At 36.3% G+C, this 72,089-nt stretch overlaps 2 protein-coding genes across 3 annotated transcripts; one reads left to right on the forward strand and one right to left on the reverse strand.

Annotated features, from left to right (window-relative positions):
- Nucleotides 1-43,035: 43,035 nt before the first annotated feature.
- LOC149209728 (uncharacterized) lies at nucleotides 43,036-46,897 on the reverse strand. 2 transcript variants are annotated; one of them, XM_089396483.1, is made up of 6 exons: nucleotides 46,548-46,897; nucleotides 46,239-46,363; nucleotides 44,444-45,806; nucleotides 44,241-44,346; nucleotides 43,893-44,101; nucleotides 43,036-43,691 (listed from the first exon to the last, which is right to left on the reverse strand). In XM_089396483.1, the coding sequence occupies exons 3-6, from the start codon at nucleotides 45,424-45,426 to the stop codon at nucleotides 43,415-43,417; spliced, it is 1,575 nt and encodes a 524-aa protein (XP_089252609.1). In that variant the 5' UTR covers nucleotides 45,427-45,806; nucleotides 46,239-46,363; nucleotides 46,548-46,897; the 3' UTR covers nucleotides 43,036-43,414. The 2 variants fall into 2 exon arrangements, with proteins under 2 accessions (XP_089252609.1, XP_089252608.1); XM_089396482.1 differs by having other exon boundaries at nucleotides 44,444-45,994.
- Nucleotides 46,898-51,027: 4,130 nt separating this feature from the next.
- Nucleotides 51,028-51,762, forward strand: LOC149209729 (uncharacterized). Its single transcript, XM_089398724.1, has one exon. It carries the CDS (start codon nucleotides 51,028-51,030, stop codon nucleotides 51,760-51,762), a length of 735 nt encoding a protein of 244 aa, XP_089254850.1.
- Nucleotides 51,763-72,089: the final 20,327 nt, after the last annotated feature.

A 72,089-nucleotide genomic window follows, 5' to 3' on the forward strand; every position in this document is an offset into this window, starting at 1 on the left:
TTCTTCCAAACATCAGGCCTTACATATATCCTTGTGCCCAAAAAAGTTAAATTGAACGTATGGTTATAGAAATGCTAGAGGCTGGTATAATTCAACCTAGTCAAAGTTCTTTCTCTACTCCACTAGTATTGGTGCATAATAAGGATGGATCATGGCACATGTGTCTAGATTATAAGGAGCTAAAAAAACTCACTATTAAAGATAAATTTCCCATTCCTGTCATTGATGAATTATTAGATGAATTACAAGGAGCAATTTACTTCACCAAGTTTGATCTTCATTCAGGATATCATCAAATTAGAATGAAGACTGTATACATTCCAAAAAAAAACATTTAGAAATCATGAGGGTCATTATGAATTTTTGGTCATGCCTTTTTGCCTTACCAATGCCCCTTATACATTTCAAGGATTGATTAATTCCATTTTCAAACCCTTCCTTAGAAAATTTGTGTTAGTAATTTTTGACGATATACTAATCTACAAGTCTTGGAAGGATAATGTTAAACATGTTGACATGGTGCTCAAATATTGGAGGAGAAAGAACTGTATGCAAAAACCTCCAAATGTTTCTTTGGAGTATAAGAGGTGGAATATCTGGGTCATATTGTATCTCATGAGGGTGTTAAGGTAGACCCTAACAAAATTAAAGCCATTAAGGAATGGAAAAGGAGAAACAATTGTATGCAGAAACCTCCAAATGCTTCTTTGGAGTACAAGAGTTGGAATATCTAGGTCATATTGTCTCTCATGAGGATGTTAAGGTAGACCATAACAAAATTAAAACCATTAAGGAACGAAAAATCCACACAACCATAAAGCATCTGCGAGGATTTCTCAGATTGATAGGGTATTATCACAAGTTTTTTAAGAATTATGGGAGAATAATAGCACCTCTAACAACATTACTGAAGAAATATGCATTTTCTTGGACTCCAGAAGCTGCAACTAAGACCTTTAAACATCTTAAAAAGGAAATGTGCCAAGCACTGGTCTTAGCTATGCCAGACTTCACAAAAACCTTTATTGTGGAATGTGATGCCTCAAGAAATGGAATTGGTGTTATTTTAATGCATGAAGGAAGACCCATTTATTTTGAAAGCCGTCTAATCAAAGGAAAGTATTTACACAAGCCTATTTATGAGAAGAAAATGTTGGAAATACTACATGAACTAAAGCAATGACAACCTTACTTAATGGGAAGAAACTTCAAGGTAAAAATAGATCATGATAGTATCAAATAGTTTTTGGAACAAATATTGTCTTTAGAAGAGCAGCAAAAATGGGTCACAAAGATGTTGGGTTATGACTTCGAAATCATATACAAAAAAGGGAAGCAAAATGTTGTTACAGATGCACTCTCGATAAAGGATGAGGATGTGGAAGCATTGCTTTGTGCCATTTCTATTATCCAACAAGATTGGATAACCGAAGCAAGGGATGAATGGAAGAATGACGAAGAAGTGTGGACACTCATTCAAAAGTTGCAGCAAGATCCAAATATATTCGATACATTTAGCTGGAAAAATGATTCATTATGGTACACAGATCACTTATATCTTTGTAAGAATTCTCAACTCAAACAAAAGAATCTTTTGGAATTGGACACCTTTCCCTTTGGAGGGCACTCAAGATTTTTAAAAACTTACCACAGGGTCAAGAAGGAATTTTTTGGGATGGCCTTAAATATGATATTCAAAAGTTTGTGGCAGAATGTTTGGTTTTCCAACAAAATAAAGTTGAGACAATTAAGACCCTAGATCTGTTACAACCTTTATCCATTCCAAGTCAATGTTGGGAGGCTATTTCAATGGATTTTATCACAGAAAGAGTGTCATCGTGGTGGTAGTTGATAGACTTACCAAGTATGCACACTTTTGTGCATTATCTCATCTATTTAAAGCTAATACAATTTCTATTGCATTTATAGAAACAATTCAAAAGCTACATGGAAACCCAAAGATTATTGTAAGCAACAAAGATCCCATTTTCACTGGAAATTTTTGGACGAAATTATTTTCTTGTCTGGGTACTCAACTAGCTCATAACTCATCTTATCATCCTTAATCTGATGGGAAAAATGAGATAGTGAACAAATGTTTGGAAGGATATATTCGTTGCTTTGTATCTGATAAAAAAACACAATGGGTCAATTGGTTACCTCTGGCTGAATGATGGTATAACATTTACTTCCATACTTCAGCATAAATGACCCCATTTATGGCACTTTATGGATATCATCCACTATCCATCACATCATCTTTAATAGAAAATTCTAAGTTTCAATTAGTGGAAGATCACATCGAGAATCAATAACAAGTTCTCTAACTCTTAAAGGATAACCTCACTTTGGAAGATAATTGAATAAAACAACAGGAAGAATAACATCATAGCGAAAGAAATTTTGATGTAGGTGACTGGGTATTTTTATGACTACGACCATACAAACAAATGTATATCAAGAAAACTAAGAAGGATAATAAATTATCACTAAATTACTATGGTCCTTACAAGGTGTTGCAAACTATTGGTACTATGGCATACAAATTGGAGCTTCTTGCATCTTCCTGAGTGCACCCAATTTTCCATGTTTCCTGCTTAAAGAAGGTTATAGGTGACAAGCTCCCAGTCCAAAAAATATTTACATAACTTAATGAGGAAGGAAATGATATTGGAACTTGAAGCAGTCACAAGAACAAGAAATAGACAACTACAAAATCGATCAATTTCAGAGTATCTCATCAAGTGGAAGAACTTATCTGCTGAAGATTCCACAAGGGAGGATGAGAATTTTATACAGTCTAGAAAATCTGTGATAATTTAACCCGATAATGCAATATAAATCAAAGCAGAATACTATAACCTACTTCTACTATCAATTTGTAGAAGCTTAAAGATTGAGTTGAACAATATAACCAGAAGAAGAAGAATCAATGGCACAATACACATGAAAATACTTTGGGGAAATCTTGAGATAAAAACCCCACACTATTGTATTATCATACATGGTGGAAATACATAGGAATTATACAAAGCCTTAGCTCTCATAGCTAGCCATCTCTCAGTACAATCCTCAAAGATTCTCACAGGAAATATTGGCTTCTCTCTAGCCTTCCTCTCTGCCCTCCAAGCTCCTATTTCCTTGCACTGTTCCTTGTGGATGATTTGCCTATTACAAAGTGGAAAACCAAGCCTTCAAAATTGCGCAATCCTCAAGGATGAATCCTTGATTGCATGCATGAGTTTTCTCCATGAGAAAACACATGCAACTGATAGTACACTATCCTTGAACATTAATCTCAACTGGGTCTTTCTCGGAATAGACATGCATGAGTTTCTGATGAGGGAATCTTCAGTTAACTGGAGTAGCACTAGTTGAGTGCATTAATTCATCAACTGACTGTTAACTCACTATTAGTTCCTCAACCAGTTTGGAACTAATTTAACTGGATTTAACTCAGTAAACCGAGTTAACTAATTACAACTCAAATATAACTCAATCTTATCTCCTTAATTTAAGGGATAACTCTTGCATGACTTCAGAAAGACTTTTAACTTGAATTTATCCAACTAATTAATTTAAAATAAATAAATTAATTATTTCCAAGTAGCTGTTAAGACTAAATTCGATTTAATTCACAATTTAATTCAATGACAAATTAAATTGGAATATTCTTGTTTCCATATTTCAACATATAGAAGCATCCATAACTACTTAAGCATTGAGGACAACACTTTTTTGAAGGAGAGGGGAATGTTAGGCCCCTATAATACTAGTATAGTCCCTTATTGTTATTATTAGTTTAGCCACTTTATTGTTACTATTGTGCCCATGTAGTCCCTATATTGTTATTATTGTGCCTCATAGAAGCCCACTATTGTTATTGTTGTTCCATTATATTATTATTGTTATGTATGTTCTGATTATATTGTGACCCCGTAGACTCCTACATATAGAAATGAGTTTTTGTCATTTGAATCATCCAACAATTGTTCATTTATGTGATGTAAAGGAGGTTTCCCCCTCGAATAAGATATTTTTCAAGTCATTGATCTATATTTTCTTTTGTTTTGTGAGCTAGTTGTATAAAATCACATCAATTGCAATGATGCCTATTTAAGAAGGCAAGAAGATTGGTATGTCGATATAAGGCACCATGAGATTTATGTGATAATTTAAAAAATTATGTTGATGAGAATGGAGAAAAAAGTATGCACCAAGATGGAATGACTATAGATTGAATAAAAATAATCATGTAACATTGATGATGTGGATGGATAATATAGATTGGAAATCTTTTCTTTCGAAACACATGGTCACTAATTCTAGAGAAAAACATGCTACAAAGTCTGAAAGAAGATAAAAAGCATTTCATGATATATTGATGCATGTCTCTATTCATAATCAGAATGAACCAACAACATGTGAATATATGATTTTTTTAATGTGAATCCATTGTTGATAGAGATATAGGTGTGCAAGAGACATGTCATTTTCTTTTAGAGACCCCTCTTTCTAAATGCAGTCATCGATTTGTGGTTTTAAATGTTGGTATGAAGGTTTTCAAATAAGAATATGTTGATACATATAATACCGATAATGATAATTCTCTTATTGATGCATATACCAAGAAACCTACCCATCTTGAGCAACTTCCATTAATAAATGTGGAAAAATCATGGTCATATGAAAAATGTTGATGTGGAGATAAATAGAAAGATAAGAAGAATGCAACTATTGTATATGTGTTCCTTGATATAATTCAATTCCTAATCATGAAGATGACAAGTTCATATATTTTTGTTGGTCCGGGTTGGTATTATATAAGGCATTTCACGATATCCATAAAGATATTGGTCACACAATTGATGAGATAGTGCATAATTGGGAAAACTTTTGATATAAACCATGACATGTTGATCACAATCCATTACCTCCAATTCATACAGTTGAATCTGACAAAGAAGAAGTTCCAAATCCACCTACAAATTCTATGGAGAATGAGTGGGAGATGTTTTGTGGATTGTACAAGAATAATTTTGTAAATTATAATGAGTTTGAGATGCTTAGACATAAGGATCATGATGCTATGCACAATTGGAGTGATATTTTTTTAGATTAAAACACTTCTAATCGTGTTATTCATTTCACATATTAGAAGCAAAAGTTGAAGTCCATTCATACTAACCAACATTTGAAGTATTATTCATTTGAAAGTTTGTGGGTTAAATAAATAAGAACATTTAATATTATCCTTGGCCATTATAGATAAGGGGTTGATTTTCTATGTATGATAATCCAAGGAAATGAAGGTATATGAAAGTATTATTTTATTAGAGTTATTACAAATTCCCTTGATATTGAGCCTCTTTCTGAGAAGAGTCCATTACTTCTTTTAGCTCCTACAGGGGTTGCAACTTTTAACATATCTGGAACAACAATTCATTATACACTTCAAATCTCAATCAAAGAGATAAAACATCTACAAGGATCAAATTTAATTACCTTGCAAAAATATATGAAGCATGTGAAATATATCCTAATAGATGAAATGAATTTCATTGGAAGAAATACATTAAAAAACATTGACTTTAGACTTCGCCAGGATTTCCTAGAAAATGCTAACATTCCTCTTGGTGGGAGGTCAGTTATCTTTGTCGATGATTTGGGATAGTTATCACCTATTATGGATAAACCTATATATGCATCTGAAGGTCTTGAAAAGTAATTATGGAACTCATTCACAATAATTGTGACCCTTTACACTGTGTTTGACAAGATGGACAAAGCAATGAGTAAAAATGTTTTGTTCATTTGTTGAGGATGGTTAGGGATGCAATGCAAACTATCTAAGATTGGAAGTTACTCATAAATCGTACACATAGTTCCTTATATGCTTCAACAAAAGAGTATTTTGACAAGGTAATACATTTGTTTGTAACAAATGATGATGTAAAAAAATCATAATAAGTGTTGTTTAGGAAACTTGAATGGTACCATTGCAACTAATGTTGTGACTAGAGGAAAAAAAACTAATCCATGGAATTATATGAGCAAGAAATGGAACATGAGTTACTTATTGTAGTTGGAGCTCGAGTCATGTTTACATCTAACATATGGATTGATGTAGGACTCATCAATGGTGCTCTTGGAGTTGTAGAAATAATTGTGTATAACCATGGAATTCTACCTCCAAAATCACCCACATATATTTTAGTATGATTTGATAATTATGTGGGAGTTCCATGGGATGACCCATTCCCTTAAATAGTTCCTATTACACTTATTGAAAAATGTAATAAAAAACAACTTCCTTTGAAATTTTCGTGGGGATTAACAATCCATAAGTCATAAGAATTGACATTGGAGAAATATACTATTAATATTGGGAAGCAAAAGAGACATGGTATGTTGTTTATTGCAATATCTCAAGTTAAATATTTGAATGACAAATGTATATGATTTCAACCTACCTTTTCATATGACCGATAGGAAAGATGGAAAAAGTAGCAAGCGTGACTATAAGAAAAGCAAAAGAAGATAGATTGAGATTGATTACAATATAAACTATTTGTAATTGATTACATTCTTATTATTCATAATTTCTATCAACCAAAATTGTTACATTGTTCTTGTTGAATGGTTTTTTCATTGATGTCAAAGTCAGTTATTAGTGAGTAGCATGAAGAGCGCATCCTCTTTGCAAGCAACGAAGAAGAAAAGAAGGAAAGCCTTGACGATGCCTTGAAAAGGCTTTGACATGAACACTTTTAATAAATGTTAGATTTCAATAAAGGAAAGTAACAATGAAGAAGCCCTGAACTTCCCCACCCTTGTTAAGGTAGTTGAATATTAAATTGCATGCTAGACCATCATCATCTGATATTACTTGTCATGTCATTTCCAATGGTAGATGGCACGCCACGCGGGTCCACTTTGTTGAGGAGATATGCTCATTTGAAGATAATATGCCCCAATGCATGGACCAATTCACCCAAAAACTATAAAGCAATAAAAATGCCAAATCATGATGACGTGGCTCCCCAATGAATGTTATAATGCAAGTTGAAGCCCACATCAAGTCGGCCTTGGTTGTAATATTATTTTCAAATTAAAAGTATGAGCTTTGGTCAACATAATAAAAGGGTTTGTTAAAGCCATTTTATTTATTTATTTTTATTTGTAAATTCGACACCAGTTATTGAAAATATGCATGGGTCTCGTTTGTGGGTCTCATTTGGTTTTTGTATTATTTAATAAAAAGTAGCTTTAAAAAACCCATTTGAAGTACCAACACTCCTTGTTTCTAGACGTGAATATATGTGCCATGTCATCTCATACACCCCTCTACCACTCGACAAAGTCTATAAATATGTTCATGTTCATGCGATTATGTGTGTAATGATCTTTGCGAATAATGAGAATAATACAGGTTCCATGGAAAATATTGATCTGAATTTGGATTGAAGCAAGGAATTCTTTTAACCTGCAAATCCTTTCTCTGTGTTTTAGATTGAAAGTCTAAGATTTACTAACAATAATGAATATACAACACTATCATTGGAAATAAAAGTGGCACGATCAAGTATGTTGTGTGCAGAGGTTTGGTTTAGTCTTGGTCTAGCATAAATATGATGTAGGGTCGTGATCAATGGGATCAAGTGCAAATACGTAGTGTCTCCTATGTTATGGCACCTCAAAAATGTTATACAACGAGGGTACGATCCATGTTTTGTTATTTTTGTTGTTATGGCATAGGTTGTATTTCAAATCCGATGTTATGTGCATGTCTTTGGTGCCCCAATTTTTGGTAAAGAATTCACATTGAAGGATACAATGTTCTGGTGCTTTGTTCGATTAACCCCATGAATTCTAAGATCGATCTGGTGGTATGATCCAATGAGTTGATCTGTATAAGGTGAATGAATCATATTAGCATATTTGGTTCATCATATGATCATAAGTGTGAGCATCTGGTGACTGTCCATTGCATGGTGTTTGCAAATCTAGCTGATGTCCTAATAGATGTTTAGTTAGAGAAATCTCGTGGTATGGTGATTGAACAACATGGAGTCCTGGATAAAGAGTGATGGTGATCTGGGAAAACGATCTAGACCTAGGCTGCTACAAGCAATCTTAAGTGAAACTGGGTAGAGACCATATAAATGTTATTTGATGATACAAATTTATGCGATCTGTATTCTTGGAACAAAGTGCACTGTGTGGGAGAGTACCAATGTGATGTCGATTTCTGATCACATGACTAAATGTTACTCTGTTTTGGATATATATATATGAAAAGGCGAGCATCCAAGATACAAGACTGTGACTGTTGCCAAGTCTCGTTGCCTAGTAAAATGCAATCTGGTGTCCATTTCAAAGTTGGAGTAGTTGGCCTCATAAAACCAGTTATGAGGTAATAAGAAAGGTGGAATGATTTAGTATGTGTTGCAAATATTAATAGTTTCTAGTGGCTTACATAATTGTGCAAACTATAAGCGTTACTCATTGAAAATGTATCACAAAATCTGTGTCCAGTTTATATGAGAGGCTGTTAGAGGAATATTGCATACATGATGACTGGAGTGGATCCTGATAGGATTGTTAATCGAGTAATTTTATCTAAATAATTGTTGAGTTTGACAAAGCATACCTTGGCTTTCTGCCTAGTGACCAAGGCATATATGAAAATGATTGACATGTGTATAAATCATGGAATTTCAATTGCTACCTTTATTATTGTAGACTGAAACCCAATGAAAGCATGAGATAAGTGAGTAGTGACAAGGCAATGATTCAGTGATAAAGGAAAAACAACAAATTTACTGTCAAGTTCAAGGGAAAGTAATATGATCAGAATTGTAATAATTTGGACAGAGTTTGTTGACTACATCTATTGCAACAAGATTGCACATATTGTGTCATTTAAGTAGTGATCTAAGGTTGATGATTTTGTGTTTCAAAAGCAACAATTGAGGCAACTTAAGATTAGAGATATGACATATGTTATGAAACCAGCTCAAGAAAAGATAGAAAAGATAGATCAACGCCTTAGAATTCAGCCTCTTCGAGGGGGCAACCTCCTTTACATTACATAAATGAACAATTCTTGGATGATACAAATGAAAATACCTCCTTTCTATATATAGGAGTCTAAGTGGTCCCAATACAATCAAAGCCTACATAACAATAATATTGTAGGGCACAACAATAACAATAGTGGGCTTCTATGTGGCACAATAGTAACAATATGGGCACTACATGGGTACATCAATATAATAAGTGGGTTGTACTAATAACAATAAGGGGTTACACTAGTAGTATAGGGGCCTAACATGCTCCTCTCCTTCAAAAAGCGTTGTCCTCAATGCTTGAGTAGTTCTTGATGCTTCTGTATAAAATTCGTGTCCTCCCATGTGGAATATTCAGCGGGTAAGTTCTTCCAGTTGATGAGATACTCTGAAATTGATCGATTTTGTAGCTGTCGGCTTCTTGTTTCTATGACTGCTCCAGGTTCCAATATGATTTTTCCCTCCTCTTCAATTTCTGGCAATATTGTTTGAATTGGGATCTTTTGCAACTTTTGAATAAGTGACCATACTTCTTCGTCCTTCTTCCATTCATCCCTTGCTTCATTTATCCAATCTGGTTGGATAATATAAATAGCACAAAACAATGCTTCCACATCCTCGTCCTTGAAGAGTCTTCCCATTCGGTAAGGTCGCCATTTTTGAAGTGCATGTAGTATTGCCAACATTTCCTTCTCATAAATAGCTTGCTTGAGATGTAGCAGTAAAAATACCCAATCACCTACATCACAACATTTTTCACTACGATGTTGATCTACCTGTTGTTTCGTTTGATTTTGCATCGAAGTGGCGTTATCCTTTAAAAGTTGGAGAACTTGTTGTTGATGCTCGATGTGATCTTTCACTGCTTGAACCTTTTTCTTCTTGATATGTCCTTCTATCTCTAGAGTTTGAGGAGTGGTAATTTCTTCCAATCCTTTACAAGATATGGTCAGATTCATTTCTTGATGCTCGATGTGATCTTTCACTTCTTGAACATTTTTCTTCTTGATACGTCCTTCTATCTTGATAGTTTGAGGAGTGGTAATTTCGAACAATGAATTACAAGATATGGTTGGATTCATTTCTTCTTTCCCGATGTGATCTTTCACTTCTTGCACCTTTTTCTTCTTGATATGTCCTTCTATCTTTTGAGGAGTGGTAATTCTTGCCAATGCTTTACAAGATATGGTCTGATTCATTTCTTCTTTCTCTGGGGTGGTGTCCTGGCGTATATCCTCTTCTTTTGATGTTTCTTGATCCTTTTCTTCCTCCTCTTCATATTCTATGTAAAATAATTTCTTCTCAGCACACCTATGACCTTTAGTGCATTTTCTATCACAATTGTAACAAAGCCCTTTTTCTCTTTTTTCTTTCAATTGTTGTGGTGTAACCCTTGTAGGTTGTGGAAGGCTGGGAGAAACAACACTTCCATCTTTATAGTTGTGAGGGGTATGCTTCCTGGTTTCCATAATTTTGCTTTCCATTATGTCACAAAGCCCTTTTACTCTTTCCAATTGTTGTGGTGTTGCTCTAAAGAAGGTGTTGCTCTTTGTATCCTCATAATGTGCTATCATTTCCTCCGTGAAAATTGACCATGTAACAAGTTTTTTACGAGAGCAAAGCCCTTTATACCATAAAAATTGATCTGGTTCTAAATATGAAGATGCAGTACATACCTTTTGTAACAGTTGTACATCATGTAGATCAAAATATTGCTCCATCTGAAGTATCCAATTTACCGGATCCTTGCCATCAAACTTCCTCATCTTGCTTTTTCTTGATTTTAGGACCTCGATCTTGAAATTACTGTAACTCTGTATTTGCAGATATTTAAGTTTTTGAAATTGCTACCTGTAGTAACCCTCTGTGTCCTCTTTCCAATGCCACCAGTGTGATCCAAATTGGATTCTCCAAAAAAGGGTTATGCACAATCTCCCAAGATGACCTGATTATAGACCTTTCCAGAAGAGCGAACTTGTATGAAGTGCCACGTGTCAATTTTTTGACCTTTGACTCTAAAAAATATACACAAGAAAACTACAGTCCGTCCTCTTTCTGTACCTTCTTACGAAATTTCAATCCGATTCTTAGAGAGAAAGTTATGACGATTTTCCCCAGGTCACCTGTTTTGAATGTAATTCAAGAGTCTGCAAAAAGACCAACTTCCTCAGATCATATCTCCGCAAATATCGCGCGAAAAGCTCTGAAATTCGGACCCAAGGTTCAGCGCGATTTCTTCTCAAATGGGTTTTTTTTGCGACTTCTGAAACGTCATAGAAAACAAGTTATAGCGAAAATGCCACGATGACCTGTTTGGAGCAGTGAAACCCTAGAATCCAAAGCTCTGATACCAAATGTTATGAAACCAGCTCAAGAAAAGATAGAAAAGATAGATCAACGCCTTAGAATTCAGCCTCTTCGAGGGGGCGACCTCCTTTACATTACATAAATGAACAATTCTTGGATGATACAAATGAAAATACCTCCTTTCTATATATAGGAGTCTAAGTGGTCCCAATACAATCAAAGCCTACATAACAATAATATTGTAGGGCACAACAATAACAATAGTGGGCTTCTATGTGGCACAATAGTAACAATATGGGCACTACATGGGTACATCAATATAATAAGTGGGTTGTACTAATAACAATAAGGGGTTACACTAGTAGTATAGGGGCCTAACAACATATCTATGGGGCATTAGATTGTGCATGTGGGCAAGAGTTGGCAGTGACAACAGAAGCATTGACAACAATATTGAGATAATGATGTGACAACATAACAAAAATTGGCTATTGGACAATATAGTGACAAAAACAGAGATAGTGCAATGACAGTGTGTAGTGTTGACAACAATGGTACCATGACTATTGATAATTGTGGCTGGACAATGATCATAGTAGTGGTTATGAAGTGCAATAATTAGGTGTAGTGACTAAGCAAGGTGACTAGTGTGATTTATCATATTCATTTATCTTTCATTATTAAGAGTGGTTGGGTGTTGCACAGAGGATACCAAAGACTCCTTCAACTTGGTGCTTGAGAACATCTTCAATCTTCAAGGTGGTAGGTGGCACTAGGGTAGGTTGGTGCCTGTGCAACAAGTTGGTGCTTTTAGGTTGTTGGTACAACATTTCAGTTGGAGCTAATAAAATCAGGGGCCGATGCCTCCTTCCAATCCATGCTTGTAAATTAGAGAGTTGGAGCTTCCTTCAAGTTTCTGCTCGTAAATCAAGGGGGTTGGTTCCTCCTTCCAGTTGGTGCTAGAGAATATTGGAAGTTGGTGCTTTCTAATGATGCACCCTTTAAGATATATATTAAAAGTGTTCTGTAGTTTTCTCCCATTTGGGTTTCCACGTTAAAATTTATTGTATACTGTGTGTGATGTTGTGCATTGTTGAATTGTATTGTTAATTATTAATATTCACATGAGATAATTGAAATGGTAAAAAGTGTCCAATACTGATTCACACCACCCCAAAGAATTTGTGAATATTCCAATAGTTTCTTTCCATTCAAAATATTTATTTCATCATTGTACTTATTAATACTCTCCATGTTTTTAGCAAATTAAGGTAATTGAGCAAATTTAAAATGAAATGATCATATTACTTAGATATCCAACAAATTTTGTGTGACCCCACACAACTGGAACCAACCTAGATCCATCTAAAACCTGGATCTATCAAGTGCCATGAGGGGTCAAATATCTCGATGTGCACACCTCTCGTCAAATTTCATATTTTAAAAAAAAGTTTACACCTAGAAAGATTTGATCCCTCTCATCACTTGATAGATCCAAATTTAAAATAAGCCTAAGCTGATAAATGTACAATTTAATATCACAAATATTTTAAATAAATGATAAATATAAATTAAAAAATAACATCTCATTTTTAATTCTTTAATTAAAAAAGTTAAATCATAAATATATATTTTTAATATTTTTATAAATATAAATTAAAAATATTTAAAATACAAATTTCAATAAAAAAATAAAAAATTTTAAAAATTTCTTATTATAATAAATTTGTATGTAATTTTATATATATATCAAAGATAATAAATCAATAAAATTTGTATGTAATTATATATATATATATATCAATTTTCAAAGAGTCAAATTTAAGAGAATCAAGCATCATATTCAATTTTAGTGGGTAGCCAATATCTATTCTAATACACAGCATTGAATATTGATACAATATTGAATATGTCATGAATGTGCTGTGTACCATCGATTTTCAATCACTTTGAATTCAACCATACATATCCACCTCGTTTAGCATTCAATGCTACATAATTAAATACTAAATATTCACCATTTTAATAAATTTAATCTATCTCATTTATATATATATCTATCTATATATATAATACATTAATAACAACATAAATTAAAAAAAAAAAATTCGATAAAAATTATATATGAATTTTTTTTCGCTGATGCGTTTTGAACCAATAAGTATGGTTCATCATCAGCATCAGATGAAGAGGTAGATCATGACAAAGGCTTAAATTAATATCATAATTTAAATATGATTGTTCAAATATAGCTGTTACTTGAAATTATGGTCTCTATATTGCTTTCTATTTAAATATTATTGTTCAAATATAGCCATTACTTGAAATTATGGTATCTACATTGCTCTCTATTTAAACCTTTGCCATGGTCTGCCTTTTCCTTCGGTCTTGATAATGAACGACACTTTGCTTTCTATTTAAATATTATTGTTCAAATATAGTTGTTACTTGAAATTATGGTATCTACATTGCTCTCTATTTAAGCCTTTGCCATGGTCTTCCTTTTCCTTAGGTCTTGATAATGAACCACACTTGTTAGTTTAAAACATGTCGACCAATTTTTTTTAATGTAATTTCTACTTAAAGACTTTTCCTAAAACAACCTAAATTCTTTATTTTAATTAAAAAGTAAAATAAAATTAACTTATCCTAAAATTATTACCATTATATTAAATTATAAAAATAAACTACATCATATAATATAAAAATAAACTACATCATATAAGAATGGATATATATTCAAAATCCATCTAAATGTAGGTCATCATATAAAAGAGATGTTCTCATTTTGACTATGTATTCCACTTTAAAAACTAATTTAATATTTTTGAAAAAATATGTTTCAAATGCCATAATTTAAATAGAGTGTTTTATTGTTTTGAAAATCATAAAAATTTCGGTCAGATTTTGATAAAATTGGGCAGTTATTTTTCTAAATCTAGATTATAGCTGTCAAACTTCAAGATTTTGGGTACCCGGAAGTTTTTGATGGTGCTGAATCTATTTCTACCATCAAAAACATGATTCAAACAGTGCTACTACAAATTTTTTACAATTCCTCCACCTAGGTATCCTTTTTCCTTCAAAATTACCATAAAATAATTAAAACAGTTAAAATTCAAAATTCATTTCGTGTATTCTTTTCCCTCCAAATGGTTGGAAAAAAAAAATAGATCTCACCAAAAGTTGTTTTTTCTTAAATATACTTAATTTTGTTTTAAGGGAATAAAGGTTGGCCATAGATTGTCCACCACTATCATTATCTTGACATGTTATTCACCGCTATCATTATCTTGACATGTTATTGGATACCAATGATATAAACCACGTGTGTTAAAATAGTTACACGTCAACCTTAATTAAATTAACCAAAAAAAATGATAAACACGGGTACCAGTACAACTGTGTACCCAAACATGAGAAGAACACTATTTATAAGCAGTGGGACACATTGGACAACCTATCTCCCTTCTGTTTAAACCATATCTCCTTTGAATCGAACTCTACACGTTAAATTAGTATTCAAACATAATTGACTCATGTTTGATTTTTAATTTTTAAGTACCTGTTGTATATATATTAAGTACCTGTTGATTTTTAATTTCTAAGTACCTGTATGTTAAATTTTAGTTATTGTTGTATATATATTTTTTTGGAGTGGAGTTCATTTTAGAAATTTACAAAATTTGCATTCAAATATGGTTATGATTATTATTATTATTTTTAATTATAATTTTAATATTTTAAATGTGATTCAATATGATTAGATTGTAACTTGGATTTATTGTTTTGCAATTTTAAATTGGATGTGGTATTTTTTTAAAATGTTGAAATTTTTAAGTTAATGTTTTTGCTTCGTTTTTTATACTTTTTCTTATTGGAATGTCTTATACTTTTTCTTATTGGAATGTCTTATAGTTTGTTGGGGAAAGTTTTTTTATAAGTTTTTTTAAATAACTTATTTTTCTTATTGTTAGATTAACTATTAATAGTGTTTTATATGGAATTTTAATATAATTTGTTGGATGAATTATTATTAATGTTTCATGTGATTATTTAATATAATTTGCAAAAATGATTATTGAGAGTATTTGGAACACTATATTTACATAAAAGGTTTTACTTTATATCTATTTTTATCACTTGTGTGGTAATGAGGATTAACTTCATCTACAATAGGTGCAAAGTAAGCTTACCACCCAACATTCTGATTATTGTGGTAGTTTATTAGCATTTTATTAGGGGCTTCTATAGGGATGCTTATACGAATTAGTCCTAGACATACCAAACCCTTTAAAGCTTGATGAATGATGTGAGATATCCAGTTCTAAGTTCCAAGGTTATTTTATGAAGATGGGGTTGTCAAGTTTATGCTTCCTTCAACAACATTAAAAATCCATTTCTCAAACCACTTTCATCTTTTGCTTGTAAAGAACTTTCCAACGATATAAAATTCATTTCAATCCAAGCTCTTGACACAAAGTTATGTCCGTTTCAAAATATTTCCCAGAAGTGCCATGTCAGCATCTTGTCATGCCATGTGGCAGACGCTTGACAATCCTTGTTCACGTGTCACCACATCATAAGTCCATGTCCTTAGTCATACTACAGAGGTTACTAACTCAACACTATTATGCAATGTGATCCATGTCACTCCATACTCTTAGTTTTTGTGGCATCAGATGGTGTTCTATTCTCGACAATTGTCAGAGAGGCTAAGAAACACTAGGACTCCATAACCCAAAAAAGGTTTCAGGAAAATCCACCTAGAGATGCCTTAATTAAGTTAATTAATTAGTAATTAATTTTTTCCTAAGTCTAACTTAGGAAAAATGATTAATTAACGAGATTTAATTGAGAAAGGTGAGATTTCTCTAGAAACTCACATAGATTGACTAGGAAATAATCTCATCCATTGATTAAGCTTTAATCTTGGTTGTTGGAGTCCCAATTGGATATCATAATAATTCAATGGGTAGATGGAGGAAAAATACTTGAGATCGATTTTCCTTGGGTAGTTCAATTTCCAGAGAGCAACAACAATTGCCGGAAGAGTTCGAGCCAGAGAAGGGATGTAGAGAAAGAGGGCGGAAAAGAAAGTGAGTTTGAAGGAAGTCTTCCAGTTCCGGAGAGTTAGCTAGAGGAAGGTCGATTTTCCTCAGTGAGGCTGCGTAGTGCTGGTGTAGAAGCTTCAGGGGCAAAGTTTGATTTGGCTAGACAAAGAGTTTGTTTAGTTGTTGGAGATCAGGAAAATTTCCAGAAGGGACCAGTGAGTCATTCTCATTGGCTGGATTTGGAAGATGACTCGATTAGTTGTAGTTCTAGGAAGAGTGCACAAATTCCCGCGTATAGTTGATGCAGAGGCTAACGCAGGGGTTTTGTGAAGCCCATTTTGAGCCAGTTTCAGAGCTAGATCAGTGCCAGGTGAGACCAAATTTGTCTCACTAATTTTTTGTGGCTAGTTTTCCTATAGTGGATTTCCAGTTTGAGCATCTAGTTGAACCCAAAATTTCTCACTACTGCTTAGTAATAAAAACCCTCAGTTGCTACACTGATTTTCCCAAGTTGGGTTTTCCAAGGGACTTTTGTCCAAAAATAATTGTGTCATATTTTATGTGTGTGTGCTAGTATTTTCTTAGTTTTCAGTTTATCTTCTGCAATATTTTTTTATTTTTGAAGATTGTAGTGTGATTGATTCGTTGTTGTCGTAGAAATATACCGAATAAATAATTTATCAATTAGAAGAATTAATTCCAGTTGTTGCAATAGGATTTCAATAGTGAAAATTTCACATAGTATTAGAGCGATTTTAATCAGATGGGGAAGCTTAGAAGCATAAGTGAAAATTTTCTGTTTAGAAGGAGTAACACGAAATTTTTTGGGGGATGCACAATGCTTAGCTAAGTAGTGTGAATTGCTTGAGAAATTCAAAATTTTAGTGCAAGTTGCCAGAAAAATTTGGCTTTCTAGTTTGAGTGATTCCAACAAGCAGAAGGAGCAACAATCCAGTATTTTCGCAAGGCAAATTCCTTGTTTGGGCATAGGATGGTTTTGCAGTAGCTGTTAGAGCAGAATCAGCGCTAGGTGGAAGAAGAAGTGCACACATAGAGGGAATTTCTCTCAGAGGGTTTCTAGCCTAGAAATCCAAATTTCCAGTTGTAGTCAGCAGTAGTTGCAAGCAGAGTTTCTCACTCCAAAAAGGAGTGCGAATAAAAAATTCAAAAACCAAGCAGGATAAAGAGGGAGTTTCCATTTCAAATCCAGATATGGATACAACTTGTCTTAGAGATAATGATAGGTTGGAGGGAGCCTCCAACTATGTCATCTGGAAGGTTAGGATGTCCTTCCTACTATATGAATTTGGCCTAAAGACTTGTGCAGAAAATGTTGTGGCAGTATTGAATGCCATATATCAACTAAAGGAATACAGGAAAGAGATGGACAAGGTGAAGCAGATGATCATAGATGGAGTCTGGGACCATATAATATCACATATATCTAGCAAGAAAACTGCCAAGGAGATGTGGGGTGCTCTTGCCCAGTTATATCGGAATCCTTCCAAGCAACGGAAGACGTTCCTGTAAGAGAAGCTGAGTAAAATAAGGATGCAGAAGGGTGAAAGCATAAATTCCTTCCTCACTAGAATTCAATAAATCCTAAATCAACTTGCAGCAATTGGGGGAGTGCCTCAAAGCTACAAAGCTTGTGTGTTCGGCCCTAAACAATGTCTCAGAGGACTGGGAGGTATTTGTCCAAATTATTTTAGGATGAGATACTCTACCAAGGTGGGACATGATGTGGTCAAACCTTCAGTAGGAGGAGATGAGGTGAGCTCTAGTAAAGAGTTCCATAAATGGCATCAAAAGTAAGGGTTTGAAGGGCAGAGGAAGAGAATATGGCCCTTGCATCAAAAGGTGTCACTCAGGGACAAGGGGAGAAGAAGAAAAATAAGGACCTATCTAAGGTTAAGTGCTTCAGGTATGGCGAGCTTGGCCACTACAATACTCATTGTCCTCAAAGGAAGAAGGATACGCAGGAGAAGCAGGACCGTGCTTCAACATCTGCAGAGATAAACAAATTGTCCTCCAATCTAGAGGAAGACTTCACCATGTTTGCAGTTATACCTCTAGGGGTGAGGTGTGGTGATATGGAGCTACAGTACCAAAGAAACGCAGAGGATTGGACATGGTCCATTGAGGTGTCTTCCTCATGGACCATTTCCTTGCTATGGGGCCCCACAATATTCAGTACAGGATGAATAAGTGTTAGTTGATGCAGTCATATTTTAGAGTGGTAGTCATAGAGTAGTTGTAGTCACATGATGAGAAGCACAGATTAGCGTTGTAAATAAAGCAGGAGGCTCAATAAGAGACTCAACAAAAACACAGATTCTTCAGTGGAAAATGCAGGTGCTAGTAGTAGTCAGATGCTCAGGATAAAAATGCAACACAAAGACACAATTGATTTAATATTTCAGATGCTTCTCAGTTGTAGTAGTTGCAGTAGCTACAACAACAGTTGAGAGGGAGTTGCAGTGAATACACAAAGTTGGTAGTAGTATATCAGTGTAAACAACAACACAAATGCAACATCAGAGTTGCACAATGGTTGGTGGGTAGTGGCAGGTAGTCAAAATGGCCAAACATTAGCAGCGTGTACAATGGGTGATGCATAGACATGGTGTTAGAGCAGTTCAACAATAGAACACCTTCCTCGCTAAGAGGGAGTGTTATTTTTTGTAGCATTGGATGGTCTTCTAATCTTGACAATTGTCAAAGAGGCTAAGAAACACTAAGACTCCATAACCCAGGAAAGGTTTCAGGAAAATCCACCTAGAGATGCCTTAATTAAGTTAATTAATCAATAATTAAATTTTTCCTAAGTCTAACTTAGGAAAATTGATTAATTAATAAGAATTAATTGAGGAAGGTGATATTTATCTAGCAACCCACACATATCGAGTAGGAAATAATCTCAACCATTGATTAAGTTTTAATCTGGGTCATTGGAGTTCCAACTGGAGATGATAAGAAGAAGTCGATGGGTAAATGGAGGAACAATACTTGAGATTGATTTTCCTTGGGTAGTTCAATTTTCCAAAGAGAAAAAATAGTTTTCGGGAGAGTTCGATCCAAAGAAGGGAAGCAGAGACAGAGAGGGGCATAGACAATGAGTCCAGAGGAAGACTCACAGTTATGAAAAGTCAACTATAGGAGGGCCAATTTTCCTCAGTGAGGCTACGCAGTATTGATTCAAAATATTTAGAGGCATAGTTGAGGCTATGCAGTATTGATTCAAAATATTTAGAGGCATAGTTCAATTTGGCTAGACAGAGGGCCGATTCAGTTGATGGAGGACGGGAGTATTTCCAGAAGGGACCACCGAGTCATTCTCATGGGCTAGATTAGGTAGAAGACTTGATTAGTTGCAATTCTAGGCATAGGGTATTGATGCAGGAGCATTCGGCTCAGAAATATCATTGTATTTTAGTAGACATAGGGGGTCTTGTGTTTTCAAGGGAGTTGGTATCCTGAGTACTAAATTAATGTAATTATTAAGGTTTTTGAGTGATTTTAATGAGAGAAGCTAGAATAGGGATTAATTAAGTATTGTGAGGCATATTTGTAAATGTTCTCGAATGTTGGAGAACATGAGAGATTTAGACTAGTTAAGGTTCCATAGGGATTGAGAGATTTGGGAATTAATTGTAAATCTTAGATTAGGAATTGGTTTCATGATTTTGGGGATTAAAGAGAATCCTTAGGATTTAGTTAGGTTGTTGAGATCCCCAAGGGATCATTGAGAGATTTTAGGACTTGATGAGCAGATTAAGGATCTGAACCAGGAAATGGGTTATAGAACCTTTTGTATAAATGTAAGCCTAATAGGCATAGAAGAGGGTTAGCTAGTTAGGAGTTAGTTCGAGAGTTAGAAAATTTGATTGTAGCCTACGGGTAGATAGGGAAATAGAGGCCACTGATATTGGAAATCGGGCCAGAGAGAGAAACTCCTTATGTAAATGATTGTTTATAAAGACAAAGAATTCAATTCCTGAGCTGTGTGATGTGTGATAATTAATGGAATTATAATTGTGTGTGAATTAGAGTTTCTGCATAGTATATGTATGCAGGTGAAATTAAAGCAGAAGAAGAGAAGAAGTGGAGGATGAAGGATAGTGTTGGATCGTTGAATTCGATTGAAGGATCAAAGTTGAAGCTCAAGAGTGACAGTGTTTAAGAGTACGCGGAAGTAAGTTCAGGAGGAATTTGTGTTGCAGAACAACCAAAGACTAGAAACCCTGGAGAACACCTAATACACAGAAGAATAGAGAGAGGGAAGTGCACAGAGGAGAGAAATCGGAAGTGATTGAATAGTTTAGAAGGAATAAACGCACAAAGGATAATATAGGCGAGTCGGGTAAATGGACCAGAACGTTGATAAATCACATAAAGACGAAGTAAAGGAAGGAAGAAGTAATAAAGTCTTCGATGGAATGTATGGATTGATCGAATGGAGCAAATTCGTTGAACAGTCAAGTCGTGCACGGAAGATCAACAGTGTAGAAAGAATCAATCAACAAGGAACAGGAGTCGTTGGATTAGTCAGATCAACGAACGAGAGTGATGGAGATAGATGGCCAGGATTAAGTTGCGTAGAATAAAGCTAAAAATATGGATGCGGAGATTAAAACCATGTGCAGAATAGTGGAACAGTCTACGGAAACAGTAAGTGGTATCTTGCGCACCCTCAAAGCGGTAAACGATATTTCTATGAGTTCACACGATTAGCCTTATGGGTTGACATGTAGCACACAGAGGAAAGAGAAAACCACTTTTCTCGCGTGCTCTCGGTCTAATATCGATCATGCATGTAATCTGCGTGAGATTACGCGATCACCGTTGGATTGAGATAGGAGAGATAAACGGTGGAGATCGCCCGGGTAAGTTGATGATTGGGTGACGTGATGACCGTTGGATTAAGGAATGAGATCGAAGACGGAGGTTGAACGCACTAAAGGTTGAGTGTCGGGAAATGTGTAAAGTCATGTGAATCAACGGAAAGGTAAGGTTTAAGTGTTATATGAAATATTTCTATTATACAAGAGTTATAATAGAAATAAGCGGGATTAGTGTATTTCGGGTTAAGTTAAGAATTAACCAAAGATTTATGAAGGGTTATAAGGTTCCGCTCAAAGGGTTGTTAAAGTCTAAAGACCATGGTATAGTTGATAAGTGCGGGTGATTACCGAAGGGTTAAGTTATAAGGATTAAGAATTAATCAGAGGTCTATTAAATTTTAAGACTTTGGATAGTTAATGGAATGTTTCCGCATAGAGTTTAATTAAGAACATGAAACCTTGGTTATAGAGGGTTTTCACCATGGATAATTGGGTTTAATTAAGAATTTTAATTTGCATAATGTGGGTATATGCAGCTTAGGATGCATCATTGGGATATATGCAGCTTAGGCTGGTGTCACGTATAAGTGCCTGCACAGAGTTGACACAAAGGTTGACGCAAGGGTTTTGTGGAGCCCGTTTTGAGCCAATTTTGAAGTTGGATTATTGCTTGGTGAAACAAAATTGGTCTGAATAACTTTTTGCGGCAAATTTTCCTGTAGTGGATTACTAGTTTGAATATCCAGTTGTACTCAAAATTTCTCACTATTTCTTAATAATAAAAAAACCTCAGCTATTACACTAGTTTTCCCAAGTTGGGTTTTTCTAGGGACTTTTTTCCAAAAATAACTGTCATATTTTATGTGTGTGTGTGCTAGTATTTTCTCAATTTCTAGTTTATCTTCCATAATATTTTTTATTTGTGAAGATTGCAGTCTGATTAATTCATTTTTGTGGTAGCAATAAAATGAATAATTAATTCTAGTTGTTGTAATATGATTTTAGTAGTGATTTTTTCACACATACCACATCATATCACCATGTCGACTCCATGAAAACATGCCATGTCGCCTACATTGATCGTTGTGTTGCCTAACACCTAACACCTATTATCCTGATATACTCCGGTCCCCAGTCCTATTGCTTGACAACTCTTAAACCTTCCATCTCCATTAACTAACAAATGCATCGAGGTATGTTAATATCACAGTTTAGTGTTGGATGCTATTTGAAGTTCCATATTGATACTGATAGTTTGATACCCCAATAGCCAATACTCCAACATCCAATAGCCAAAGATCGATACACATGGTTAGATGATAGGAAAATCTTTATTATTCATCGAATGTTGTTGGGATTCATTAGCATCGGTAATTTGCGTGGGTCATTGTTTCAAGTATTCCCTAACACCCAATGCCCAATATGATAACAATGAATATTCCATTCACTTGGGATTTATTCTCCTTCAATTAATCTCTTGGTCATGGTTTCTCTGCTGAACCATATGACTAGGGGATAGGAGTGATGTAACATACCCTCTACTATCCCTAGCCCCAACTAAGGGTAGAAGAAGGCAATTACTAAGCTGACCCAAACTATAAAGTCCATTTATGGAAATGGGGTCTAGATTATTTTGACCTTTTTCATTTTTTTTTTCAAAACTTAAAATTTATGACGTCCTTATGTTTGTCTCGTCAAGACTTTTCCAATGATATAGAATTTTCCTCAATCCGACTACCAGATCAAAACATATGGATGTTCAAAGTTTTTTCTATGAGTTAATGCCACATCACCTTAGCATTCAACATGGCACCAACATGTTCCCCATGTGGCTATTCAAGTCATATCCACCTCATCGACACTTGGTAGCTCGACCCCAGTTTCTGCCTTATTCATATCGGGGTACATATTACCCCTTCCATGATTCACCAACCCACCCGACACACACACATATCACACATACGGTATGCGGGTGTGACCCCTCTACAACCATGTCACTTGAGAATTAAATCCTGGTGATATCCCATGTGGTTCCCCATTGAAACTTTTAAGGAATATGGAGCGGGGTTATGTAGAAACCCCATGGACTCTCCTCTGACATGTTTTCTCATTATTTTCTATGGACATGCACTCAAGCTCGAACATGCCATGTCATCCGAGCCTAAACACTTTTGCAAGACATTCAACTGTTGGGGTTACATGGAGCAACCACCTGACCACCCTCCACCTCAACACAATTCTAGCCAATCATGTCTCTCTTATGCATATGTAGGTGGGCTTCACCGCATCCACTTGGAATTCGTTTTGGATGCCATCAAGGAGAAGTACTACCTTGTCGGGAGCTATGAGGATAAATACATTAATTGGACCATGTTGCTGTAGGGAAGGGACCAAGACGTGCTAGAGTTTATCAATGTTTTTCATACCCTTGGCACAAAGTTGGGTATCAAGGATTCTGAGCGGCATTTGGTACTCAAGTACCGCAGTTATCTACACAAGCACATCTAGGATGAGATGGATTCCTTAGACATCTCCTTGCTCGACACGACATACTGATACACTATCAATATTGAGCAAAAGTTTAAATAGAAAAAGCGAGACTTTGGATCTGTGAATCCAAAGCAAGGGGAAAGGCGACCCCAAACCATAGAGAAAAAGAAAAAGCCAAGGTGGGGCGACCCAGGATAACCCGCTAAAGCCGAAAGAAAAGAATAACACCACAAAAACAAAGAAGGACACGGGAAAGTGGTGTGAGTTCCATAAGATCTCCACTCACAACATAAGTGAGTGTTGGGCTAAGCAGTCATTGGTGGCTGAGCTGAAGGCTTCCGAATCAGACACATTTTCCGACACTTAGTCAGAACCTGACAAGGGGAATGACAAAGGGAAGAAGATCATTGACGCAAAGCCTAATTCCACCATTGCCACCACCAAGATCTGGAAGATTGAGCCTAAATATCTAGAGGAGGGGGAATGCCTCTTCCACTCACAGATGTGGGTGAAGGGTTCTCTGCTACAGTTCATTGTCGACAGTGGGAGCCAAAAGAACCTCATTTCAGTAGAGGTCGTGAAGCGACTGGGCCTGCCAATTACAACACATCTAGAGGCGTACACCACCGGGTGGCTTCAACAAGGATGAGATATCTGCATTAACCAGCAACGTTTCCTTCCCTAAAACATCAAGCCCTTCACGGATGAGGTATTGTGTGATGTTTCTCCTCTTGAAGTTTGTGATGTATTATCAGGACAACCATACTTGTGGAAGAAACATATTGTATACGAGTCTATACCTCACTCTGTTACGATTTCTTTGGGTAATAAGTTATACAGGATACTGGAGGTAGCCTCGCCTACCGCCATCTCTTTGATCTCTACTAAGAAATGCAGTAAGATCATCTCCCAGACTAAGATTTCTTTCTTTATTTCTGTTCACTCTCAAAGTAAGGGAAAGATCATAGCCACATCCATGGCCCCAGGGAAGGGTTCCTCTATGAAACATAAGTAGGTGGATACGGTCATGGAAGAATACATGGACATCTTCTCCTCGCCCACAGGGGTACCCTTGCACTGTCAAGTCAAGCATTCAATCGATTTGACTCCCAGAGCACCTCTACCCAACGGGACGATATATCATTGATACAATATGGAAAATTAAGAGATCAAGTGGAAAATCCAGGAGTTGCTACAAAAAGGGCACATCCGACCAAGTTCCTCACCTTGCGGGAGCCCGATTGTACTTGTACATAAGAAGGATGGGACTTGGAGGCTTTGCATTGATTATCAGGCACTAAAAAAAATCACTGTCAGGAACAGGCATCCAATGACCCATGGATTGAGGACCTCCTAGACCAACTCAAGGGGGCCGAGTATTTCAGCAAGATCAATATGAAGTCTGGCTATCACGAGTTTCCAATAGAGCCCACAGATGTATGGAAGACCACCTTCAAATCCAAGGAAGGTATTTTTGAATGGTTGGTCATGCCATGTGGGTTAAGAAATGCCCTTGCTAATTTTATGAGGCTAATATATGACATATTGCGACCCTTCATCAACTCATTCATGGTTTTTTTGTCTGTAAGACATCCTCATCTTCAACAAGATTTGGGAAAAACACTTGCAACACGTTCGGTAGATCCTTCAAACCCTTCAGAAACACAAAATGTGTGCCAACTTGGAGCAATGCACCTTTGGCATGAGCCAGGTCCAATATCTGGGTTACATCATAGATGAGCGTGGTGTGCATGTGGATCCAACTAAGATCGAAGTCATTCGGGATTGCCCAGCCCCAACCACTCTAACAGAGCTTCACAACTTTTTGGGCCTTGCAATTTTTTTATCAAAGTTTTGTTTTGGGATTCTCCCATATCACTTGGCCTTTGAGTCATATTAATAAGGGCAGGGTGAAAGCAAAGTTTTCCTGGTCCGAATCGCAACAGAAGGCACTCATTGAGTTGAAGCACTGCCTCTGCTCTACACTGGTACTTACACTGCCAAACCCACAATAAACATTTGAAATTGAGACAGACACCTACGACTATGCTATTGGTGCAGTCCTCACCCAACATGGGAATCTATTGACCTATCATAGTGAGACACTTTCTGATACAATTCGGAAGTACCCCACCTATGATAAAGATATTTGTTCCATCTTGCAGGCTTGCCGACAATGGAAGCATTACATTATGGGGAAGGAGATGATCATCCACACTGATCACCAACTTCTTTAGTTTATACAGACATAAGGGAAGTTGCAGAATAATTTCCATCAGAAGTGGTCTACATATCTGCAAGAATTCCACTTGAACATTAAATACAAAAAGGGAGCATTAATCGTGTTGCAGACTGCCTCAGTCGGCCCCTAGTTGCAACACTAATTACTGTTCTCAACTCTTGTGGCCATGAGACCTCTGGATGGACAAAATTATACAAAAATGATCTAGAGTTTACCTACACATACCAGATGCTGGTAGATGGAAAGCAAGTTCTTGATTTCCACCTCCAAGACACATTATTATGCTACTTGGGCCACCTTTGTGTTCCTTCAAGCGAGTGTGCCAAGCTGATTTGGCAGGCACACTATAGTTGGGTCAGAGGACACTTTGGTGTGGAGAAAACTGTGGTTGTGCTACAAAATTAATTTTATTGGCCAAAACTTCGACTGGATGTTGGGAAATATATCAAATCATGTAATGTCTACATCATCGCCAAGAAAACCATTAAGAAGAAAGGCCTGTACACTCCACTGCCTACTCCCATCCAGCCGTGGGAATTCATCTCCATGGACTATACGTCTGGCCTCCCTTCTACCAAGCATGGTAATGACTGTGTATTTGTGGTCGTGGATAGATTTTATAAGATGGTTATATTGGCAGCCTACAAGAAGAGTATCACAACAGAGGACACTGCCAAACTATTATTTGAACGAGTGTGGGTATATTTTGGGATCCCGCAGACCATTATATCAAATCAGGATAGCAGGTTCTTGAGCACATTTTGTTCAAGCTTCTGGACACTATTGGACTCCAAGCTCACCAAGTCGACTTCCTTCCATCCCTAGACTAATGGCCAGATGGAGGTCGTCAATAGGATGATAGTGCACATACTCTGCATGTACAACTCCAAGCATCCACGAACCTAGGATGAGAGTCTTCCCTATGTGCAACAAAATTATAACAGATCTCTCCATAGCTCGACTAGTCGCAATCCCTTTCAAGTGGGTCTTGTATTTCAACTATTATGTATGATTGATGTTGCCATGCCTCATGCGACTACACAAACATAATCCACACATGTATTGTCCGGGGCTGATAAAGTGACCAGATTTATTGAACACATCCAACACACCTGCTAGCAGGTTCATGACATATTGGAGAAGTCAAATGCCAAGTATAATCAACGACATGATCAACATCGGGCGTCACACAAGTTTCAGGTGGGAGACAAAGTTTGGTTGCATTTGTTGAAAGAACGCCTTATCGAAGCCCATCAGAAGCTCATACCACTCCGATATGGTCCTTACACCATTACCAAGATATGGGAGATAATTCTTTTTAGCTCAGCATTCCTCCATTCCTTGGCTTGCACCCAATGTTCAATGTGGATCGCCTTCGACCATACTTCCCACCATTACTGGAAACATCAGACATTGCAGAACAACTCACACCAACAGATTTAAACCAAGACTGCATGGAACATGCCACAACTGATCAAATTATTGACTCACAGATCATGAACACTCCCCAACAGAGGATCTAACTATATCGGATTGTCAAAGCTGGCCAACTCTTGTACCAAGGCAAGTGGCTCACGAGGGACCAAGTTCAACAGAAGTTTCCCCATCTCATAGAGGCACTAAATGTAATGGGAACCATTGCTTCCTAAAAGGAGAGGACTGATCCAGGTGGATGTTGGTGGCCACCCACCTATTCCACTTAGACCCCCACCACTATCTCTTTCAATTTTTCAGTTTCCTTAATTGTAGCACAATTTACTATTTTTGGTAGTGTTTCGAGTCTTGAACTTCCAGAGCCGTTTTAAGGCCCTAAACGATGTTGTTTGGGAAAATCAGGGAAAAAATGAGTCTTTATTTAATGTTTTCCATTCGAAAGTTGTAGTCCTTGGATATATATTTCTAATGAGGTATTATGCACATCAAACAAAGATTGTATGCCAAAGTTACGACCTCGGGAAGTTGATATACCAATTTACCCAAACAGAGCCCATAATTTTGGCACTTCATCTCCTAGGGTTAGTTTTTTGTATGTTTAGGGTTTTGCATTGTTTCTCGATAATAAATAGGCCCTAAAGTCTCATTGTAACACAATTTAGAGGTATGTAGCTGCCACATCTCTTCTCAGAGATAAACTACCATCACATGAGCTAGTTTATTTCCATTCTATTTGTAAGCTTATTTTAGTATTTGATATTAATAAAATGAAGTGTTATTTCTACTGCATCTCTGTATTTATGGTTTTATTTGTAATTTGTTTCATTCCTGAATAATTTTGGATCAGAGGGACATAATAATCCCCATAAGTCAACCAAGATGAATGTTGCAATATTACATAACAATTAAGGAACATTGCAATCCAACATATCCTTTATGAATGTTGCAATGCAACATAACTCTTTAAAACCATTGAAATTGAACATAAGTCCACCCACATGAATGTCACAATGCAACAAAACCATTAAGGAACATCACAAATGTGGCACAAAGTTTTATGAATGTTTCAAGGTTACATAATCATCAAACATCACACCAAAAGAAAACCCTTTACAAATGTCACAAGATGATATAACCCTTAATGAACATTTCAATGTGATGTAACAAATGATGAACTTTTCATTTTGACATAACTTAATGAATATGAGCATCTTAATTCAACATAATCATTAAAGAACACCAAAATCCAACACAAATCTTGAGGAATGTCGCAATGTGATGTAATCCGTAATAGATGTTATAATGTGGCACAACTATCGAGGAATGTTACAGTTTGAAATTAGTTAACCAAGATGAACATTTTCATTCAAAATTACCATAGTAAACCATGGTTGAACACAATTAACCAAAGTCAACCATAGTGAACCATAGTCAACTAAAAACAACCAATGTTAAAATAATTTAACCATAATGTCACAATGTGACATTACCTTAATAAACCATGGTTTAACATAATCAACCAAATTTAACCATAATCAACCATAAGTCAACCACAATCAACCATGGTCAAGATAAGTCAACATAGATAGTCATTCAAGAACATTGCATTGAAACATAACCCTTAGGGAAAGTCACAAGGTGACATAACCACAAATGAATGACATAAAATGACATAATCACTGGGGGAACATCACATTACAACATAACCCTTGGGGGAATGTCACAATGTGACATAACCATTTATGGTCATTGCAATGTGACACAACAATTAAGGAATGTAGCTATTCAACTAAGATGCATGTCACAATGTGACATTACCATAATAAACCATGGTTAAACACAATCAACATGGCTAACCATAATCAACCATGGCTAGCCATAATTGGCATGGTCAACCATAGTGAACCATGGACAACTAAGGACAACCATGGTTAATATAAGTCAACCAGGATAAACGTTACAATATGAAATAACTATTGAGGAATGCCTCAATCTAAACTAACCTTCTCAATATGGTGGGAATGAGAGTTCAAAGCTTTACAAAAGGTTTTTATTTATTTATTTGTGAGGGCATCCATTATCTTAGACCATGTATCTAAGATGAGATTTCTCTTGCTATAGGTGATACTTATATAATATGTTAATGGCCTTTTCTATTTACATGTTTAAGGTAACAACATTTTGTATAGGATAATGATGAAAGTTGGCTTGTAGATACTTATACACGGTTTTTTTATTTATTTATTTATTTATTTTTAAAAGTGATAGATTATTGAACCATTTCATTTATTTGTCATTCACACATTTAAAACTAATAATCTAATGTTTTCTTTTGTCTCTATAGTAAATTTAATATGCTCTAAAAGTGAATTGGGGTGGTCAAGAAACTTGTAAAATTATTCCTTCACAGGCACACAAGTTAGATAGATGTCATTCACAAATCTTCACCACCTAAAGTTTAAGCTTATAGGAGTTTAATATTTTTTTATTTAAAAACTTTTCATACAAAAACCCCATGAGGTGTTTTTTAATCCACTTGTCTCTTTATATGTGAACTGTCCTTTTGGACATTGAAAAGAAATTTTCAACTTATTTTCTTATTTATATATATATACAATACTCTTATTTATTTATTTATATATATATACACAATACTCTAAACACTAATTTGATTTTTTTTTTTAATATACTAATCAAAATTCAATATTTTTTCACACATTTTTATTGCGAAAAAAATAAAAAATAAAAAAAATAAATACTTTCAAAAAATGTAATCTTCAATAAAAATATACAATTCTATCCTTGCATCTAAATTTTTGAGCGATTACTTCTTCTCTCATCACGATTAACTTAACCAACTAATTGTTTATCCTTTCATCTAAATATACCAACTAACTTAGACATCGCAAAAACCCAATACTATACTACTAACTTACACATTGCACAAACCCAATACTATACTCCTACCAAAACCACATTAATAATGGAAACTAACCAGAAGAACCATGCTTTCAATAAAAGTTTAAAGTGTGAATTGATAGAAAATAACAAAAAGAAATAGAAAGTTGAGAAAGTTGTGTAAGTGTCCACGTTGTAAAAGCCGTCCTTGACAGTGAAGGATAATTTTTGTTTTAAGAAAAGGAAAGGTTTGGTCTTACATTATCCACCACGTTATTGTCTTGACGTCTATTCAGATGATGAATCATATGAACCACGTGTACCCTAGTACTTGTACGTCAACCTTCCCAAAAAAATAACAAACACGGAACCGGAACAACCATGTGCCCAAAATATGAAGAATATTATTTATAAGCAATGGAATATTATTTTTAAGCAATGTGCCACATTTGACCACCTATTTCCATCATAGTCAAATCACATCTCCTTTGGGTCACACTCTACACGTTTTAGTATTCTATATGAATAGCCCCATTGTTTGTTCTCAATGTCAAAGTGCTTGTGTCACTTGGGAATTCTTTGAACGCAATGTTGATAAACTCACTAAGTTCAACAATATGCAATCTTTGGTGGACTCTCTTACTTTAAAAATAAAGTCTTTGTTTATTTTTTTATATATAAATTTATCTTTTTATATGAATTGACGATTTAATTTTCATTTATTATATGATTCAATATAATATGTCATTATCAGATTCACTGTATTCATTGTTTTCTAATTTGGATTTTTTGGAATTGGGTTGCAAATAGTTCTAACAAAAGTTTATATTGTTTCAAGGATGTGTAGAGAATTGTGTCAAAGTGAATATTGATTCAAGGATATGTAGAGAATTGTGTCAAAGTGAATATGATCTTATAATGATGTCAAGATCTTATTCATTAAGTAATGTTACTAAATCTTATGAGAAGAAGGATATTAGAAACATGTCGATAATCTTGGATATAGTGAAGGATCATCTGATTTCTCACTTGTCCAAAAAGAAGACGACGAAGGAGATGTTCGACACCCTAGTGAGAATCTACCAAAGTGACAACATAAACAAAAACTTGGTATTAAGGATTAAGCTCAAATCTTCACAAATCTCCGGATTAGATTCTATGATCAGTTACCTCATGAATATCAATTAGATCTGTGATCAACTTGTAGCAGTTGGGGAGAAGGTGACCGATGCAGGCTTGGTAAATATGACACTAAATGGATTTCCAAAGACTTGGGAACCATTTTTCAAGGGTCTTTGTGCATGAAATAACCTTCCCACTTTTGAGAGGATTTGGGATAGTTGTGTCTAGGAAGAGACTTAGGCAGAGTTTAAAGCCAGTAAGCAAGAAGGAAACAAGAACCCGAACCTTGTTAGTTAGACAAGAAAGGGAAAAGGAAAGGGTTTCGATAAAGGAAAGAATGAGGAATCAACCTCACAATTGCGGAAGAAGAATGACTTCTAAGTGTTTCATATGTTACAAGCATGGTTACATATGTCTAGAGAGGAATGAGAATAGAGGGAAGTCATAGCAGCAAGAGGTAGAAGCCTTAGCAAAAAGTCAGATGAGAAAGTTGGTTGCAAAATTTTAGAAACATTTCTCATTTGTTTCTTTCCTTTCTACCAGCACAATTTCCAAAAGTGCATGCTTCATGGACAATGGTGCATCTCACCATATGACATTAGCATAGGAGTTGTTTACCAGTCTGATAGAGAAGGATTCAAAAGTACAGTGGAGCTTCATAATGATATCAAGTACATAACAAAAGGATTTGGGACAAAAAATTCATTTCAACTCAAGTCAAGTAGCTCATTGTAAGTGAAGGATGTGTTGTATGTTCTGGGGCTCAAGAATAACTTGCTTCCAATCTTGGTCATGGAAGATAAGGGTTTTGTTGTGGTGTTCCAAAAAGGGAAAGCACTTATTAGACCGAAAGGATCTATCCCTAACACAACTTAGGTTATTGAGGTTAGAGAGGGAAATTTGTACAACTTACAGGGTGATCCTATTCGAGCCTTGGTTCATAGAAGAGATCATTTATGTGAGTTGTTGCACGGGAAGATGGGACACCTTTATTACAGGGCATTGTCGATTTTGATGGAGATTGTCATTGGTCTTCTAGATTTGAGTATTGAGTAGCAAGGGGTGTGCAAAGGGTTTGCACTTGGAAGGCATGCCAAGGATGTTTTCCCAACATTAGAGAAATTTTTAGGTAAAAAATGGGCCGCAAAATAAATAAATAAACTACTTTTTCAACTTGTATTTTCAACTTATCTGCATACGATTTTACTCAAATTTCGAGCAAGAGAACTCGTTGGGTGCAAAAATTTAATTCCTCATTTAAGGAGTACCCATGTTACATATTTTTGATAGACTCTGCTACACGAAAAATGAGAAATACATAGAAAATGTGATTGCAATCACGCTTTTTCATGTATTTCTCATCTTTCGTGTAGAAGGGTCCATCAAAAGTATGCAACATGGGTACTCCTTGGATGAGGAATTAAATTCTGCATGCAACAAGTGCTCCCGCTTGAAATTTGAGTAAAAACTGTAGGGAGAAAAGTTGAAAATACGAGTTGAAAAAGTAGTTTTTTCCTTTTTTCCCTCTAAAATTCGATAATGTAATCTAATCTTATTTTATTATTTCCACTATTATATTATAATATTCCTTATGAGGCCCATTTTAGACCTCAAATTTATCTAATGGTAGCAACTCCAAATCCAAGGAGGTTTTGGATATGATACATTCAGATGTATATAGGATGATTTCAGTGGCATTAGAATAGGGAGGCGTGTATTATTTGTCTTTTATTGATGAATTCTCTATGAAGACATGAATCCACTTCATGAAGATCAAGGATGAGGTCTTCCGTCAGTTTCACGAGTTCAAGACTATCATGGAGAAACATATATGCAAGAAGATCATGGTCTTGAGGTCAAACAATGGGGGTAAGTATACCTCTAATGACTTCAAATATTTTTACAAGGAGACAAGAATTAAGAGGGAGTTGATAATATCTTACAACCCGCAAGAATGGGATTCCAAAGAGAAAGAATAGGTCAATCACAGGATCTTGGAGGACAATACACCATAGGAAGCATTCATTGGTGTGAAGCTAGAGGTGAACCACTTATGTATCTTTGGTTATCCAATGTATATGCATGCACCAAAAAAGAAGAGGACCAAGATGTAGCCCTCTAGCATAAAGGGTGTATTTGTGGGATACAATTAGAGTTTAGAGGCTTACAAGTTTTTCATTTCGGCACAACAGAGGACTATGGTGAGCTAGGATGTGAAGTTCAAGGAGTACCTTGCATCTAGGAAGTCACATGAGACCTTACCAGTGACAAAAGATGAGGAGCAAAGAGCTTTGAAGGTTCAGTCTAGATTAACAACTTCCTATTAAGGAATTCAACTTTTAGATGAGGGGGAGGAGAGACTATCTCCTTCTATTTTTGTTATCAAGCCTTGATGGTTCATGCAAACATTAAGAGATGATGAGGGGCATGTGGAGGGTCCTAGGAATGCAACCAGAGAGAGAAAGCCTTTGAATATGTTTTTGAACTCTATGGCACCAATAAATAACATCATTGAAGAAGTAGCAAACTAATAGGTTTGGATGAAGGCCATTGTGGAGGAAGATGTGTAGGACGTTATACCAAGACCAAAGGGAAATCTAGTCCCAAGTGGATCTTCAAGAAGTTCCTTCCACTCTAAGAGGAAGTGTTGATGTTTATAGCATCAGACAAGTACTTTTTCACAGGTCTAGTGTTGGACATGTGGAAGTCATCCAAAAAGGTCCTTTCTATTTTGTAATTCACTTTGATTAAAGTTAATTATTAAAGTGAAGAGTCTTTTACTAATAAGTCTATTAATGTCTAAACAAATCTTAAGTATTTACATCAGTGATTTAGCTATAATATTTACTGTCGATTGAAATTTAATCTCAACTGTCAATCTCATTGAAAGATTAGGGTTATGGAGATTGGGTCATCAACTCAATATTATAAAGGAAAGAAGTGAAAGGAAAAGACATAAAGAGTGTGACACATAGAGAGTGCAATTAGAAAAACACAAGCAAGAGAATGATAAAGTATTTTTGGTCAATGTGCAAGTCCAAAGGAGAAAAGCAGAAATAGTGTAAGTAGAAAGAGTAGATTAACCCAACTCTTAGAAATTAGAGGGGCCATACACAACATACATAGAGATATTTAGTTATAGATATTCAATGGAGGGCCCGTGGCGGGCAATTGAGTCATAGCGAAGCCCACCATAGCGAGCCCTAATAAGGCAGCCCACCCCCTAAAGCGAACGAGGAAAAGCATGGAGCATAGTGGAACAAGACAGAGCATAGCGGGGACAAGAATACCCTTATCCACCCTTTCACACAGGAAGCGTATCCAGATACACACATGTACGATCAGTCTCCTATCTATCACCTTGACGGGCACTAACGAACATTAGATGACATGCATAAGACTGGTAGACGGGCAATGGTTCTGTCAATAATCAATCTCCTTCCTTCCGTTACTGATGGGAACGAGTGGGAAATCGAGCAAGGTGGAGCAACACCAACTTCGGTGAGCAATGCTCCAACGCCCCAGTGAGCAATGCCCCAACTTCCTGATAGCAAGCAATTGAAATTGTGAGTCTCCAGATGGAAGGTGTGGCTCAACATTGGTGGGATTCTCAGTTGGAATCATTCACTCTTGTGGTGGATCTACAGTCCTCTTCATCTGCTATTTCAATAGCACATCATATCCAGACCTAGGATGGACTCTTCTAGGCTTTGAAGAATCATTTTGACCCACTCGGTTATAGACAGAATTTGCTGGGTCGTTGGCTCCAACTTCAGCAGCAGAATGCCCAGCAATACATTTTTCTTTTCTAAAAACTGCACATTCAACTAAACATCCAGGAAGTAGAAGAGGTACTCATTAGTCAGTTTAGTACTTGTTTGTTGCTCATGTTTCATAGATAGGTGGAATTATTTGACAGTACTACATTGGATCATGCCTTTCTGCGAGCTCTTGTTGTCAAACAGAAAGTGGCTTCCCAACTTCGTTCCCCTCAACCTCGCCTAGCATTCCCTGCCTCATCCGCTCCATCTTCCCCTACCTCTCCCAAAACGGGCACTTGGTGTACCTTCCACCACACTCGCTTTCACTCGTCGGAGGAGTGTCGTGCTCTCCGGGGTCAGCATCCTGTGAAAACCCTTTTTTAGAGACTCCCACGCCCTCTAATAACAACTCCACACCCCCTGACCTCATTCCCTTGGACAATCCTACTGCTCCTGATCCTTCATTGATTCTCATGACCACTGGGGACACAACTACTTCACAGGCCACTCTCTTTACCCATAACTGTCATATCAAGCATGTGTTGGCTACTCTGATTCTCGGTAATGGGAGTCATAAAAATCTGGTAGCTCAGGATCTGGTCCAATGCTTTTCTCTTCCCACAAATTCTAACCCCTCTCTATATCCATTGGGTTGGGTCCACAAGGATGGCCCTCACCTCTTGGTTTCTAAACGTTGTGTAGTAACCTTCGCCATTGGGTCTTTTCACGAGACTTTGGTGTGCGATGTGTCTCCTCTAAACTGTGCTTACATTCTTTTGGGCATTCCCTATTAGCAACAACGACACACTTTATATCATATTCGCACTCATCAGTACCATCTTAAGCATGAGGGCCACACCTATGTCCTCACCTCGGCTACTCCCACAACTCCTTGACATATGAAACTACTGCTACTAGCTATGCGTCTGGATCTTATGGATATGTTCCCGCCTTCGCTACTGGATCAATAAGGTAAACTGACCCTGCTGCTTATGGTGCTGGTGCTAGATCTACCGAAGCTACTGGCTCTGTTCCTATTTATGATGCCTTTACTTGTGCCCTAGCTGCTTTAGGCTCTGCTTCTGGAACTAGTGAAATTGCTGGTTCTTCAACTGTCTATGCAACTGTTTATGCTCTTCATATTTCACTGCATCTTGAACTACTCGTGTTGCTTCCCTTGCCCTTGGTGGTGGTGCTGGTTCAACTACTTCATCTTCTGAATCAGCTGCTGCTAACTCTACATCTCGACCACGAAGGTCATAATCTCACTCATCAGAACCAGGATCTCCACCTCCTATAGAAAGCTATCCACCTAGGTATGATGCTCCAAAGAGAAGGATTGAATAGGTACCGGTGACTGATCGCATAGTCACACCAGTGGCTTACCTTTACAAATGGAAGTGGTGCTACGGGCTCTCGATCTGGAAGGTCTAGATCTGGGAAGAAAACTACGCCCAGAATGTGCAAATGTTCGGAACAGGGCAGGTCGGTCAACATCTGCATAACCAACGACTTAATCTACTGAGCCAATGACTGCTTCTTATACTTATAGTGGATCTGGAACCAGGTAAACACGACCCAACTGCTGCTCCATCAACTTCTGGATCTACTGCAGAATGCTGCTGCATTAATGGCTAAATCTACTGCTGCGGCTGCTGCTGCTAATGCCCGTACCACGACTGCTGCTGATGACCCATCTGCTGAAGCAACAGGCTCTGAACCTCGCTTTCGAAACTCTGAAGCTTCATCTCGATCTCGAAAAGCATAAACTGGATCACGAGCATCAGAATCTTAAGCTCGCTTACGAAGCTCAGAATCTGGACCTCGCTCTCGATATCGAAAACCTGGATCTCGCTCTGGTGGAACTAGCACTACGACTGGCTTTGGAACTGATGAATCGACTGCTTCTTCAGCGGCTGCTGGGTCAACGAAATTAACTGCTTAATAAACAGCCTAATCGGCTGCTTAACCACCTGAATACACTTCTGTTGCTGAAGAATCAACTGGATCAATAAAAGAAACTACTCAGTCAACTACATTCTGTTATGCCCATGCTGTATGCTTTGCTCTATCTATCATCTATATATATATGCATACTAGCCCTGGTGGGTAACTAGCTTTGGCTGGCTGTGGTATGTAGTAGCTGGCTGGATGGCTTTGTATCTGGGACTGGCTTTGCTGCTGCTTGCTCTGTTGCTGGTGGTGGTTCTGGTCCTCTTTGAAAGACCCGGTAGGTTTGGGTAGGACCAGAGAGAGACATAGAGACACCTAGCAAAAGCTACCAATACTTGCAGACCGGACAACTGCTACCATTATACTTATACTTATATTGATACCGAGAACAAAGGGCAGGCACATACCAGGAATAAGGGAAGGGCACATACACTTATACTTACCGGAACAAGGGTAGGGCAGGCGGCAGAGCCCTCGGATAGCTATCGCCCCGAACTCCAAGAGCCTCAGGAAGGAGGGACCAGTGAAAGATCTACTAGACCGAGCAATGCGAGGTGCCTGTGATCCACTGCCCCTATCCACTCCATCAGTGGAATATACCCCTAGCAATGCATCCTTAGGGGGATCAGACACCACAGACAGACCCCTATCCACTCCATCATTGAGACTATATCCAGGGAGGGAGGAACACACACCTAATAGAAGGACCTGTTAACAGTACCTTACAGCTACCCTCAGACCAGAGAGACCTATTAACTACACCTTCCCCTTAGCTACCCTCATACGATACCCTATTTCATCATCTACCCATGAACAGAGAGGGGAATTATATACACCACTGGGAAGGTACACACACCGGAAGGGACAGACACCTATTGAATGCATCAGCTACCCTACGCTTATAGACCCTTCAGATGAGGGATCAGTTCATGCATCTGTGATTACTAATAGAACCCGCACATAGAACTCTTGGTGGGAGGGGACACATAAAGCATTCAGTACCCGCCCTCCCCCGGCAGACCCCAGCCAGCCTTTAACCCATTTAGTGATCAAGGACACTCCTTAACCTTTCACTGATCGGTAAAGGACACCCGTAGGCGAGAGAGAGCGGAAGGGACAACAACCAAGCCGAAGTAAGCATTACAATCGAATACCTTAATCAATTTGATTTTCTGCTTGCTCGCTGACCCTTGTTGTTTTCTTACGAGCACATATTGATCGAGCCATGTTATCCACCAGAAAAACGAGATTGATCAATAAATGATAGAATACCTGGGCCCAGACACTAAGTTGACTTCATTGAATGATGATGAATAGCAGAATCATCATATCTCCGCATAGCAGAATCATCATACCTCCGCTAGTGAATATTCATTGAATTAGAGGATGCGTAAGCATGCTCGACCATAAGCCCACCACCCAATAAGCATCAAGGGACGGAGTCACTCACTATTCCGATGGTGAGGGCCGGCAGCCCCCCCACCCAATAAGTAATTTCAAGAGGCTATACAACCCAACAAAAGAGAAGGCTAGTCGTACAAGTTTCTAGGACAAATTTCAACATTAGCAAGATGGTTTTTACAACAGGTTTAGGTAGGGCCATACAAGTTGTACAATGCACCAAAACAACCATGTTTTTTTGTAATTTTTTCTTGTTTTCTCAATGAGATATTTTCCCAATTTGGGGCCCTCGTTGGAGTATCTTTAATGAAAAGTTGACATTTGAAAGATTTTTTTTTTTTTTTGGTGTAGTTTGGAGTTTGGTTTCCTGTAATTTTTGTTGATTTTTTATTTCCAATTAAATTTCCAACAATGATATTTTATTCTACAAGATAAAAAATTCAATCTAAATTATTTTTTTAGTAAAGAAATCATAAATAACTAATTTACCTAAATTGTTGGAATAAAAATTCTAATCATTAATTTATAACATAACAAAAACACAATCTATTACATTATATTGAAACAACACAAAATATGAAACATCAAAACTAAATGCTTTATAACATAGAATCAAAATGAAACAAATGGACAAATATTACAGTGATACCAAAATTCTATGTTATGTGTACAAATAATAGTAGAAATTTTATATATAAGTTCCAAACTAACCTATTACAAAAAACCTCTCACTTAATCTTGACATAAAATAATAAAAAATGTTATTCATGTGCCCCTGTTCTCCCTAAGAGGACATTTTGCTTGTGCTTCTCGAGGGTATGAGGATTTATTGGAGATAACTTGATGAAATCATTAAATAGAGTTGTGGTGTGCATGTTCTTTCTTATAAAAATGGTACCCATTTTCATAATATTGTACTACCATTACTACTTACCTCGCACACAACCTGCCATGTGATATGCATTTTAGTGATTTCTTTCTTTTACCATGTGGTGGGCTATGCTCAGAATGCACAATTTTTTTGTTTTACATATGGTTCCTAGCCCTTTTCCTTAACATCACATGGGTAGCATTGTCATGAAGGGTAACTTCACTATTTGTTCCCAATTCCGTTTTATAGTATAATTCAAGTTGATAATGTCTTGTTTTCTTCCTCATCTTCATGCAGATGACAAATAATATCAATTATAATGTCGAATCAATAAAAAATGGGAATTGTTATTGGGTGCAAACTTATTGTCAATGAATCCCTTATGGATTTATAAACTATATCATCATCTTCATCTTCATATTTACTATTGAAAAGATGAATGAAACTCTTTAGATTAAGAGGATCCTATCTCATGTCTTCATCAATGTGAGAGGAAGATTAGAGCCCTTTTTAAAATCCCACATGGGTAGCAAGGCTAACCTACACTGTGTAATCATGACCTTATTATCATAACTAGAAATGAATAAAGACCAACATTCCTACAAAAAAACGTTGCTTGTAATTTGCGTCAAATATTTAAATTGTTTGTTGTTCCTCTAAACATCTCTACTACAAAATCATTGACACAATCATCTATATCAACATACAAAACCTATTGCGCATGTCTCTTGCAAACAAACAAAGGTAGGTTAAAAGTGATAATGCCAACAAAGTAAGCATAAATTCTACTTAAACCCTACAAAATCCCAACTTCTAGCCTATATAACATTAATTGTTATTTAGGTGTAATGAGTATAACAAAAATTAAATGTAAACAAATAGCATACCAAAAAATAAATAAAAAGGATTACAACCCTTGCAAAGTTATAGTTCCCTCATGTCCATGGGAGTATGCATATTCTTTTATTTTTTCTAAACCTACAAGATCACATAACAATGGTAAATAGTGTTGATGATGGTTAAAACATACAAATAAATATTGTGTGTAATCTATGTGCTTTAATTGTAGCTCCACTGGGGATCTAGAGGAAGTAGTTGTTTTTTGTTTTTCCTTCCTTGCCTATGTACAAATATTTCGAGTAACAAAAAAGAAAAAACATGACACAACAATAAGTATTAACAATATTTTTAACCTTAGGGGTGGAAAGTATGGGTGGGGTGCGAGTGCATCCTAGAGGACAACTTGAATTATCCTACTCTTGGAGTCTAGGTAAGACATCCAATAATTAGGTAAAGGTCTGCTCTCATCTTCAAGGAATGTCACATGTTGTCTATCTCCAAATCCATAAATTGATCATTTTGGGGGATTCTTCAGTCATCATTCATCATCTTCATTTGGGCTCCTCCTTGTTAGCTTTGAAACTCAATGCAATTTTCGAAAATGTCCACTCCAGCTTGGTATCTCTAGTGTAATTTCAAGCAAAACATGTCCTATGACAACATAATGTTAAGGAAGATTTCCTAGCTAATTGGGAAGCTAATTATGAAGCCGATCTCTAGAAGGTTAATGACCAAATATCATGTCTTGAGATTCCCTTAACAAAATGACAAGTGGAATCATGGGATGGAATCAACTGGCAGTTGTGAGGGCATTGTTTATACTCACTCTGTCAATTGGCACGACGATGTTCTTGGCTTCAATCATGAAAAATGAATGGTTCATCTCTCACCCTACAAAGGAAGTTATGGAGGATTACATTGAGGAACATGGGAATTTATGGTCTCACACAAATGGATTTGATGTAGATGAGGGGTTGCATGGCAACTCCCCTATGTTTGACCCTCAAGGGGAAGTTAATAAGCAAGTTCTCTCTCTCTAAAGTTGAGATAAAATAATGTTACTTCACAGGGACATTGAGACTTTTTATTTATGATTGAGAATGTGAAATATATTTACTACATCTCCTTCTTGTTGTGTTCTAATATAAAAAACAAACTAACCAAGTGTTGGTTTTGGTCAACACTAACCAAATATGTATATTCATTTTTTTTTATAATATAGCCAACATTGTTTATTTATTTTTAGATAATATTTTATTTTTATTTTAAAAGGGACAGGTGTCAACTTCACGTTGAGCATATATGGAATCACACATCACCCTCACATTGGACTGCAGAATGCACATCTTAGCGCAACTAGCATCTCAACATAAGTCCCCAATGTGGTGCTCAAAAGGCACCACGCTGGCAAGCCTGGTTGGGACTCGTTAAGGACAAAGATTTATCATCATTGTTTGTGTGGTTCATTTCATTTAATTTGTGAAGATGGCATTTCCACTTTCTCACCTTCCTTAGCTTTTTTTTTTGGGTGTCTTCTCTTCCATTGGCCCAAGTAAAGTTCCATTTGCTAATTAGTTCATTCTTGTTTGGGTGTCTTTAGGTCCATTGGCCCAAATAAAGTTCCATTTGCTAATTAGTTCATTCTTGTTTGGGTGTCTTCTGGTCCATTGGCCCAAATAAAGTTCCATTTGCTAATTAGTTCATTTTTGTTACAAAATGTAGCTAAGAGGTTTGGCTTCCTTAGGGTGACTAATAACCCTACGGACTCTTCTCACTATAAGTAAAAAGGGCTTTGGTTTCCTTAGAGTGACTAATAAACCCTAGAGCCTCTCCCATTGCTGGGCATAAATAGAAAGAGTTTTGGCTTCCTTAGGGTTTCTATAAGCCCTAGGTCCCATCTTATTCCTCAATACTCACCAGAAGTTTGCTTTTTTAATGTGTTTACATGATCCAAGCGTTGGCTAAGTTACATACCCTTTCTTTTCAACTCTCTTTGGTTTAAAAGCGTTTAGCTATTTAGTTCTCGTAAAAGAGCAAATCAACTTTACTTTCTTTATGCTATTTCATTTGCTACTTAGTTATCAGTCTTTAGAGAAACTTAAGACCTAATCGAACTTGACATCTAGTCCAATAAACCAGAGCCCTGGATCACTCCACTCCCTTCTCCAGTTTTCCTGATTAGGGGCAACTCCAATTCCTGTCCAAACGCTCAAGCTTAGGCCTTCCACCTAGTGTTACCATAGTGTTTCATTGGAAACATCACACTATATTTTCCGCTGAGCTTGCCTGTACTTTGGCTTACACTAGGTTTTGATTTTGATTTTGGCTTTGTATGTATTTTGAATAGTGTTTATCACTTTTCCCAAATTTTCAACTCATGGCTCCGAATAAAATCATCCATGTTAACGAAATTTTGCATTTGCATTCTGAAATCCCAACTGATCCAAGTCCCAAAACCATGAACTGCGTGCTAAATTCGAAAATGCAAAGTTTCAAGTTCAAGTTCACAGTCGTGTTATCCTATTTTCATCAAATAGGATGTAAATATTTGGCTTAAGCAGATGCTGTTTATCTTTTCTATTATGTTTTATTTGAAAATGTGTTAATCATAAATTTGAATTGATTTGCAAGTTTGTGTATTGAATAATATATTGAGAGGGAAAATCACTTCCTTGTGTAGGCAAAACAAGCCAACTTCATGGGCACATCAAATAAACAAAATGATTTGGTCCTTTGCAACAATGAACTCGCCAGCAAAACAATATCAACCAACTTGAATTTGGTTTTCAATACCTTTACAGTTGTTTGTTATATGAATAGTAGGACCTCAAATTTGAACAATTGAAATGGATGGAGACCTCACTCTTAGTCTCTTACAATTGAATTAAAGAATGCAATAAATTGTATACAAGGCGTATTGTGATACTAACTGGACCACATTTGCTTCGTGCTGTCAAACGCATCCAAGGTGCATACAGATCCACTGCCAATTCCTGATGCCTTGACAGAGCACCATGCTAAATGTGAAAATCGATTTTTGTGATTCTTCCAACAATTCATTCTGTCGGGGGCCTGATATCCTTGAGACCTGTTAATGATTTATATCACTTCTGTGATGGTCTTGTATCACGCATTTATCTTTTGCTCTTCATAACAAGGCAGGCATTCCTCCAAGAAGCTGCCTAGCTGAGCACTATAAAGATCTGGGAATTTTCGAAAATGGTCCACATGGGGTGACAATACAAAATTACAAGCCCTAACTTTGTATCCTGCTTTCTTTTGCTTTGCAATGAATGCCTCTACAGAGTCAGCAGGAATAACCCTATCAGCAGAACTGTAAATGTATAGCTGAGGGCACTGTGGTTGTTGATGTGATAAAATTTTGAACACATCGGAAAGCCTCCTATTATGGACAAGAAACAGAACGAGTTAAATATAACAAACCTGAGCAAAGCAAACTTTATTTAAATTTTAGACTATTGTCATCATACAATAGGCTCTAGCCAAGAAAAGGATGTTAGAAAGGAAATTTATTGACCAAAATATTTAAAACCCTGCTGAAAGACATATATGCGAACCACTCTAGGTAAAACTATATAAATACCTGTCAACATAGGGCAGCTTGAAAAATAGTCTGAAAAAGTTCTCTAACATTACAAGTAAAGCTGTCTCTGTAACATCAGGCTTTAGCTCACTTGAATGAGCTTCATCAAAGCCCAATAGTTCTGCACTCCCTTCGCTTCCCTTTATTAGTCCCTTTGTCGCAACACTCTGCTTCTTTAACAGGGCAGCAGAAAAACCTGCAGCCCAAACCTGAAACAAGAGACAGCACACAGCGAGACTTGAATCTAACTAATAGCCAAACAAAACCCCTATAACCAGGTTGACTTTGACATATTCAATAATAAAGTGCAGGATTTGAAGGAGCCAGTAATATATGGTATATACAGACCTCAGGATCGGGTGTTGCAACAGGAGCAGAGTCCACCACACATCCCTTGATTTTATCTATGAGAGTATGATCACAAGCCGAAAACTTCTCAAGCATAACTCCATAACTGCTCAAGGCACAAAATATTGCATCTGGTGAAGATGTAGTACTTTTAAGAAATTCATATTGAATGTGGAGAAAAGAACTAAAAGGAGTATACTCACGTCAGCCAACCAGTATTGCTAAAAGTATGAAATATTAGGTACTTCTCTCTGGAATCTTTATTGTCTTCCTTCATCCAATGAGCTAGATGTGTTACAAGCAAATCAAGTTGCTGCTCTGCTTTTCCTCCTGGCCTGAAACTGGCAATGTCCTTCATAGGAACTGTGAAAGTAATTGCGTGAATTCCCCTAGACGTGTACCAATCTGCATACTTTTTAAGATGCTTTTGCCCAGATCCCAACCATCCAAGCAAAACCACTGCGACTGCTGGCTTCTTATGCTCAAGCAGGCACTCTGAAGAATTTGTAAAACCATATGTCTCCTGCTTTGGTAAATGCCAAATATGGAAATATCTTGAATGCGGAGACAAATCTGAATGCTTACGAGGACTGCTTTCAGATGTAGATTTTGAAGTTTGAGATGACGAAAATGAATTTGGGAAACCATATGACAAATTTGCAGACTTATACAGCGTGAAGAGAATAGGAACAGAAGCAAATGAAGAGGAATGCCCGCTGTAGTGCTGATTGAGGATAGGGTATGGGAAGAGTAGACTGGAAGGACTATACACAAACTTATGATTGAAAGCAAGTCCACCAAACTTGTCTTTATTGCATGCCAAGTTATAAGCTGAAGGGCTCAATGACCCATTCAAGAGAGGCGTTTCTACAACCTGACGGTGTGGCATTGTTCCTTCAACGGGAGAAACTTTTGAGAGAATTGAGTATTTTTTAATTGTTGATATATTCGATGGTGTAAAAACAGATACATAGGAAAACCAGGAAGATGTAGTGCAGTCAGAGAGGGATGAGGTTTCATGAACTGGCGGTGAAGATTGAATTTGAAGAGACGGCTGACCTGAATCCTGCAAAGTAGGAGCACTTCTTTTGTGCAATTTATCTGGCACGTCTGCATACAGTGCAGCTGCAACGGTAGCTGTCATGGCTGCAAATGGCCTCTGTAGGAGCCCAGATAAGGACGCCATATCCCAATAGAGGAAATCTTTCGCGCAAAGTCCAAGTCCCCTGCTGCTTCAACTATGGCAATCTGGCTAAAGCGAAATCGCAAACTTCAGACAGGCCTTATGAAACTAACAATTGCCCGTTTCCTCTCCACAATATCCTGATGCTTCCCAACTCAGGATCGCCTGTAAGTTATCTCAGAAAAATCTTCAACCCCCAAATTCTACACCTGAAATTAGGGCCCAAATATTCAAATCCTTCCAACAAGGCCTTTGTTCACAGACGAGATCGAGGGAATGAACCTCGGGCGTGTTTCTGAACCAACTTCCCTCGAAGAAATCCTTAAATTCAGCTCCAGAAATTGTATATGCCTTCCATACAACTTTGCCTAATTATACAAAACCTGCCAGGCCAAATTTATAAAAATAAATAAAAATAAAGGTTCTTATAATCGTTCCCTCAACTGAAGTTTAACTTTCCGTGTCGGCTATTTTTGGCTCGTAAACGTCATGCAATTGTTGCTTTCTTTAAGCCCCTTGTTTTTTCTCGGCATGCCATACATGCACAAGATCCATCAAAATGTAACGAAAACTGCAAACCAAATCCTGAATTAGCCAAAACGTATCTCTCTGAAATGTCTTCTCAAGCGTTTTCCTAAAACACAAATTATTCAGATTTGCGGACACGAAAACTTATACAATCAAGCTTTCTCTCAACGATTTCTCATTTACAAATTTTCCGGCAAAGACTGCTAACATTAAAAAAACAAAAGCTAAAATAGTCTCTTCCAGCGTATGCGAGAGTAGACATAAAAATTTACGAAATGCAGGCTTACCGTGAATTTTCGACTCCTGCAGTTTCTGTTAAGAGGACGACTTAAACCGTCAACATAGACATCCTGCAGCTTCGATTGCCGAATGAAATGCCGCACAACACGAGCAGTGAAAAGCGGTCGACTCCCTGAGAAGTATTCAACCTGAATCGTCAACAAATGCCAGAGCGATATCTCTCTGACTTAAAGGATTAAACGATTAACAGCTCCTAATTTTTCAATTTCCACAGCATTTAACGCGTAAATGCGTTTTTCACACAGAATCAAACAGCAAAACGTCCTGAAATAAAAAATCAGAAAATAATTTGTGACCTTTAGGACATCAGGCCTAAAATCCTCATGTCTGCACACATCCAACCAGAGAAATGACGAAATCGACCACGGATATCCGACCTTGTCGAGCTTCAAAGCGAAACGTTGCGTGTAGATCGCCGAAATTAAAATGCAAATAACTCAACTTCTTAATATGGTCAGAATATGGCTCAGCGCCTTCAATGTAAGGGTTGTTTGATAGCAAATTGAAAGAATAAAGCGACCCAGTCATGTAATGGTGTAGAAAACGAAGAATCGAAGAAGAACCCGCTCCAGAGCTTTCGGCAGCGGATGCTCTTCGATTTCTCTTTCTCTTCTCCATTCACATCATTTGAGGGTTTTTGATATTTTTTCCAACGCACATTCCAAGCAGCTCCTCTGGCACCGTGAAAGAATATTCCATCAACGTACCTGCCCCTCGCAACCGGCAATTGGGAAATTGATTGGCTTCTAGAATCTCCCACTTTTTCTTTGTTTTTAATGTTCCAATAAGTTAGGGAAAGCTTTTTGTTGGCTTCAGCCTCCCGATTCCAAAACCTGAGCTCCATATATTCTGAAATAAAACAATCAAATCTGCAGAATAGTAATTATGATGATTCTAATAATTACCGGTAAATCGTGGTTGATAATGTTGATGGCAATCAAATATTATGGGAGATTTGTAATGTTGTTGAGGATCTGTAATTTCAAGATTGTTTAATGGTTATTATAATTTTTTTAGTCTGATATGAAATAGATTTTTTAGTAAAATTTAATGAATTAATTTTAAGAAAGAATGTGATTTTTTGTTTTTAAAATATATTTTTGAATGTATAAATAGATTCAACACTTAGAAAAAATCTGTGCTCGATTTTAGTCAAAATTAACAAGAAAAAATGTACTAAAAAAGGTCTTTTCCTCTATAAATTAGACCATGCTCTTACATATGCATCTTTGGTGTACAAGGTAAATTGGGGATTGGAACCTCAAATTTTTGAGTACATAACACTTCATTTTCATAGACAATGGATTTTGGCGAGAGTTGTTGGGATAGTGGTTTGTATAGCATCCATCCAGATTTGATAGTGGCTCGTCATAGTAAGGTTGGAAGGATAGGCATCCCCTTCGAGTTTGGGATCACAACTCTAGTTTCTAGTGGTCTCATGTCTCAGTGCTAAGTTGAGTTTTGGATACATGTGACTTGAAGGCTGCTATTGGGAGGTTTTGCTAATTCCCCTGTCTAAAAAACACTTCATTTTCACTGCACTTCCAATTGAGTTGTCCCAAAAACTTAAAAATTGAAAAAAAAAATTAAAAACCTTGATTTTATCCATTATATTTGTGTATACTACAAAAATATTCTCAAATTATTAAGTCTAAATCATCTATAATTTTTATTTAAAAAAATAAAAATTTTAGAAACTTTATTTCAAAATAGACGAAACTTATAAAAATGATTATTATATATTAAATTAATAAATTATTTATACAAAAATATTTTCAAATTATTAAATCTAAACCATCTATAATTTTTATTTAAAAAATAAAAATTTTAAAAATTCTATTTCAAAATAGAACAAACTTATAAATATAATTATTATATTTTAAATTAATAAATTATTTGAAAAAAATAATAATTTATTACTAATAATTATATTTTTTAGGGAAGGTGCATCGCCCTGAAGAAGCAACATATAAATATGATAATTATATTTTAAATTAATAAATTATTTATACAAAAATATTTTCAAATTATTAAATCTAAACCATCTATAATTTTTATTTAAAAAATAAAAATTTTAAAAATTCAATTTCAAAATGGACCAAAATTATAAATATAATTATTATATTTTAAATTAATAAATTATTTGAAAAAAATAATAATTTATTATTAATAATTATATTTTTCAGGGGGAAGGTGCATTCCCCTGAAGAAGCAACATATACAATATATACATCATCTGTATATCAGAATTGTAACCAACATCTGTTGCACGCAGGCAACACAGCATACCGACGAAGCGATGAAATGCAATTTTTACATATGTACGAAACTTGATGAAACTCATAGGTTGCAGTGTAGCGCGACCATACAACGGGATTTGATCACGGGTGGGGAGCGAGAAAGTCCTCTGCCCTGACCACGTGAGTTGTGCGCTCATGCGCATTTTTTAATAATTATATAAATGTTCAATAAATCACTTTACATTTCTACATAGTTCTTAATATAATGGTTTCTCAATTTATTCATGAGAAGTTAAATCTATCTATGAGATGTAACTCAATTAATTTTTGTGAGATTTACAAGTGAGATGAGTGGAGCGCGGTCCAGCGAACTAGGGTTTCTAAAACTTCTGCAATGGCAGATCGATTTAGACATCTGCAAACCTGCAAGCACCGTCAGCAATACGTCCATACAATTCCAAAAGAGCAGTCTCCTTCTTCATGATTCCCCCTCAGGTGGAGGACGTGGTGCCTCCCCAAATGAAAATGAAGAGCGACAGAAGAGCAAGGAAAATGACAAACCAGAGGATCAACAAGAGGACAGCATGGATCTGAACTCACAGGCAAAAACGGATGACAAAGAACAACCCAAAGTTACCTCGACCACTTGTAAGCCAGTGGCAACCGAACCTCTGAAGGTAGAACTTCCAAGTCATCGAATCAATGCTAAGATACAGTTTATGAAGGACCATGCTTTGATAGGCAAATTGATAGGACTTTGGCTTACTGAAAAAGTGTTGTGTGGCTAGATAGCAGCAAAATGGAACCCAAAAGGACACATCACTCTACAGCTGGGGCCTAAAGGGTTCTTTACGACCATTTTTAACTGTCTTGAGGACCTGAAAAGGGTTTTATATGGAGGGCCGTACTTTTTCAACGCAGCCGGATTGTATCTCAGAGGATGGGTAGAGCGCTTCAACCCTGATAAAGAGGACCTCAGCTAGGCTCCGGTCTGGATAATATTGTACTCTCTTCCCATGGAATATTTGGAAGAAGCCTCCTTACAAGAGATAGGAAATTTTCTAGGCGGATTTATCAAAGTTGCAGAGGAAACAAAATTCCAAAGATACACCTCTTACGCACGAATCTGTGTCTACATGCACCTCAACAAGGCTCTTCCGGATGCGGTAAGTATATTACATGATGATGTTGAATGGGTTCAGTTGATTGAATATGAACGTGTGTCATTTAGATGTAGAAGATGTCATGCCCTGGGCCACCTGTATAGGGACTATCCTTTAACTCAAAAACCCTCATCCCCTTCTGCATCAGAGAAGCCTGAGTCTGATGGCTTCACCAAAGTGACCAACCATAGGAAAAGCCACAAGAAAACAACTTCACATCCTAAGATGCCTCAAGCCAGCTCCTCCAAGCCTTCCATGAGCAAAAACTTTGAAGCATTAGCCCGACAAAAGGATATCAACTCTGAAAATCCTGCCTCCACAGAGAAGAAGGCATCGAAGGACAAGATCTCTACTCATTCAGACGCCAAATCACTCCAAGATGATACTCTACCCATAGATCCTTTATCCTCAGATAAGCGCAATGTCCCAGCATGGAATATTCAAGGAATGGAGGTGGACAACCTACACTCTGACTCCAGAATTGCTACAAAATCTACTGAAGAATTAAATGAATCTCAGCAAATGGAAGAGGATCTGGAAAGTATAGATATTGGGGATCTAGACATTTTAGGTCTAGAGCAGGCTTGTAAAACAAAAACCTATGACAAAATTCCAGATAGACAACTAGAGAATCTGGAGGTGATCCTCTCAAGGGCATAAAGGCAAAAATCTCTAGGTATTCAGACTGGTAGTCTTTGGGATGGGAGACACATTACCAAAGATAACAAAAAACGTGGAAGGAAAACAGACCTCCAACGAATGATCCGAATAGGAGAAATGTTAGTAGAGTCAGGTAGGTACTCTAAGCTAACAAAGTACTACAATTCCCTCCACAACATCTCCCGATGAAGTTAATATCATGGAACATCAGAGGGCTCAATGGCCCAGGGAAAGGCAGATTACTCAAAAAATTGATAATGCAAGAAAGACCACAAATCCTATTCTTGCAAGAAACCAAATGCAATTCAACAACTTTGGAAAAAATTGCAGCAAAAGCATGGCCAGGAGGTCTCTCTGTCACAGTGGATGCTGATAGAGAGTCTGGAGGCTTAGCTATCATATGGGACGCTCGCACCATTATGCTCAATGATTTCCACGCTAATAAGAATTTCATTCAAGCAATCTTTCACATCACAGGGACCAATATACACGGGCATCTAACCAATGTGTATTTTCCCCAGGATGCCATGCACAAGATAGAAATCCTGAACACACTCTCAGCAATCAACACTGATAGGATGCACCCACTGTGGATCACTGGGGGTGATTTCAATATGATTACCAGGCTGGAAGAAAAAAGGGGAGGTAGGAACAAAGGAAATAAGGAAGGAAACAACCTAAAAGATTTCATACAGAACAACTAGCTTATAGACATGCCCTTCAACAATGGACTTTTTACCTGGAACAACAAAAGAGCAGGGTTGCATCAGATAGCCTCTCATCTGGACAGATTCTTACTATCAGACAACGCAATTCATATAGGTGGAGATTTTGTCGCTTCCATCTTGCCGCTCTCAGGGTCAGATCACTGGCCAATCTCCCTTCATTGGTCTCGTCCTGGCAAGACAACCTGCAGACCTTTTCGCTTTGAGGCTTTCTGGATGTCTCATCCGGATTTCATCAATATGATAAACATACAATGGAATAATTTCTCTCCTCCAAATGGTACAAAAATGATTCAATTTCAGCAGAAGCTTAAGTATCTCAAGGGCAAGATCAAACAATGGAATCATACCTCTTTTGGCAATATATTCAAGGCTCAGAGTGACCTCGATAAGGATATGAAACAGCTACAGCAGAGGATCATAATCGCAGGCCGAACAGAGGAATTGTCAGAACATGAAAAACTTCTGGAATCGCAAATCTCAGAGAGGGCAAAACAGGAAGAAAGGCTATGGAGGCAAAAATCGAGAATAAGATGGCTCAAGGATGGAGAAAAAAACACAAATTTTTTTCATAGTACCACAATCCAACGCAGAATGAATAACAACATTACTCATGTTCAGAATGAGCAGGGTGTTCAGGTGGAAAGACATGAAGAAATTGAAAGTGAACTTCTAAACTATTTCAAGCAAGTGCATCAGGAGCCCCACATAGACAGATCGTAGGCCATAGAAAAAATTACAAGGAACATTCCTAAAGTTATACAAAGGAGCATAACCAACTCCTTCTCAGGCCTGTAGACTTACAGGAGGTGGAAGTGGCAGTTCGTCAATCGAAAGATGGGAAGGCGCCTGGTCTGGACAGATTTACCTCAAATTTTTTCCACAATTTTTGGGAGTTGATCAAAATGGAAGTTTGGCGGGTTGTTGAGGAATCGAGAACTTTGAGATGGATGCTTCCAGGAATGAATGCTACATTCACATCCCTTATTCCCAAGGAAGATCAACCTAGCACTCCTGACAAATTCAGGCCTATTTCCCTGTGCAATATAATCTACAAGATTGTCGCCAAAGTAATCACCTCCAGACTCAAATTGTTGCTCCCTCTAATTATCTCACCTGAGCAATCTGGGTATGTCGAAGATAGGTAGATCACGGACGGCATCATCTTAACTCATGAAATTATCCACTCTCTGAAGCAATCCAAAAAGTTAGGTATGCTCCTTAAATTAGATCTTTCAAAGGCATTTGATAGCTTAAGCTGGCTGTACATCAAAAAAACTCTTACTGCTTTTGGTTTTGCGCCTCCCTGGGTTAGGTGGGACATGAGCCTTATCTCCTCCTCCTCCTTTTCGATTCTAATAAACGGCATTCCCTCCTCCCACTTTCATCCTTCTCGGGGTATCAGACAAGGAGACCCTCTCTCTTCCTTCCTTTTTGTTATTATGGTAGAAGGATTGGGCCGAAGCATTAAAATAGCTCAGCATTCATAGCTTCTAAGAGGTTTGTCTTTTCATAACTCTACCGCTTATACCCACCAGCAGTTTGTTGATGACAACATGCTTTTTGGTCATCCGTTAGTCCAGGAAGCTCGTCAGCTCAAAATGTTACTGACGGATTTCTCGGACGCCTCTGGAGCCAATATCAACCAAGTTAAATCCCAAATCTTCTTTTTTCACACTCCTGTTATTACCCAAGCAGCTATAGATCGCATTCTTGGTTTCTCTATTGCTGTCCTCTTGTCTAAATATTTAGGATCTCCCATGATTGCCTCGGCCTTGAAGCACTCTTCTTGGAAGATCCTCTTAGAAAAATTGGAAGCCTGCCTCTCCTCATGGACTCACAGAGCCCTCAATATGGCGAGTCGGTTAGTCCTTATAAAAGCTGTTCTTCAATCCATGCCGCTTTATCTCTTCTCGATCCTAGTGGCTCCCAAATGGGTTCTTAAAGAAATCAAGCATCTCCAACAATCTTTCTTATGGGGAAATTCAGGTCAAAACTGCAAATGGGCCCTAGTCAAATGGGACACAGTTTTCCTTCCAAAGTGTTCTGGGGGAACTGGACTGAGGGATCCTTATCATAGCAACGTGGTCATGGGGGCTCGATTATGGTGGAAATGGCTTACTGTGCCATTCACCCTATGGGATATTCTATGGACAACAAAATATGCTAGCAATCGGCCAATAGAAGAGCTAATACGAATGTCAGAAGTTAGCATGGGATCCCTAATCTGGAATTAAACCAAGCAACATAGAAGCCTAATTCAGCAGCACAGTTTTTGGGAAGTTAAGGATGGAAACACAGCAAGGTTTTGGGAAGATTCTTGGCAGCAGCGGCCCAAGATAAAGGACCTAATCTCTCATATGCAACTCTCGGAGCAAGATATGCAGACTTATGACAAAGTTAAAATATTCTGGAATCCCTCTCCAACACAAGGTTACAGGCAATGGATTAAGGCGGATCAAATCTTAAGACATGGAACAAAACAAGCTCAACAAACTCTTGATACAAAATTAATGAAGAGGAAAATACAGTACTCAGACGACAAGGATATACTCAGATGGGGTTATGAAGAAAAAGGCACCTTCTCCACTAGGGAAGCTTATAATATAATAATCAAGGATCATATGGTTAAAAATCCTCTCTGGAGCAAAGTCTGGGTCCCTAACAATTGGCCAAAAATCTCCACCTCTCTGGCTCTTATGTCAAAACAAGATCCTCACATGGGACAATCTCAGAAAAAGGAACTATCACGGGCCCTCAATGTGCCCAAACTGCAGACAAGAAGAGGAATCCATAAAGCATCTTATGCACTCTTGTCCTATTGCGTGCAAACTCTGGGAAAAAGTCAGTTTTCGATGCCAAAAGGAAGGTAGAATACATGGAAACATCATAGCTACTGTTCGCAACTGGGATCCGAATCCTTATCAAAGCATGATCTTAAACTTCTTATGGAAGCTCATTTCGGACTTCCTCATGTGGACCATTTGGAAGGAGAGAAATCGAAGAATCTTCAAGGATCTTTCTGCGCCCTTGGAGCAGCTTTGGAAAATCATCTGTCAAAATATCAAGGAAACCTTACTTCTGCATACCTGGTATCAGGAGGACTTTCCCTCTATTCCCCAAGAACAAAACATTTGGGCCAATTGGAACCTTCAATGGAATCAAGAACCTATTTCCAAGGGAACAACTTCTTCATCGAGTCGTTCTCCTGAAAAGTGGATCCCTCCTCCCAAGCATATGTTCTAGCTAAATTTTGATGGGGCCTCAAAAGGTAACCCAGGTAACTCAGGCTTCAGAGGGATTTTCAGAGACTACAAGGGCGTTCCTCTTCTTACCTTTTTAGGATCAAGAGGCCAGGATACCAATAATTCAACGGAACTGGAAGGTCTTTGGCAAGGTCTTACTCTTGCTCAAAATGAGGGATTCTTTCCGCTTATTATAGAAGGCGACTCTCAGATCATCATAAATATTGTTACCAAAATTATGCAAGGCACTCCCATAAGCAAAGTAAGCAACAGTTGGAGAATGGCGAAGCGGCTTGATCTCATTGCAATCTGGCTTTCTTCTCACAGGGCGATCACTCTCAAGCACATCCTCAGGGAAGGAATCAAAGTGGCTGATTTACTAGCTAATATTGGAGTTGAAAGTGGATTGAAACTTCACACAGGCTCAATATCCAGAATGGCCCCTGAATCTCAACTCTTGGATTACCAAAATATGGTGAAGAATGAAATTGAACAGGGAGAAGAAGAGCACCCGGATGCGGGTGATTTTAGAGCTCATTAATGGTGATATTTATGAGTGACGGTGCTCGGCCCTGTCAGCTGCTGGCCAACGCTAATCTCCAAGTCTATACCTGGCTCATGATGGCTCACATTAGGTGCGAGCAGGTCCGTCTGCAGGTTGATTTTAATGCACACATCGGCTGAGACAAAGAATTTGCTGGTTTTATCATGGAGTATTCGGCCTTCAAGCCCATAGTCTGCTCCCCATCCTGTAACCTTTGCCTGTATTATGCAGGATTCCTGTGTAATATCTTGGTCTTAGGTGTTCGCTGCCGGCTCCTGGATGCTCTTAATTCTGGCTCTGGGTCGCCTATCTCCCATTCTCTGTCCTGCTATCTGAGCCCTCCGCAGGTTCCTTATGTGTAGTCTTGGCTCTCCCCTAAAGTCTCCAGTGCTACTGTGCTTTCCCCTAGCCGCTTAGCCATGGTGCGCCATTGCATGAGAAGCCACCATGGCAGGAGCCGTGGTGGTCGCACGTGGCCTCAAACTGCTCATTCTGCAGAATAGCCTCTGCCCCCTGCCTCTCCACCTTCATCCCAAGCGAATTCTCCTCTGCCCAACCCTTCTCGCAGACCTTTCTCACATAATGCTTTCTAGACAACTCACTTTAAATTTCAAAGTAGCCTGAATAGGCCCATCATCACGACGAACATCACCATAATTTTCTCCGAGGAAGAAGCTCAGATTCAAGCTCCTGCGCGCACCATGGCAGAGCATCCTCCGGGCGATCTCAGAACTGCGGACAACCTTGGCACTAGGCAGATTTCGGCAGATGAAGGTATGGCGGAAAGGCGTGGCGATATGCATGGTGAGGGTGTCAATCCAGACGCTTCTCAGCCACTAGGTGGTTGCTCTCATGAAGCCACTATCTCGATGGCCTTTATTGCCAGCGATAGTGGCACTCGTCCTGCGTTGGTTCCTCCAGGTGGCAGCAGAGCTGGCGATGTGGATCGTGATGGAGAATTCTAGTATGGCAATGCATGCCCTGTCGTTGAGGTGCCTCCGGACTAGGACGTCCCCATGTGATGCCACCTGGTCTCCTTCGTGTCTTCTCAGAGTTTTCTCGTTGGTAACTGTTCAGGTTCAAACTCTTCTGGTTTTGAGGTTCTGGCCCTGTTTATGCGGTTCGACAATCTGGTTCTATGTCTTTGTGGCTCGGAAGTATACTGTTCTGGTTCTGTTCCTGCGGTTCGGCAGATTGGTTCTATGTCTTTTTGGCTCGGCAGTATGTAATTTTCAGGCTGACATGTACATTTTCTCTTTCTATGGGTTTTTGCCTCCACTGTTTCAAAGGGGATATCTCAAATCCGCATTATGGCTTGCTAGTAGTTTTCAGGCTTCTATGTATGGTTTTTTGTCTCACTGTAACTGGTTTTTCCCAATTATGGGATAGCTCTGATTCCCTGACAACATTCATATGCTCTCGTCTGAGGCCTCTGCCTCTTTGTAACCTTATTTTTATTTCCTTCTAATAGAATTAGTCTTTATTACAGAGATTTTTTTTTTTTTTTGAGATTTAAACTACACCAATTCTATTTTAAGGAAATTAAAACTAATAAAGTTTAGTCTACGCTAGTTTTACTTTTAAATTAAAATTGTCTCATTATATATTAATCATTCTTTTTTTATTCATTATATAAATTTAAAAAATCTTAAAATAATAATTTTTAATTTTAACCAATAATAATATAATAGTTGTAAGCAGAACTTCGACGAAAATCACATGAGGAAAGACCTTTGTCGACGCGTTTCGAATCAACCAGTGTGGTTCATCGTCCTGACGATGAACCACACTAGTTGATTCGAAACGCGTCGACAAAGGTCTTTCCTCATGTGATTTTTGCCGAAGTTCTACTTACAACTATTATGGATCACAGAAGCCTCAATTCAATAAATAATATCATAAATTTTCTTTTAATAATAATATTTAAAAACTATTAATTGGTAGTGAAACTAGTTTGTATAATTATATATATTTACCTCTAGAATAAAATAGTACTGACTTTCAATTTTCTTTTTATTTAAAATTTTATTGTATATCTATAATATCTCTTGTTTTAAAAGTTGGACGAACTCTAATGTATTAGTTCGTATGGTCACATGTTTTTATAAATATATAATAGTATCCTACTTCTTAATAAGTGGTGGATTCTTACTCCCAGATTCCATTATTATCTTTCTTATTGTGCGGCTCTTAGGTATTCATTGATTGAAAGGTTAGGGTAACTCTGACACATCACCATCGGAACCATCATTTTTGTCTTATAATGGCCTTTCAAATTTAAATATTGCTAAAGCCGTTATAGGGTATCTGTTTTAAAAGGTTGTTTAGAAAATTTTGAGACGACTATTATTAGATATCTCCAATTGGAGGTTAATATTTAATTTCTCGATTGTTGTAAATGAGTTAAAATTTTAAGAAAAGGCACGAGCATATTCGTTTATGGTTAAAGAAATGCTTTTTTTGATGATTCAGATTCTGAGAAAATCTGATTATATTAGAATTAATTTCATTATTCTGAAATAAATATTTTTGAAGATGTAAATTTTATTAATATTTAATTGTAAATAAATATCGATTATAATTTATGAATTTGGATATATATATTATCATTATTCAATCGAATTTATGCTAACTAAAGTGATAGATAACGAGTTGTACTTTTATTTTGAAGTGATGTAATTATTTTTTATTTTTATATTTTCTAAAAAAAATTATGATATAATTATTGGTTAACTTGTATTTTTTTTGAATTTAAATTCTATTTTAAATAGACAAATGGATTTAATGTATTGAAATTTTTTTGAAATATTTTAATTTTGTAGAATAAACATTTAAAACTGTAAGTTTAACAAATCACTATCAAATTTTATTTGGCAGAAAAATATGCTTTAAAAAGACATGAACATTATTTATATATATATACACACTTAGAAAATATCCTTATCTTCAATAAGAGTAATATACATGTTCCAATACATTGTATCATAAAGTGGAAGTCATTAGATCAAAGCTCATCAATTAAATAATACAAATAATATTTAATTATAAACTTAGTCTTGATTTATTTTAATAAATAAATTAAATTATAAGAACTAAATAAAATTAATAATATTTCAAGGGATAAAATAGAATATTTACTAAAATAAGTTTAACATAATTTTTTTTTTTTTTTTTTTAATTTTTAAAGAGAATCCAAAAAAAGAGACCGAGATGGAATCCAACTCTTACTTAATTTTCAACCATCTTCCCCTTTCTTTTTTTAGTATTTTCTTTAAAAATTCAACATTTTTATTTTAAACTTGTTTTAGTAAATATTCTATTTTATTCCTTGTAGTATTATTAATTTTATTTAGTTCTTATAATTTTATTTATTTATTTTAAATAAATAAAGACTAAATTTATAACTAAATATTATTTGTATTATTTAATAAATTATTTACTAAGTGATTATTCCTAATTCTCAATTCCTATAAATTTATTATTTAATTCTTGCAATATTATAAATTAATTTATTTAATACATACAATTAAAATAATTAAATTCCTAAGAACTATTTTATAACTAAATAATATTTTAGTATTTTTGATTTCAGACTGATCTATATCATTACCAAATAAATTTTGTGGAATAATCACATTATTGTGTTGTTTGGAGCTATCTAGTGTGTTCATCCTCAAGACAAGGATGAAAAACCAACTTTGAAAATAGAAATTTAGTTGAGTAAATTAAATAAATTTAGTTAAACTTCTGGCACATGGGGCATCTCTGCTATTTACACCTAATTTCAAATCTAGTTTTTCATCCTCATCTTGAGGATGAACCACAATAGATAGTTGGAAAAACATCCACTAATGATGTGATTATTCCACGAAATTTATTTAATAATATTTTAGTATGTGAGAGATTTTTCGGCAAAAATCACATGGAATACCATTTGTCGACGCGTTTCGAACCAACTAGTGTGGTTCATCGTCAGGACAATTTGAAGAAACAGATCAAGCATAACAAGTTAAATAGTCTGAGCAGAGCCTCCAACAGCTAACTTGACAGTAAAATGCGATGACTCGGGAAGACATAACCACACAAAATGCAGATAGCAGAAGTCTCAAATCTATTACTAAAATATTATAGAGTTCAGGCTTCTGTGATCCATATCAAGTTTGTGAGAGATTTTTTGGCGAAAATCACATGGAATACCATTTGTCGACGCGTTTCGAACCAACTAGTGTGGTTCATCGTCAGGTCAAGTTAGTCGTTGGAGGCTCTGCTCACACTATTTAACTTGCTAAGCTTGATCTGTTTCTTCAACTTGTCCTGACGATGAACCACACTAGTTGGTTCGAAACACGTCGACAAATGGTATTCCATGTGATTTTCATCGAAAAATCTCTCACAAACTTGATATGGATCACAGAAGCCTGAACTCTATAATATTTTAGTAATAGATTTGAGACTTCTGCTATCTGCATTTTGTATGGTTATGTCTTCCCGAGTCATCGCATTTTACTGTTTTGTGTATCGACCTTTCGAGCCAACCTTTGTAATTCATCATCAGGATTAGATACATGAGGATGATTCGAAACGCCGATACACAAATAAAATGCGATGACTTCAGAAGACAACCACACAAAATATTTTAATAACTAATTCCTAACAACTTATAATATTATTTCAATTAATGTAATAATTATTTAATTCTTGCAATATTATAAATTTCACATTAGTTTGTTTGAAATGTGAACCAATTCCTAATAATATAATTAAACCAAAAAAACATTATTATAAACTAATTAAATAACGAAAAACTAAATTGTATAATCTTTCTATTCAACCTCAAAACACAACCCTTCTTAAAACACTTCTTCAAACTTGTTTCTTTTAATGATAGACGCAAATACATATACGAGTAAGGTTTTAATAGTCTTAATCATCCGACGAGTTAGGGATCAAACATTCGGGTATTCAAATTCATTGATATCAATTTTGATAGAAATGGTTTTGAATTTTACATCTAGCGTAGTTCCTGCTTTAATAAATTGTGATATATGGTTTGGTAAATTTGGGTAATTTTTATATAGTTTTTTAAGAATAATTTATTGCTAAAGTTATTAGTCCTTGTTTTGTTATGAAATATATTATTCACTTAGCTGTGGAAGTGTATTGACTTTATATTATTTTGTTGTGTTTTTGCAATTTTATTTAAAGTTTTAAGAAAATGCACAATATTTCTATTTTATTATAAATTTAAATTTAATTTTCTAATTTTCAAGAAATCTTAATTCTAATTTTTGATTAGTTGAGGGAGATCTGATGGGACATAATTCCCTTTGTGAAGGGCGTTTTATTCTTAGTATTTTTCAGTTACTAAGAATTAATTTAATTTAAAAAAAAAGAAAGAAAATAAGTGACTGGTCATTCCATTGGTTAGGGCTCTGATGATGACATTGTTATGTTATTGTTTTCCCCAATGATGCTAGAATTGACGCAGTTGTAGGCCCTTTGCATAAGCGAGGGGGTGCTAAACAAATCTCTAATTATTGTGAATGTCTATTGGGTTGGTTACTTCTCTGACATTGACGCGTTGCACAATGATGTCAGAATTGACATGGTTGCAGGTCCTTCAAAAAAGATGCGGGGGATGAACAAATTTTGAATTTAATATTATTATGCTTCATTCTACGAAGTTTTTACCGTGAGGAGGAGAAAGTATGTGTGTAATGTCATTCGACCCCTCAAGTTACCATTAGAGAAATGGGGTAATTATTATTTATTTTTTTAGTCAAATCAACGGTTATATATATATATATATATGCAAAACACCTAACAGGCTTCCACTCTCTGCATTAGTCAACACCTTCCAAGTGGGTCCTACTAGACACATCACCCCTCTCAATCTCTCTCGAGGGTTTCCCAAACTGTGTGTTTGGTTACCCGTCGACTTCTCTGTTCCAGGGTTACATGGACAGTGGGCCCCTCTACTGACTCCTCATTGGCCCAGGGCCTGTTCGCTAATCGTCGTTGTCGGTTCATGTTACCTTGGCTCCTCATCTCTTACAGTGACACTTTATTCCGCTGAGGTCACAACGTTAGGCTGACCTAGTTGTGGGTCCTCCCTCTGCCAATGGTTATACTATCGGGCTTGCGTGTATGGCGAGCACAGCCACCCAATATCATCCCCCTAGATCCCTCCTGACACAATCCACAGAGCATCGTTTACCAATCTTTGAGACTCTACTATTAGGTTTGCGGGGATGGTGGGACCGTATGGCCTCTTTTCCCATTGGGTCGCCACTATGACCACGTGCACAACATCACGCTCACATCCATCCCTACTCTTTCATTTGGGTACTGCCCTTAATCTCTTTTAGGGTCATGGCATTGGGCTCACATGGCTGGCAGGACCCTTCTCCACCAATCAGATGGGAGCGTACTACAGCGTGGCATGAATTACGTCATCCCGCTATCTTACATCTCGACGCTTTACAGTTGATTCCCACTTTAAACTTTTGGGTGAACTTTGTTAGGATAACCCGACAAGTGGGCCCATCTCCGAAAACAATGGTGTGGGCCCGACCACGTAACCTCCTCTCGTCATCATGCTAGACTTTACCCGACGTTCTCCCTTATGCCTCCTTTATGTGCTTTTAGGCTAGGCATCTAGGCCTATGTGGTTATGTCCAACCTTCTAGCCAATAACAATCCTGCCGAGCCCACATCATCGTGCTGCATCATCTCATTTCCTTTCGCCCGTGTCTCCTCTTATTGAGCCTTTGGAAACATTCTAGGGTAACACTTATGTGCTCCAACCTCTTGGCCACATGTTTTAGTGGGCCGCACCCCTGCACATCTCTAGCTCCCAATTTGGACATGCAGTGGCACTGCTACATCATCTCGCACCTCTAACCCTACTTCTTTCCATCTACACCTTATGTGAATGCTCTAAGGTGAACATAATAGGATGATCTGTTAGGTAGGTAAATCCTCAACCAATCAGCATAATGGCCAGGGTTGCGTGGCTTCTAGCGTGTCCTGGTTGTCGTTATCCTAGTTAGCACATTTTGCCTCTTATGACAATCTTTTGGGTATTCCTTTTGGGTTCCACCTCTGGGCCATGTCAACACTCCTGCGAACAATCATGGTGGGGGGAATCAAGTCGTGCCAATGGGAAGCCTTTGAGGTTAGGGTTCTAATCAATGAAATGATATGGTTACTTGATCCTTTCTTATAAGTTCAGGGCTTGATCCCTCTGCACTATAATAACTTTTTATCTCGTTCCTTTCCATGGCTTGATTAAGGGATGTCGACCCTGCCTTATGCTATGAATTAGAAGGGGGCCTCTGTAATCACCCCAAAGACAAGCTTTGTTGATGTACATAACTCCTCGAATCAACCTTATCACTCATGACTTTGTCTCAGAGTTCTGACAAACCTCCTGGTCAATGTCAAGGCTTCATGTCGATGCTAATGGTTTATTAAAGCGTTCCATGGTGCTACCCCTTCTGAGCTTGGGTGAAAGACTCTCCAAAGAGTTCTTGGCCTGCCTGCATTCCTCATTCTAAGACAAGGAGTCCCATGCATTCTAGCGTAGGTTCTCCAGTGGTCATTACCTACCATGGGCTTGACATGGAATCCTAAGAGGTTTACACCTCACTCACCGCACGCCGACAATGCCAAAATCCATATCAATCTTGTAAGAAGCTCCATGGCGCTATGTAGAACCTTCCACGGTTAGACTACCTACGCCCTGATGCTAGCGGAAGAAGGCTGAGAGGCCATTTAGGTAAAGCGTATGGGGTACAAATGGCCCCAAGGGAAATAAGCCCTTCGATGTTAATGCAATGCTTGACGTGCGACAAAGAAGCTTGTAAGTTAGGCAATATGATGCTATAAGAAAATGTAGACCCTGCTAAGAAGAGGGTCTCCCATGTGACTATTTCATATTAATAAAAGGGGCCTTTGAACCTATTGTTTCCAAGTTCTTATGGCTCTTTCTATGGCTTATAGCATGGCACAATATTTCTATGCCATTTATTAATGTGTGGTTTACAACACATGTAAACATTTCCTTCAAAATAAAGTTCATCTTAGTGATATAGCATAGTCCTCGTTATCATGTGCTTTACTACATACTTTGTGCATCACATATTCTATGATCAACATCAACAAGCTATTCACACAACACTTTACTTCTAGTTCAGAAGCACACACTCAATTTACTTAACAATATCATTCATTTCAGAGAAGCACACACATTCAGATATATTTAACATATCAATCAATGCCATCTCTGTATAAAGGTGCATCCACATGTTCATACATTAACAACACAACATAGACCCAAGTTATTCAAACCTGAGAAACAACCCCATTGGCTTCATGGGACGAGAATTTCATTAGTGCAATCCCAACATTAACACCAACGAACCCTTCCTGCAGTAGAAGGTTAGCATAAAGCCATCAATCCTATGAAACATTCATGCTTATCAATACATCCCCATATGGGCCATAACCTATCAGTTAGCATATCTACACAATGACTCAAGACTTATCATGCAAACCACCAGCCTACCAATCATTCACATTTTACTCTGGAAACCATACAAGGTTTACACATGAGAAATACTTATCTTGAATTTATAATAAAGACAAAAAGTTGAGTTTGGGACTTCAACTCTCCACCCAACCATAGACAAACTGCAGCCAAGCCACTTGCAGTTGTCACCCTTGAGCCATTACAAAGGTATGACACGGCCTTTCTTAAGGGAATAGACACCAATTTACCAGTTGAAAAAAGACTCTGAAGGTTCATCTTCCTCCACCCATCAAATGTTCAACAATTCACATATGCACAGGGAGTTCCAGAACCAACTGACTCACCCTACAACTATCCAATGAAGGGCAACAACACTTAAAAGAAAAGTTGAGGCTTGTTGTTCTCCTCTCTTATGTGTTGCTTCCTATAACTTGACTCTCCATTTGGAGAGTTTCAAGCTCTCTCCCTCTGCCCACTGAAGTCTGAGATCTAGTCCTCCCCAAAGAAAGAACCAAACCTCCTTTTCTTCTATGCTCAATCGTGACTCAGTGAGATCAACCTCTCTCTTTTTTTGCATTCTCCTCCTTTCCCTCTATGAATGCATGAGGCTATAATTAGATTCAATATATGCTATTATCCACTTTGCATGCAGCTTTATGGTAATTAATCACATAAATCCGTAGAAAACAAATAAGCTAAATTTAATCGATACTATAGTAGATTAGGTTTCAGCTAATCACCGTGAATGCCAAATTAATGGGATGTAAAAGTGTATTTCTTTCATTTCATTGTTGTTAAAGGTTTTTATTTCAACTTAATTTGGATGAAGATTTGTTGACTATTTTTTTTTAATTAACTGTCTAGATTGATTCTCAAGGAAATATGCTTATTCTTAATGCTTATTAACTAATGTAATGTGTTATAGAGTTTGTTAGGTTGCATTGATTTTCAATAAATTAAAAAATTATATTCTTGGCTCCTTGCCCATCGATTTCCTAGGGATTTGAGATCATTCAAATTTTAATATGTTCATATTCTAATTAGATGGGGAAACTAATATATAAGCAAATGTTATTTAGCGAAATGGTCTATTTTACAATAAAATGTGTAATTCCCTTTTTTCTCAAATTAAATTATATTCCTACCACATGGCTCCCCACCCACCAATTTCCTAGGGATTTGAGATTATTCCAATTCTACTAAGTTCATATTCTAATTAGATGTGGAAATGAATATATAAGCAAATTTTATTTAGCAAAATGGTCCATTTTACAATAAGATGTGTAATTTTTTTTTCCTCTCAAGTTAAAGTTGACCCATAACCTTTTTATACATGGTTAATTAGGGAAATGTGTACATTGGTAAGACATTCTTCATGTTGCAATAGTTTTTCTGTTATATTTCTAAGGACTTAGGCTATATCAACCACATTAATATGTTTAATGTGGTTGTTCTAGTCATTATTTTAGTGATTATTTCTAAAATGCTTTATTCTCTATTACAACAAACTCTTGATGGAAATATGTCTACTAACCCAAATGTAAAATATAGATTGAGTTTGTTGGAAAGATTTTTGTTAGTGTTACATCATTTCTATAGGTTGAGTTTAAGATAATGTTTTGGAAATATATCAACTTCAGACTACTACTGAATTGAGGCTTATGTGATCCATATCAAGTTTTTTGAGACAGGCCGGTGATAATCACATCAAAATTCATTTGTCGATGCGTTTCAAACCAACAAGTGTGCTTCATCGTCGGGATGATGAACCACACTTGTTGGTTCGAAACTAATGATTAACCACACTTGTTGGTTCAAAACACGTAGACAACTTCAGATTTTGAATTACCCTTTGCATTATTTCTTGTATTCTATTGATAATGAAATAAAATGATGGCACTTAAAGTCCATTCTTACTGGTAATCTGACTAGATCATAAGAAGAGAATTTTCTAAGATTCTAGAGTTGTGATTCAAAGATATAAATGTGGAATCTTCTTAACCCTATGATGTTATGTTAAATAGGTTTCAAAATTTTATATTTTCCAAAGGCAATGTCATTTTGTTTTTGGTTTTGGTAAAAAAAAGAAAACTTGTCAAAAAAAAATTTGACTTTTATTAAAAGCAAAAAATATTATAAAGTATTCCTAATGTTTGTCAAAAATTCATATTAAAATGAATTTCTTAAAATTGGAAATTATTTCCAAAATAAAATTAATTTAAAAAAAAGGATTGTGTTTAAATATAACTTAATTAAACTAAAAAAAAATAAATACAAAGATTTCACATGTGATTACCACAAATTAAGAAATATAATTAAATAATACGGTTTATATTAATATATATACACTTATATATGCGTGTGTGTTTTATTTTTTATTAATATATATAATTTTTTATAATTAAATTTATTAAATTAGGTGTTTAACATTATCCTAAGCTCCCTAAAACACTCTCCGAAGCTCCCTAAGATCAGTGAACCCTAAAGATGGGAAAGGTGTTTATGTCATCCCTTGCTCATGTGGGACTTCATACATTTGTGAAATTGATTGCTTCATTAATCAAAGGATTATTGAAATTGACCGCTTCATTAATTAGAGGATTCTTGAGCATTCAGCTCACATCAAACATGGAAGGTCTTGCTCCTCCGCTTTGGCAGAACATGCAAAAAAGACAAAACATCATATCTACATTGAAGAGGCAAGGTTCATTGCAAGGATTGACCATTTTCATCATCGTAAGTTTAGGGAGGCATTAGAAATTGAAAGGAGACCTATCAAGGATTGATCATTTTCATCACCGTAAGTTTAGGGAGACATTGGAAATTGAAAGGGGACCTATCAATCTGAAGTATTAGCAGGTGTTGGATCCCTATATTGTATTCATAAGTTTTTATAATATTTAATTAATTAATTAATTAATTAATTTATTTATTTTAATTGAATCGTTGATATTCCTTTATTTCTTATTTATTTACTTTTTTTTTTACCATATTATTTTATTTTTTTGGAGTTAAATAATAAAATTGACTTAATTCATTATTTTTATTTATTTTTGTTTTTTCATTTTCTTATTACTAGTATTAGTTTTATTATTTAGAATAATTAAATTTGACCTTATTATTTTATTTTGTTTGTTTATTTATTTAATTTAATTTTTCTCATTTTCTTATTACTATTTTTTAGTTTTATTGTTTAAAATAATTAAGTTTGAATTAATTATTACTACCCTTCATTTTGATTGAAATAATAATAATAATAAAATTAATTTAATTCTTTATTTACAACTAATTTCCATCTATTACTTCATTTTAATTAAAAAAATTGTTTATTAATTAATGATAATTCTTTAGTCAAAACTAGTTGTTATATCCTAACGACTAGACAACATCTCTCTTCATCTATTTAATCGAATGCCATGATTTGGTTCTTTATCTTGTCTTGATGATGAACCACACTAGATGGTTTGAAACATGTTGACTTAGTTTCTTTATTTGTTTTACCGAAAGATCTCTCAACATTCATAATATGTATAATAGAAGTCTCAGTTCAAAAAGTACAACCTTGCATGGAATGACCATTGCAACTGAAGTTCATCTTTTCGAACGGGCACGCTTGCAGGTCTCTGTGATGAAGTCAAATCAGGCATTCCTAAAAAGATGTAGAGATTGATCTATTGTTGTGTCATTCACTAAGATGAAACATCAACTTAATAATTCCAGGAACAACATGTATTTCTTAATGCTAGTTTAGCCCTAATTCGCTCTGAGATTTGCAGGGCTAGAAAAATCTTGGATATTCTTTCTCGAAAATTATTTTCGTTACATTTGGAGCTCTCTCGTGATTTCCGCAGCGCTTTGGACAAATAATGATGCTTGTTCGACATTAAAAAATCTACACATGGAAGAAATATGGAAGGAAAAACATTCCAAGAAATTTCTCAATCTCTTAGAGAAATCCTCTTCCCATAAAAGTTTTTCCTATTTTTCTAGTTATTCTTCCATTAGCAAGATTAATAGAAATCAAGTCTCTACATTTCATTCTTGGGTCAACAATGTTGTTATTCCGAAATTTGGAGTCGAACCCTCCCAGCGCAATGATAATAGAGTTTCGGGGTTTCTTTGTGAGTTGAATCACTTAATCAATTCCAAAGTTGCTTCAAGGGATGAGTGTAGTAGCTCCCTTAATTCTAGTATTCCTCTTCTCGTTCCCCCTATCTCTTCCATTCATCTAAAGCATCCAGGATTGTCCGACATTGCAGATTGTTCTCATTCTGCTCATTCTGGAGAAATTGGTATTAATAACATTAACCATAATAAAAATATGAACAACAACAACAACAACAACAATAATAATAATTTCTTTTATAATTAATAATATTATGCTAATAATAATAATAATAATAATAACTTTTCTTTTGATTCTAACGACAATATTAATAATAAAAATATAATTTATTTCACCCATTTTAATAATAGAGTTAAATTTTCTTGTTTTTCTTTTGATCATCTTATTTATAGTCTTTTAGAGAAAGGTTTAAATTTTTCCCTTGCTCCTAGAAAATTCCTAGTGGAAGAGATTATTTGTGACATTGAATTCGGGATAAGGGACTTACAAGACTCTACTAAGGATATCATTAGACAAGATTATGCAGTGGTCATGAGAAAGGAAAATCCCATTAAGAACAACCTTGGCAAACTTGAGTTTGAGGCTCTCAAAGCTTTGAATAATAACAAGGTCATCGTTGTTCTTAAAGATGACAAAGGGGGTGTTGTCACTATCTTAGATAAGGAATATTACTGGAGAAAAATGCTGGATCACCTTTGTAATAGTGGGAGAAATAGAAAAATTAAAAAGAATCCCTTAAAGAAGCTTTCTAAAAGAGTTGCTCTAGCCATAAAATATAGCAGCATTGTTAGCTCCCTTAGTCAGTAGTTGATCAAGAGTAGCCCTCTCACTCCTAGGATTTAGGGTATTCCAAAGATCCATAAGGAAGGGGATCCCCTACGTCCCATTGTCAACACCATTGGAGGGCATACCTATCTTCTTGCTAATTTTTTAGCCAAGAAGCTTAAACCTCTTTTTGGTTAGACTGAATCCTTTGTCAAATATTCATCTTTGTTTGTCAATGAATTGAAGGGTGTAAGGTTGGATCATGTAGATAATTTGGTGAGTTTCGATGTGGTCTCCTTATACACTAATATCCCCATTAACGAGGCCATTAAAGTCATCAAGTGCATTACGGACCCAGATACAAATTATTTGGTTGAAATTTGTCTTACTTCTACTTTCTTTGGTTTTGAAGGTGAATTTTATGAAAAAGCTTGTGGAGTTGCCATGGGTTCCCTCCTTTCCCCAGTATTGGATAATATGTTTATGTAGGACTTTGAATCTAAGGCCTTGTCCTTAGCTCTATTCTAGCCTAAGCTTTGGAAAAGGTTTGTGGATGACACTTGCATCATCTGGTCTCATAGTTAGGAAAAGTTGGACCTCTTTTTCTAGCATCTTAACAATCAATCTAGTTCCATAAAGTTTACTATGGAATGTGAAATCAATGACAACCCCTTTTCCTCGATGTTCTTATTTCAAAGAGAGATGATGGTTCTTTCTCCCACTAGGTTTTTCAGAAGAAAACTCACACTGAACAATATCTTCATGCGAATTCACATCATTTCCCCGCTCAAAAGCTAGGTGTACTCAACACCTTAGCCACTCGGGCGTTACGAGTTTAGGATCAAAACCTCCTTAATGATGAAAAAACCGATCTCCTTACTGTTTTTAATAATAATGGTTATAGTAAGTGTCAATGTCTTAGAGGCTTCCATAAGGCTGAAAAGGGTCTTAGGATTAAAAATGATCTTAAAGATCAATTTTCAGGGGTGCATCTTTTGTTTATAAAAGGAACCATAGTCAAGATTGTTAAAATCCTAACGAAACATGAGTTTCCTTCAACATTTAGGCCCCTCAAAACTATCTAAAGCTCCCTAAGATCATTGAAGGACCCTGTGAACCCTAAGGATGGGAAAGGTGTTTATGTCATCCCCTGCTCCTGTGGGACTCCGTACATTGGTGAAATTGGCCGCTTAATTAATCAGAGGATTCTTGAGCACGCAGTTGACATCAAACATGGAAGGTCTTGCTCCTCCACTTTGGCAGAACATGCATAAAAGACAAAACATCACATTTGCATTGAAGAGGTGAGGGTCATTGCAAGGATTGATCATTTTCATCATCATAAGTTTTGAGGGGACTTGGAAACTGAAATGAGGTCTATCAATCCAAATAGAGATGATGGTTGGAGTATTAGCACGTGTTGGATCCCTAGCTTGTATTCCTAAGTTTTTATAATATTAAATTAATTTATTTATTTTAATCGAATTGCTCGTATTCCTTTATTTATTATTTATTACTTTTTTTAACCATATTATTCCTTTTTTGAATTTAAATAATAAAATTGAGTTAATTCATTATTTTGATTTATATTTGATTTATTTTGTTTTTTCATATTCTTATTACTATTTTTAGCTTTATTGTTTAGAATAGTTAAATTTGACCTTATTATTTTATTTTATTTTTTTATTATATTTATTATTTTATTTTCATTTTCTTATTACTATTTTTCATTTTTATTTTTTAGAATAATTACGTTTGACCTTATTATTACTGACCTTCATTTTGATTATAATAATAATGATAATAATAAAATTATTTTATTCTTTATTTTCAACTAATTTCCATCTATTACTTCATTTTAATTTTAAAAAATGGTTTATTAATTAATGATAATTCTTTGGTCAAAACTAGTTGTTATATTTTAACGGCTAGAAAACATCTCGCTTCATCTATTTAATCTAATGCCATGATTTGGTTCTTCATCTTGTTCTGGAGATGAACCACACTAGATGGTTCGAAACACGTTGAATTAAAGTTTATTTATGTGATTTTTACCAAAAGATCTGTCAACATTCATAATATGGATCACAGAAGCATGAATTCATAAATTAGAACACTGCACGAACTGACACACTTACAGGTTTCTAAGATGAAGTCAGATCTGGAATTTCTAAAAAGATGTAGATATTCATCTACTTTTCTGTCAATCGCTCATATTAAATATCAACTTAATAATTCCAGGAACCAACATGTATTTCTTAATGTCAGTCTAGCCCAAATTCTCTTTGAAATTTGCATGGTTAGAAAAGGCCCAGGTATTCTTTCTTGAAAATTATTTCCGTTACATTTGGAGCTCTCTCTCATGATTTCCCCAGATATTTGGACAAATATTGAGGCTTGTCCGACATTAAAATCTCTGTGCATGGAAGAAATATGGAAGGAAAAACATTCCAAGAAATTTCTCAGTCTCTTGGAGAAATCCTCTTCCCATAAAAGTTTTTCCTATTTTTCTGGTTATTCTTCCGTTAGCAGGAGTAATAGAAATAAAGTATTTGCATTGTGTTCTTGGTTCAACAACGTTGTTCTTTCGGAATTTGGAGCCAAACCCTCCTAGTGTAACGATAATAAGGTTTCAAGATTTCTTTGTGAGATTAATCACTTAATCGATTCCAAAGTTGCTTCAAGCGATGAGCGTAGTAGCTCCCTTCATTATGATATTCCACTTCTCATTCCTCTTCTCTCTTCCATTTATCCGAAGCTCCAGGGTTCTCCAACGTTACGGATTGTTCTCATTCGACTTGTTCCAGAGAAATTGATATTAATAACATTAACCATAATAAAAATAAGAACGATGATGATAATAATAATAATAATAATAATCTCTTTTATAATAATAATAATAATAACAATTATAATGCTAATAATAATATATTTTATATTGATTCTAACGACAATATTAATATGTGAATTTAGGCTTTTGTGATCCATATTCCAATTGTTGAGCTATCTTTCAGTGAAAATTACATGGGAAACTTTTTTTCAATGTGTTTCGAACCATCTAGTGTGGTTCATCGTCACGACAAGATGGAGTTTCACATCATGGCACGAGATTAAATAGAGAGATGAATGTAGAGACCATTAATATCTTTAACAGTTATGATATAATACCTAGTTTTGAAAAAGAAGAAGATATAATTAAAAGATAGCTCAACAATAATAATAATAAAAATATAATTTCTTTCAACTCTTTTAATAATAGAGTTGTTAATATTTCTCATTTTTCTTTTGATCCTCTTGTTTATAGTCTTTTAGAGAAAGGTTTAAATTTTTCCCTTGCTCCTAGAAAAATCCCAGTGGAAGAGATTATCTATGACATTGAATTTGGGATAAGGGACTTACCAGAATCTATTATGGATATCATTAGACAAGATTGTGTGGCAGTCCTGAGAAAGGCTAAGTCCCTTAAGAACAAACTTAACAAACTTGAGTTTGGGGCTCTCAAAGCTTTGAATAATAACAAGGACATCGTTGTTCTTAAAGTTGACAAAGGGGGTGTTATCATTATCTTCGATAAGGAATATTACTAGAGAAAATATTAGATCACCTTTGTAATAGCGGGAGATATAGAAAACTAAATAAGTATCCCTTAAAGAATATTTCTAAAATAGTTTCTCTAGCCATAAAATCTAGCAACATTGTTAGCTCCCATACTCAGAAGTTGAGTGATATTAGCCCTCTCACTCCTAGGATTTATGGTCTTCCAAAGATCCATAAGGAAGGGGCTCCCTTGCATCCTATTGTCAACACCACTAGAGGGCAGACCCATCTTCTTACTAA

The sequence above is a fragment of the Pinus tabuliformis genome, chromosome 1_2 (assembly GCF_031772625.1).
Source record: "Pinus tabuliformis cultivar Carrire ecotype Pingquan chromosome 1_2, CPIR1, whole genome shotgun sequence".
NCBI classification, from domain to species: Eukaryota; Viridiplantae; Streptophyta; class Pinopsida; order Pinales; family Pinaceae; genus Pinus; species Pinus tabuliformis.

Excerpts from the sequence above, each read along its gene's own strand:
- LOC149209728 (XM_089396483.1), bottom strand. The coding sequence starts at position 45,426 with ATGGCGTCCTTATCTGGGCTCCTACAGAGGCCATTTGCAGCCATGACA. Across the intron at positions 44,102-44,240 it reads TTGCAACACCCGATCCTGAG|GTTTGGGCTGCAGGTTTTTC; the intron begins GTCTGTATATAC and ends CTCTTGTTTCAG. Across the intron at positions 43,692-43,892 it reads AAGCTGCCCTATGTTGACAG|GAGGCTTTCCGATGTGTTCA; the intron begins GTATTTATATAG and ends TGTCCATAATAG.
- LOC149209729 (XM_089398724.1), top strand. The coding sequence starts at position 51,028 with ATGCCCTTCAACAATGGACTTTTTACCTGGAACAACAAAAGAGCAGGG.